Here is a 72,089-nt window from a genome sequence, read left to right as displayed (position 1 = left end):
ACCAAGAACTTCAACTGCCTCACCGCTGTTAGGAACGGACCCATGATGTCTAACCCTCATTGTGCAAACGGCCATGGGGCCGTCATAGGGGTAAGTTCTTCCGTTGGCTGCCTTATGAAATTGCCAAATCGTTGACACTTGTCGCAAGCTCTAACGTACGTGTGGGCATCCTTCTGCATTGTTGGCCAGTAGTATCCTACTCGGAGTAGCTTGTGCACTAAAGACCTTGATCCAGAATGGTTTCCACAAACTCCTTCATGGATCTCTCTCATTACATAGTCCGCTTCTTCGGGGCCGAGGCATCTTAGATATGGTCGGGAGAATCCTCTTTTGCATAGGACGTCTTTAATCAAAACGAACCGGGCAGTTTTAACCTTCAACTTCCATGCGTCCTCTTTATTTTCGGGTAGCTTGCTTTCCTTGAGATACACCACTATTGGATCCGTCCAACAATGCTCATTGCTTACCTCCTGCATGCTAATGTCATCTAATAATGATAAGAGTTGGACGAAGGACAATACCTGTTTAGGGATGATCATGGGTTCGGCCGAAGCTGTCTTTGCGAATCGGTCGACTTCTTGGTTCTCCTCCCTTGGGATTTGAATCATCTTGAATTGGAGGTTATTTGTTCGACCCTTCACTTCCTCAAGATACCTTTTCATCATTTCATTCTTGCAATCATAGCTCCCATTAATCTGACTGGCCACGATTTGAGAATCGGAGTAGACGACCGCACTCTTAGCTCCTGCCGCTATTGCAAGGTCCAATCCCGCTACCAAGGCCTCGTATTCTGCTTCGTTGTTAGTAGTAACGAAGTCCAGACGGATCATGCATTCGATCTTGTCTCCTTCCGGGGTGTGGAGTACAATTCCAACACCTCCAGTATGCTTATTGGAAGATCCGTCTGTATGAACTCTCCATATGGGCGTCTCTTCTACCCCTTGATCCTTTGCGGTAGTGAATTTAGCAACGAAGTCTGCCAATATCTGTCCTTTCACTGTTGCCCGTGGTTGATATCAGATATCGAACTCACTCAGCTCGATTGCCCATAGCGCCATCCGTCTAGCAGCTTCGGGACTACTCATTGCTCTTCGTAAGGGTTTATCTGTCAGGACATTTATGGTATGCGCTTGAAAGTATGGTTTGAGCTTCCGAGCCACAGTCACGAGAGCAAACACAAGTTTTTCCAACTGAGGGTACCTCTCTTCTGCTCCTCTCAATGCCCGGCTTATAAAGTACACGGGCTTTTGTACCTTTCCTTCTTCTCTAATGAGAGCTGCACTGCCGCGGCTGAGGAAACGGCAAGGTACAGGAACAATTCTTCCCCCGGCATAGATGGGCTGAGCAACGGTGGAGCGGAGAGATACATCTTTAACTCTTCAAATGCCTTTTGGCACTCGTCTGTCCATTCGAATGATCTCTTCAGTGTGCGGAAGAATGGGAGGCATTTGTCCGTCGCTCTTAATACGAACCTGTTCAAGGCTGCTATCTTCCCGGTTAGGCTTTGTACTTCCTTTACCGTCCTTGGAGGAGATAGTTCCATGATCGCCTTTACTTTCTCTGGGTTGACTTTAATGCCCCTCTAGGATACCATAAATCCCAAGAATTTTCCTACGGTTACTCCGAACGCGCATTTGTTCGGATTCAACTTCATTTTGTATGACCGAAGAGTATTGAAAGTCTCCTGGAGGTCCTTTAGGTGATCAGACACCCGCACGATTTTTACCAACATATCATTTACGTAAACCTGCATGTTTCTGCCAATTTGGTGCGCGAACATCTTGTTCATCAATTTCTGATATGTGGCTCCTGTGTTTTTAAGGCCGAAAGACATTACCTTGTAGCAAAAAAGCCCCTGACTCGTTACAAACGAGGTTTTCTCCTGATCAGCCTTATCCAATTTGATTTGGTTCTAGCCGGAGAAGGCATCCATGAAGCTCAAAAGTTCATGCCTTGCGGTGGAGTCTACCAGGGTGTCAATACGTGGGAGTAGGTAACTATCCTTAGGGCAGGCCCTATTCAGATCTGTGAAGTTAACACACATTCTCCACTTCCCGTTGGTCTTCTTGACCATTACTACATTTGCCAACCCATCAGGGTAGTATACCTCGTGTATGAAGTCTGCTTCTTGTAACTTCCGTACTTTTTCTGCTATGGCTCGATCTCGTTCGGGAGCGAGCACTTGTTTCTTTTGTCGGACAAGAGAGAAAGAGGGTGACATGTTCAACATGTGAACTATGACCGTCTATCCTCAGCATATCCTCGTGACTCCATGCAAAAACATCTTGGTTTTCTTTGAGGAATAATGCGAGCGCTTGTCGGACTATTTGGTTGGCCAAGGTGCCGATTCTCGTGGTTCGGCCGGGCCTAGAATCATCCAATTGTACTTCTTCTAACTCTTCCACCGGTTCTGCCACTGTCCTCTGTTCCTCGATGCTCATTGCTTGTAGGTGGTCATCCATTTCCATCATGGCGATGTAAAATTCCCGTGCAGCCACCTGATTTCCACGCAGCTCTCCAACTCCGTATTCGGTGGGGAATTTGACCATTAGATGGTAGGTAGAGGTAACAGCCTTCCATGCATTAAGAGCGGGCCGTCCGAGGATGGCATTATAAGCAGAAGAGCAGTCGACCACAAGAAAAGCTACATCCTTGGTTATTTACAGTGGGTAATCCCCGACTGTCACAGACAACATGACGACGCCCAAAGGGTAGACCCTTGTCCCTCCGAAGCCAACAAGGGGTGCATTTGTTGGGACCAGTCGTTCTCTACCAATCCCCATTTGCTGGAACGCGGGGTAGTAGAGGATATCCGCTGAGCTTCCGTTGTCCACCAAAACTCGATTCATGTTGTAGTCCCCTGCCCGTATGCTAACGACGAGCGCGTCGTCATGTGGGTGGTGAAGGCGTTGCGCATCTTCTTTTGAAAACCCGATGCTAGGGTTATCTCGTTGTGTCACTTTCAGTGAGGAACCTGTCGACTAGACGCTTTGAACCATCTGTAAATACGTCTTTCTAGCCTTTTTGGACGACCCTGCTGAAGTAGTGCCCCCTACAATCATCCGTATGTCTCCTACGGGCGGTCTGGGACGTTCGTTCTCTCGTCATTGATTTTGTTCCTGGAGTTGATCTGTTCTCTCCTTCCTCACAAATCTCTGCAACCTTCCTTGCCTAATGAGGGCTTCAATTTGCTGTTTTAAGTCATAACAGTCCGTCGTATCGTGGCCATAATTGCCGTGAAAACAGCAGTATCTGTCTTTTTGCCTTTTGTTCGGATCTCCCTTCAGCTTGCCAGGAAATGTCAGGGTTCCCTCATCTTTGATCTGCATTAACACTTGGTCGATTGGGGCTGTGAGAGGGGTGAAGTTCGCGAATCTTCCAGTGGGAGGTTTGGTTATTGATCTTCTCGTCGTTCTCCGATTCTAGCCATTTTTCGTCCCTTATCCAATCGTATATCTTCCTGCCTTTCCCTTTTTCTAGGTTTTTCCTCTCGAGCCAGCAAGGCATCCTCTGCGTTCATGTACTTCGTTGCCCTGTAAAACACTTCGGACATAGTCTTTGGGTCATTCTTGTACAGAGAAAACAGGAACTTACCCTTTTGCAGCCCGTTTGTGAATGCTGCTACAAGTATCTTGTCATTTGCCTCGTCTATCAAGAGGGCTTCCTTGTTAAAGCGGGCTATGTATGATCTTAAAGTCTCGTCTTCTCGTTGCCTAATGTTCATCAGACACGCAATAGACTTCTTATGCCGGTGACTCCCGATAAAGTGTGATACGAATTGTGCGCCTAATTCCTTAAAAGTGCCGATGGAATTAGGTGTCAGCCTACTATACCAGTCCCTTGCAGGCCCTTTTAACGTGGTGAGAAAAGCCCTACACATGATTTCATTCAGTACGCCCTGAAGATGCATTAGGGTCTTGAAAGATTCCAAGTGATATAATAGGTCCTTGGATCCGTCGTAATTCTCCACCTGAGGCATGCGAAACTTTGGAGGAAGGAGGCATGAACTCACAAGCGCTATGAAAGGCGAATCCGGTCTATGGACTAGGTTGTCCAGGTCGCTGGAGATTCGTCCTCTGAGGGCATTCATCATCACATCCATACGTTCCCTCATCTCCTACATCTCAGCTGCTATGTGAGTTGGTAAGGTGTCCGAGATGGATGGCCAGTTGGTCTCCTGCCGCTCTGGTCTAGTCGGAGCGTTGCTACCATAAGACCCTTCCGCGTTCCTCCCCTCCGCACTAGCACCTTCCTGGTCTTCCTCTGGTGCGCTTGGGTGTGCATTCCTTAGCCGCAGTTGCTCTTCTAAATCATGATTCTGCTTGGTTAGGCGCTCAACCACTGCCGCAAGCCTTTGGACTGGCCTCTCTAGAGCTGTGGCATGCGGTTTGTCGCCTTGATTGTTGGTTGTTTCCATCGATCGAGTGAACACCATGCAACTTTTTGTCTCAGGGATAGAGCAAAGGCTAAATAATTTTCCACAGATGGCGCCAACTGATGAAGCCGAAAAAATCACCAGTAAGCTGCAAGTACTCCCAAACCGAGACAACACCTGCAAAAAGAAAAGAGAAGACCTAACAGAGAGCACCGGTGTGGTGCCGGCCAAAAACACTCCGAAGGTCAAGTTAGAGTCTTTTCACAACCCTAGAGTACCAGAGTCGAGTTAATTATGCGTACCTTGATTTACGAGGGTTTGGGGTATTTATATTGGTGTAGGGTTATCATCCATGCCTTGGCCAGGAAACCCTTTCCTTTTAGGATAACACTTCTTTCGATTCTACATTCCTTATAGAGTTCTTTTCTATATAGGAGTCTTTTGATTATGGTCAAACGTGTAACGCAAGAACTCCATTTCTTCACGCTTGTGTGGAGATCAAGCAAAGCCATATCAAACTTATTGCGAGATGCAAGTTGATTCCGATTAGGAATCCCTGAAGCCTAATCAATACCGACGGAGACCAAATGTTACAACCGTCCACTACGTGTCCTTGTAGCATTGACCCGTCGACCCTCTTCATGTCAACACCGCTCCGTCGTGCCTTACGAAGAGAGATCCATCTCATACTTTATCCTCTTCACGTCCCAGAATCACAGATCATGTAGGCTTGTGATATGCACCAAAAGAAACTAATTTATGTGTCAATGTATAACCCTCATTAACTAGGTACAAAGCATAGTCAAATTGCACAATTACCAGTTTCATTTCAGTCCATATCCAAAACCATATTTCATGAACTTAGTTATTTAGACAAATATATTTTATTCAAATTCTAGGATGCCTTCACAAAATTGACACTTGCTTGATCCAATTTTGTAGGGAATAGAACTTTCTAAATAACCAATTGAATCAAATAATATTAAAAAAATTCAATGAGGGAGAAAATCTAGATCTTTCCTTTAAATCAATGTAGCTCAAACAATTAAATAAGATTTGTAAGGAAAGACCAAGGAAAATTTAATAGATAAAACATTTTACTTTAAGCAAAATATAACTAGGAAAGAAAATGTTACCTACCTCAAGAAGAGATTACAAAATTCACACTTCTCCCTAACCGTCCCATCTAAGATCCACAAATACCACCTAAAACAATGACTCAGCTACATCAGTCTGTATAGATAGTTTTATTTACTATCAATTGTTTGGTTAACTAAGATCTTGTGATATACGGCCATTACGAAAACTCTGTAACTATTTATATTCCAAGTTAAGGAATTTATATATAAATACCAATACCAAAAGGAAAAAAAGAATACACCTAAGATAGTACGCGCTGTGGTGGGTAGATTGGCGTCGCTGGGCTGTGGTGGGTAGATCGACGTCGGTTGGGTTCATTGGCGTCGGTGGGTTGTGGTGTGGTTGGCGCACTGTGGTGGGTCAGTGTGGTTCGTGAGTGGGTCGCTAGGTAGCTCGGGTGGATTCCGTGGTGGTGGGTGTGGGTGTGGGCTTGGTTGATTTTTTTTTTCTTTGTTGTGGTGGTGGTGGTGTGGCGGCGGCGGCGGCGGCTGTGGTTGTGTGTGTGGTTGTGATAGATGTTTATTGTAGAGGATATATTATTTTATTGTAGTTGATATATTATTTTATTGTGATGTTTATATTACTTTATTGTGTTGAAAGTTAAAATAGATCAACTGTTGCAACATGTTTTGTAAAGTGAGTAGGTATAATAGATAAAGTAACTTTTTGTGGGGTTAAAAAGCTAAATTTTTAGCTCCACTGCTGTGGATGCTCTTATAATCAAACTAGCCAACCCAAAAATCTCTTGACTATAGCCTACAAATTTATTTTATTTTTTGTCTTCTAATCAGATTTAATAAATTGGCGGTTGTCAATTTTCCCAAATATTTAATGTGAACATGAGTAACCATTAGGCAAAGTTTATTGGTCACATATATTGCCTACTCCACAGTAAAGTGGATTAGAGAGATGCAAGTCAAGGTCGTCTTAATGCTTGATATAAGAATACAAGCCATTGAGATACTACAAGAGCAGGTAAAGTCAACGTCGTCGAGTCATTGCAAAGCTTTACCGATTTCCACAACTTGATATAAGTATTCAAGCCATTGAGATACTACAAGAGCAGGTGAAGTCAAGGTTCCTTGACAAATTTCCACGAGGGACAGACAAAGGTTTCAATAAAAAAAATTTAAGATCCACGTGATCATAATTTGTCCCAAAAAGAGAGGGCCATATTTTTTATACAAGCATCAGATGTTATTTTTATCTTTATTTTTTTGTTTTGTGTTTTTTTTTTATGATAAATAAATTGTGTAATTGAAAAAAAAAAAAAGTGGAATTTGATATGATATACTTGTAAATGTATTTAATAAGTTTGAGGGTAATATAATAATAAATAAAATAATTATAAGGTTTTATATAAATAGGATCACGAAAGTAAATTCATTCAAATTAGAATTTTTATCTTCTCATTTATCTTCTCAATTTAACAAATTAGTTTTTTATTTCTTCACTTTTCATTCTCCCAACCTAACATGTTGAGGGAAAATTAAAATTTCTTCCATCCCCCAACCAAAAGAAGCCTAAAATGTAATTAAAAAGAAAGACAAAAATAAACTTAAGGGTTTCAAATCAATCCAACATCAAAAATAAAACACCCATGAATTCCTAAAAATCTCTAAGAATTTTTCTAGTGTTTGCCCACATTATTAGCAAAATAAAAATAGGCAACAAATCGTATCAAACTTCTTCTTAATTTTATTTTATTTATTTGAAAATACATAGGTCTCCAAAGTTTGCATATTAATTGCTTTTACTTTTTAAAGTTTTAAAAATGAGCATTATTGATCCTTTCATCTAATTCTGTTAATTTTCTTGTGTATATGGGAACAATGATGTGAGAGTAATATTTTATGGGAAATATTGACGAATGCTCTAAAGATATTTGTGGGGCATGAGAATTCCGAGTAAGGTGATCACACCACGTGTCACGCCTAGCCGAGAAGGACGGTTGCTGGGCCGAGAAGGCCACGTCCTTGGTTTATGATCACATCATCAATGCACTATCAAAAGATGCTCCACTTTGCAGAAAGGGTTTTGGGAAGGGAGATGGCAGTGACGGGATTGAAAAGCTAGACACTGCCACCACATTTAATGCATCCCACCAAACTTTTTGTCCGCATTTATGTGGAGAAGACCTTTGAACAGTGTTTTCTAGCCGCATTTATGTAGAGAAGACCTGTGAACATTGTTACCTTGGGCGCCGCATCTTTCAAGAACTTGAAGAAGATGCTAGATAAGATTGGAAGATGGGGGATGATCTGCGCAATGAACAGGTGGAAGGCCAGGATCATCTGAAAATATCTATATAAGATAAAAGATCCCCCATGGGAGGGGGATCAAGAAAAAAAAGGAGGAAGAAAAATACTGTAGACTCAAGAACAATATATGTAATTTGTCTTTAGAAGAGAGAAATATAAGAATCAATCTCCTTGGGTTGAGTCCGAGGACAAATATCAATACTTAAACTGTTCCATTTTCATCCCACTGTAATTTTAGCCCATTGTCATCATTAACTCAATTCATTAGAACCTAGATTTAGAGCTCACTCTCTACAAATTTATTGTTTTGGGCTCTTTGGGCCTTCACTTGTATACATTGAAAGTGATGCAGTTGATAGTATTGATAACAAAACTATCATATATCAATTTCAAAATATGAAAACTCGTAGAATAAAATTCTAAAGATTTATGTATTTGCACTTCTTTTGTGATATCGATAGATTCAAATTTTACTTTATTAAATTTTGTTTAATTTAAGTTTTTTAATAACCACCCAGAGAAAAATTTATGGAGCCACCACTGTGTAGCGGCAAATAAAATAGACATCGGGTGGCTCAATGATATTTCTTTTTCTAAGAGGTCAATAGTGTTGTAGCTAGTAATTTTGTTATTGGGGAATAAAATATAAAATGATTAATATTTTTTTGGTAGATACAACTTTCATATTATATACAATAATCTAAAATAGTATTCTACATACAATTTAGTATAAAATACAACTATTGTATAATAGTCTAAAAAAATTATTAATAGTTTAAAGACCGGTAAGACAACACCCATTAAATGGATAAATAAATATAATTAAATAACTAATTACACGTTTTTGTCAAATTAATAATAATTTATTATATTTATATGTAATATCAATTGAATAAAAATATATGATAAAGAAGAACATTATTGGGAGTAAATGTGAAACTAAGAAAAAAATAATAATTAATATAAGTTTTTGCTTTTGAAGCGTATGATTTTTTAACCATACAAGTGGTCATTCTTTCGGAATTGGAGCAAACACTAAAAGACTTCTTAAACTTGAAAATCTGTAGAACACTTATTAAACTGCTTCATTAGACAAAAAGATAACATAGAAGGGAGAAAGAGAGATAGAGAATGAGGAAAGAATCACAGATGTAGATATAGATTGGTTGGTTGTACATGTGGTGTAATGTTTTGCTTATTTTTTGGGTACTAAAAGTGGTGTAATTTTTTGCTAATGAAGAAGAAATTAAAGTGCAGAAAAAACAATTTCATTTTGCCGTAAATGACAAAGTAAGCCAAAGTCTAGAGGGGATGTTTATTTATTTATTTATTTTAACGAATGAGCAATATTAAGAGCAGTGCTACTGAAAAAAACACTTTTACAACAAAATTAAGCTGGCAAGTTGTTAAAGGTATGTAAAAAAAGTGATGTCAGTATAAGGTCTAGATAAAAGGTATCATTCTTTTTCTTATTTATTTTTTATTCCTAAACGGTTATATAAAAAAAATTTTCTTAATCAATAGTTTAATACATCTAAAATAAAATTCTCTTATGAGGAAAACGCTTTGCGCAGGATAAAAAAATTGTTGTTTTGGAGATTAAGGTTGTTTTTTTTAGAGAGAAAATTGTACTGCCGCATCCTGTATTTTTCCCCGAGAATTTTGAAATCCCTACAACTTTGTGAATGCAGGCAAATTGCCGAACCACGTAAATATTGTCTTGTGTGGTTGTTTCTTTGGGGCATATTTTTTTATCGATTTTTGCATCTCACAGATCTGGAAATTTCATATATATTCCCTTAAGTATATTTATGAGTAAAATAAATGCAATTTACATAAGATAAGACTTCAATAAGATTAGAAACTACAATTAAGTTTAAATGATAAAATTTACTTATAATTTGTAATGAATATAAAACATCAATTGTATTTGCTATGCATTCGAAAGACATCAAAACTACAAATTAAAAGGAATTCAAAAACTTGAAAATTTTTCTTTGGACTTGAAATGTTTCACATATTCAATCAACTTTTGTATTCTTAACAGTTTTTATATAACTATAGTCACGCTAAGTCTCAGTTACTAGGCCCAGAATCACAGATCATGTAGGCCTGTTATATGCACCAAAAGAAACTAATTTATGTGTCAATGTATAACCCTCATTAACTAGGTACAAAGCACAGTCAAATTGCACAATTACCAGTTTCATTTCAGTCCATATCCAAAATCATATTTCATGAACTTAGTTATTTAGACAAATATATTTCATTCAAATTCTAGGATGCCTTCACAAAATTGACACTTGCTTGATCCAATTTTGTAGGGAATAGAACTTTCTAAATAACCAATTGAATCAAATAATATTAAAAAAATTCAATGAGGGAGAAAATCTAGATCTTTCCTTTAAATCAATGTAGCTTAAACAATTAAATAAGATTTGTAAGGAAAGAGCAAGGAAAATTTAATAGATAAAACATTTTATTTTAAGCAAAATATAACTAGGAAAGAAAATGTTACCTACCTCAAGAAGAGATTACAAAATTCACACTTCTCCCTAACCGTCCCATCTAAGATCCACAAATACCACCTAAAACAATGACTCAGCTACATCAGTCTGTATAGATAGTTTTATTTACTATCAATTGTTTGGTTAACTAAGATCTTGTGATATACGGCCATTACGAAAACTCTGTAACTATTTATATTCCAAGTTAAGGAATTTATATATAAATACCAATACCAAAAGGAAAAAAAGAATACACCTAAGATAGAACGCGCTGTGGTGGGTAGATTGGCATCGCTGGGCTGTGGTGGGTAGATCGACGTCGGTTGGGTTCATTGGCGTCGGTGGGTTGTGGTGTGGTTGGCTCGCTGTGGTGGGTCAGTGTGGTTCGTGAGTGGGTCGCTAGGTAGCTCGGGTGGGTTCCGTGGTGGTGGGTGTGGGTGTGGGTGTGGGCTTGGTTGATTTTTTTTTTTCTTTGTTGTGGTGGTGGTGGTGTGGCGGCGGCGGCGGCTGTGGTTGTGTGTGTGGTTGTGATGGATGTTTATTGTAGAGGATATATTATTTTATTGTAGATGATATATTATTTTATTGTAGTTGATATATTATTTTATTGTGATGTTTATATTACTTTATTGTGTTGAAAGTTAAAATAAATCCACTGTTGTAACATGTTTTGTAAAGTGAGTAGGTATAATAGATAAAGTAACTTTTTGTGAGGTTAAAGATCTAAATTTTTAGCTCCACTGCTGTGAATGCTCTTATAATCAAACTAGCCAACCCAAAAATCTCTTGGGTATAGGCTACAAATTTATTTTATTTTTATTTTATTTTTTGCCTTCTAATCAGATTTAATAGATTGGCGGTTGTCAATTTTCCCAAATATTTAATGTGAACATGAGTAACCATTAGGCAAAGTTTATTGGTCACATATATTGCCTACTCCACACTAAAGTGGATTAGAGAGATGCAAGTCTAGGTCGTCTTAATGCTTGATATAAGAATACAAGCCATTGAGATACTACAAGAGCGGGTAAAGTCAACGTCGTCGAGTTATTGCAAAGCTTTACCGATTTCCACAACTTGATATAAGTATTCAAGCCATTGAGATACTACAAAGCAAGTAAAGTCATGGACGTCGAGTCATTTCAAAGCTTTACCGATTTCCACAACTTGATATAAGTATTCAAGCCATTGAGATACTACAAGAGCTGGTGAAGTCAAGGTTGCTTGACAAATTTCCACGAGGGACAGACAAAGGTTTCAATAAAAAAAATTTAAGATCCACGTGATCATAATTTGTCCTAATTTTGTCCTTTCTTATCTTTTTGAACAATAATAAATACAAAACTTTATAATTTTTTTCTTTTCTCTATTTTTTAAAGTGTGCGCTGGAAATAAATAAATAAATCCTCTGTCTCATAAAATGATAAAATTAAAAAAAGACAAAAATAACAAAACAGTGAGCCCGCCTGTCTCGGTGTCTCCACTAAACAGATAACATAGGGATGGGGTGCACATGTGCCCCCAAAAAGAGAGGGCCATATATTTTATACAAGCATCAGATGTTATTTTTATCTTTATTTTTTTGTTTTGTGTTTTTTTTTTTTTATGATAAATAAATTGTGTAATTGAAAAAAAAAAAAAGTGGAATTTGATATGATATACTTGTAAATGTATTTAATAAGTTTGAGGGTAATATAATAATAAATAAAATAATTATAAGGTTTTATATAAATAGGATCATGAAAGTAAATTCATTCAAATTAGAATTTTTATCTTCTCATTTATCTTCTCAATTTAACAAATTAGTTTTTTATTTCTTCACTTTTCATTCTCCCAACCAAACATGTTGAGGGAAAATTAAAATTTCTTCCATCCCCCAACCAAAAGAAGCCTAAAATGTAATTAAAAAGAAAGACAAAAATAAACTTAAGGGTTTCAAATCAATCCAACATCAAAAATAAAACACCCATGAATTCCTAAAAATCTCTAAGAATTTTTCTAGTGTTTTCCCACATTATTAGCAAAATAAAAATAGGCAACAAATCGTATCAAACTTCTTTTTAATTTTATTTTATTTATTTGAAAATACATAGGTCTCCAAAGTTTGCATATTAATTGCTTTTACTTTTTAAAGTTTTAAAAATGAGCATTATTGATCCTTTCATCTAATTCTGTTAATTTTCTTGTGTATATGGGAACAATGATGTGAGAGTAATATTTTATGGGAAATATTGACGAATGCTCTAAAGATATTTGTGGGGTTTGAGAATTCCGAGTAAGGTGATCACACCACGTGTCACGCCTAGCCGAGAAGGACGGTTGCTGGGCCGAGAAGGCCACGTCCTTGGTTTATGATCACATCATCAATGCGCTATCAAAAGATGCTCTACTTTGCAGAAAGGGTTTTGGGAAGGGAGATGGCAGTGACGGGATTGAAAAGCTAGATACTGCCACCACATTTAATGCATCCCACCAAACTTTTTGTCCGCATTTATGTGGAGAAGACCTTTGAACAGTGTTTTCTAGCCGCATTTATGTAGAGAAGACCTGTGAACATTGTTACCTTGGGCGCCGCATCTTTCAAGAACTTGAAGAAGATGCTAGATAAGATTGGAAGATGGGGGATGATCTGCGCAATGAACAGGTGGAAGGCCAGGATCATCTGAAAATATCTATATAAGATAAAAGATCCCCCATGGGAGGGGGATCAAGAAAAAAAAGGAGGAAGAAAAATACTATAGACTCAAGAACAATATATGTAATTTGTCTTTAGAAGAGAGAAATATAAGAATCAATCTCCTTGGCTTGAGTCCCAGGACAAATATCAATACTTAAACTGTTCCATTTTCATCCCACTGTAATTTTAGCCCATTGTCATCATTAACTCAATTCATTAGAACCTAGATTTAGAGCTCACTCTCTACAAATTTATTGTTTTGGGCTCTTTGGGCCTACACTTGTATACATTGAAAGTGATGCAGTTGATAGTATTGATAACAAAACTATCATATATCAATTTCAAAATTTGAAAACTCGTAGAATAAAATTCTAAAGATTTATGTATTTGCACTTCTTTTGTGATATCGATATATTCAAATTTTACTTTATTAAATTTTGTTTAATTTAAGTTTTTTAATAACCACCCTGAGAAAAATTTATGGAGCCACCACTGTGTAGCAGCAAATAAAATAGACATCGGGTGGCTCAATGATATTTCTTTTTCTAAGAGGTCAATAGTGTTGTAGCTAGTAATTTTGTTATTGGGGAATAAAATATAAAATGATTAATATTTTTTGGTAGATACAACTTTCATATTATATACAATAATCTAAAATAGTATTCTACATACAATTTAGTATAAAATACAACTATTGTATAATAGTCTAAAAAAATTATTAATAGTTTAAAGACCGGTAAGACAACACCCATTAAATGGATAAATAAATATAATTAAATAACTAATTACACGTTTTTGTCAAATTAATAATAATTTATTATATTTATATGTAATATCAATTGAATAAAAATATATGATAAAGAAGAACATTATTGGGAGTAAATGTGAAACTAAGAAAAAAATAATAATTAATATAAGTTTTTGCTTTTGAAGCGTATGATTTTTTAACCATACAAGTGGTCATTCTTTCGGAATTGGAGCAAACACTAAAAGACTTCTTAAACTTGAAAATCTGTAGAACACTTATTAAACTGCTTCATTAGACAAAAAGATAACATAGAAGGGAGAAAGAGAGATAGAGAATGAGGAAAGAATCACAGATGTAGATATAGATTGGTTGGTTGTACATGTGGTGTAATGTTTTGCTTATTTTTTGGGTACTAAAAGTGGTGTAATTTTTTGCTAATGAAGAAGAAATTAAAGTGCAGAAAAAACAATTTCATTTTGCCGTAAATGACAAAGTAAGCCAAAGTCTAGAGGGGATGTTTATTTATTTATTTATTTTAACGAATGAGCAATATTAAGAGCAGTGCTACTGAAAAAAACACTTTTACAACAAAATTAAGCTGGCAAGTTGTTAAAGGTATGTAAAAAAAGTGATGTCAGTATAAGGTCTAGATAAAAGGTATCATTCTTTTTCTTATTTATTTTTTATTCCTAAACGGTTATATAAAAAAAATTTTCTTAATCAATAGTTTAATACATCTAAAATAAAATTCTCTTATGAGGAAAACGCTTTGCGCAGGATAAAAAAATTGTTGTTTTGGAGATTAAGGTTGTTTTTTTTAGAGAGAAAATTGTACTGCCGCATCCTGTATTTTTCCCCGAGAATTTTGAAATCCCTACAACTTTGTGAATGCGAGGCAAATTGCCGAACCACGTAAATATTGTCTTGTGTGGTTGTTTCTTTGGGGCATATTTTTTTATCGATTTTTGCATCTCACAGATCTGGAAATTTCATATATATTCCCTTAAGTATATTTATGAGTAAAATAAATGCAATTTACATAAGATAAGACTTCAATAAGATTAGAAACTACAATTAAGTTTAAATGATAAAATTTACTTATAATTTGTAATGAATATAAAACATCAATTGTATTTGCTATGCATTCGAAAGACATCAAAACTACAAATTAAAAGGAATTCAAAAACTTGAAAATTTTTCTTTGGACTTGAAATGTTTCACATATTCAATCAACTTTTGTATTCTTAACAGTTTTTATATAACTATAGTCACGCTAAGTCTCAGTTACTAGGCCCAGAATCACAGATCATGTAGGCCTGTTATATGCACCAAAAGAAACTAATTTATGTGTCAATGTATAACCCTCATTAACTAGGTACAAAGCACAGTCAAATTGCACAATTACCAGTTTCATTTCAGTCCATATCCAAAATCATATTTCATGAACTTAGTTATTTAGACAAATATATTTCATTCAAATTCTAGGATGCCTTCACAAAATTGACACTTGCTTGATCCAATTTTGTAGGGAATAGAACTTTCTAAATAACCAATTGAATCAAATAATATTAAAAAAATTCAATGAGGGAGAAAATCTAGATCTTTCCTTTAAATCAATGTAGCTTAAACAATTAAATAAGATTTGTAAGGAAAGAGCAAGGAAAATTTAATAGATAAAACATTTTATTTTAAGCAAAATATAACTAGGAAAGAAAATGTTACCTACCTCAAGAAGAGATTACAAAATTCACACTTCTCCCTAACCGTCCCATCTAAGATCCACAAATACCACCTAAAACAATGACTCAGCTACATCAGTCTGTATAGATAGTTTTATTTACTATCAATTGTTTGGTTAACTAAGATCTTGTGATATACGGCCATTACGAAAACTCTGTAACTATTTATATTCCAAGTTAAGGAATTTATATATAAATACCAATACCAAAAGGAAAAAAAGAATACACCTAAGATAGAACGCGCTGTGGTGGGTAGATTGGCATCGCTGGGCTGTGGTGGGTAGATCGACGTCGGTTGGGTTCATTGGCGTCGGTGGGTTGTGGTGTGGTTGGCTCGCTGTGGTGGGTCAGTGTGGTTCGTGAGTGGGTCGCTAGGTAGCTCGGGTGGGTTCCGTGGTGGTGGGTGTGGGTGTGGGTGTGGGCTTGGTTGATTTTTTTTTTTCTTTGTTGTGGTGGTGGTGGTGTGGCGGCGGCGGCGGCTGTGGTTGTGTGTGTGGTTGTGATGGATGTTTATTGTAGAGGATATATTATTTTATTGTAGATGATATATTATTTTATTGTAGTTGATATATTATTTTATTGTGATGTTTATATTACTTTATTGTGTTGAAAGTTAAAATAAATCCACTGTTGTAACATGTTTTGTAAAGTGAGTAGGTATAATAGATAAAGTAACTTTTTGTGAGGTTAAAGATCTAAATTTTTAAATTTCCACCGTGAATGCTCTTATAATCAAACTAGCCAACCCAAAAATCTCTTGGGTATAGGCTACAAATTTATTTTATTTTTATTTTATTTTTTGCCTTCTAATCAGATTTAATAGATTGGCGGTTGTCAATTTTCCCAAATATTTAATGTGAACATGAGTAACCATTAGGCAAAGTTTATTGGTCACATATATTGCCTACTCCACACTAAAGTGGATTAGAGAGATGCAAGTCTAGGTCGTCTTAATGCTTGATATAAGAATACAAGCCATTGAGATACTACAAGAGCGGGTAAAGTCAACGTCGTCGAGTTATTGCAAAGCTTTACCGATTTCCACAACTTGATATAAGTATTCAAGCCATTGAGATACTACAAAGCAAGTAAAGTCATGGACGTCGAGTCATTTCAAAGCTTTACCGATTTCCACAACTTGATATAAGTATTCAAGCCATTGAGATACTACAAGAGCTGGTGAAGTCAAGGTTGCTTGACAAATTTCCACGAGGGACAGACAAAGGTTTCAATAAAAAAAATTTAAGATCCACGTGATCATAATTTGTCCTAATTTTGTCCTTTCTTATCTTTTTGAACAATAATAAATACAAAACTTTATAATTTTTTTCTTTTCTCTATTTTTTAAAGTGTGCGCTGGAAATAAATAAATAAATCCTCTGTCTCATAAAATGATAAAATTAAAAAAAGAAAAAAAAAAAAAAAAAAAAAAAAGTGAGCCCGCCTGTCTCGGTGTCTCCACTAAACAGATAACATAGGGATGGGGTGCACATGTGCCCCCAAAAAGAGAGGGCCATATATTTTATACAAGCATCAGATGTTATTTTTATCTTTATTTTTTTGTTTTGTGTTTTTTTTTTTTTATGATAAATAAATTGTGTAATTGAAAAAAAAAAAAAGTGGAATTTGATATGATATACTTGTAAATGTATTTAATAAGTTTGAGGGTAATATAATAATAAATAAAATAATTATAAGGTTTTATATAAATAGGATCATGAAAGTAAATTCATTCAAATTAGAATTTTTATCTTCTCATTTATCTTCTCAATTTAACAAATTAGTTTTTTATTTCTTCACTTTTCATTCTCCCAACCAAACATGTTGAGGGAAAATTAAAATTTCTTCCATCCCCCAACCAAAAGAAGCCTAAAATGTAATTAAAAAGAAAGACAAAAATAAACTTAAGGGTTTCAAATCAATCCAACATCAAAAATAAAACACCCATGAATTCCTAAAAATCTCTAAGAATTTTTCTAGTGTTTTCCCACATTATTAGCAAAATAAAAATAGGCAACAAATCGTATCAAACTTCTTTTTAATTTTATTTTATTTATTTGAAAATACATAGGTCTCCAAAGTTTGCATATTAATTGCTTTTACTTTTTAAAGTTTTAAAAATGAGCATTATTGATCCTTTCATCTAATTCTGTTAATTTTCTTGTGTATATGGGAACAATGATGTGAGAGTAATATTTTATGGGAAATATTGACGAATGCTCTAAAGATATTTGTGGGGTTTGAGAATTCCGAGTAAGGTGATCACACCACGTGTCACGCCTAGCCGAGAAGGACGGTTGCTGGGCCGAGAAGGCCACGTCCTTGGTTTATGATCACATCATCAATGCGCTATCAAAAGATGCTCTACTTTGCGAAAGGGTTTTGGGAAGGGAGATGGCAGTGACGGGATTGAAAAGCTAGATACTGCCACCACATTTAATGCATCCCACCAAACTTTTTGTCCGCATTTATGTGGAGAAGACCTTTGAACAGTGTTTTCTAGCCGCATTTATGTAGAGAAGACCTGTGAACATTGTTACCTTGGGCGCCGCATCTTTCAAGAACTTGAAGAAGATGCTAGATAAGATTGGAAGATGGGGGATGATCTGCGCAATGAACAGGTGGAAGGCCAGGATCATCTGAAAATATCTATATAAGATAAAAGATCCCCCATGGGAGGGGGATCAAGAAAAAAAAGGAGGAAGAAAAATACTATAGACTCAAGAACAATATATGTAATTTGTCTTTAGAAGAGAGAAATATAAGAATCAATCTCCTTGGCTTGAGTCCCAGGACAAATATCAATACTTAAACTGTTCCATTTTCATCCCACGGTAATTTTAGCCCATTGTCATCATTAACTCAATTCATTAGAACCTAGATTTAGAGCTCACTCTCTACAAATTTATTGTTTTGGGCTCTTTGGGCCTACACTTGTATACATTGAAAGTGATGCAGTTGATAGTATTGATAACAAAACTATCATATATCAATTTCAAAATTTGAAAACTCGTAGAATAAAATTCTAAAGATTTATGTATTTGCACTTCTTTTGTGATATCGATATATTCAAATTTTACTTTATTAAATTTTGTTTAATTTAAGTTTTTTAATAACCACCCTGAGAAAAATTTATGGAGCCACCACTGTGTAGCAGCAAATAAAATAGACATCGGGTGGCTCAATGATATTTCTTTTTCTAAGAGGTCAATAGTGTTGTAGCTAGTAATTTTGTTATTGGGGAATAAAATATAAAATGATTAATATTTTTTTGGTAGATACAACTTTCATATTATATACAATAATCTAAAATAGTATTCTACATACAATTTAGTATAAAATACAACTATTGTATAATAGTCTAAAAAAATTATTAATAGTTTAAAGACCGGTAAGACAACACCCATTAAATGGATAAATAAATATAATTAAATAACTAATTACACGTTTTTGTCAAATTAATAATAATTTATTATATTTATATGTAATATCAATTGAATAAAAATATATGATAAAGAAGAACATTATTGGGAGTAAATGTGAAACTAAGAAAAAAATAATAATTAATATAAGTTTTTGCTTTTGAAGCGTATGATTTTTTAACCATACAAGTGGTCATTCTTTCGGAATTGGAGCAAACACTAAAAGACTTCTTAAACTTGAAAATCTGTAGAACACTTATTAAACTGCTTCATTAGACAAAAAGATAACATAGAAGGGAGAAAGAGAGATAGAGAATGAGGAAAGAATCAAAGATGTAGATATAGATTGGTTGGTTGTACATGTGGTGTAATGTTTTGCTTATTTTTTTGGTACTAAAAGTGGTGTAATTTTTTGCTAATGAAGAAGAAATTAAAGTGCAGGAAAAAACAATTTCATTTTGCCGTAAATGACAAAGTAAGCCAAAGTCTAGAGGGGATGTTTATTTATTTATTTATTTTAACGAATGAGCAATATTAAGAGCAGTGCTACTGAAAAAACACTTTTACAGCAAAATTAAGCTGGCAAGTTGTTAAAGGTATGTAAAAAAAGTGATGTCTGTATAAGGTCTAGATAAAATTCAGTTACAACTTGCCCCTTAATCTTTATTGTAAAATTATTGTGAAAGTAGTACTAGGACAAGGGCGACTCTACATTGATCCAAGGGTGGTCATAGGACCACCCTGACCTAGGAAAAAATTAATTATTATATATAAATTCTAATCGTTTATGATTTTTTTATAGTTTAAAAAATTTGTGACCATCATAAATTTTTTTAGGTCCAACATAATTAAATTTTGGACAAAGTTTAGTAACAAACTTGGTTGTAAAGTAAGGCTACAACTATAGTTAATATTTTTTTTTTTTTGATAAATGTGAATTTTGGCAAATCCACTTTGGTTTCCAATTTCTTCTTATATCTTCCATGCTTGCAAAATATCAATAAATTCAAAGATTAATAGTTATGTCATAAATCAAATGTTTAAATTTTGTGTTTTTGTAGTATAAAATTTTACATAAAAATAATTTTATTGATCGAATATTAAATAACATCTGAATTTGACGTGTTTTAAAAACATAAAGAATATGCAATTAAATTGTTAGATTTTTAAAATATATAGTCATATTAATTTGTTTAGTAAGAGTTGTAACCAAACTTTATTCTTAAACTTAGGTCTCTTAACAAATATATTAGGCACTTACAAACAAAAATTATTGAACTAAAATTTTGAAAAAACAATGTTATTTGTAGTATTGATAACGAGACTATTGTGCAACAATTTTAAACTAAGAAAACTCGTAGAAGGAAATTGTATGATTTTATATATTTGCGTGTTTTTTTTTCCTTTGTTTTTTGTTTTTGTTTTTGTTTTTGTTGTCAATATATGTAATTTTCTTTTTGTTAGGTTATGTATAATTTAATTTCATAATTTTGTTGGATGATCATATTAAAGTTTAATTCAATTGGGTTTAAACAAAATTTAGGGTCATTAAAAATTTATTTGAGGGGTCAAAATAAAAAAAAAAATTAAAAACTTTTATACATAATTTTTTTAAACCAGGCTGTAGCACCGCCCCTGACAGGCCAGTCGGCCTTTCATTTGTCTTTATTTCTTTTGTTTTCCTGTTTCTTCAGCATCTAAATGGTTGGGTGTAGTCCTACTCTATGTAATAAAGTAATAATTTCCTAGAAATGAGAAGTCATTCTTTAGAGTATGTTTGGATAAAACTTATGGTTGAAAACTGAAAATACTGTAGTAAAATAATTTTTAAATATACCAAAAATTACTGTTCATACCAAAAATTACTGTTCATTAGCCTAAAATCACTGTTCTAGGCTAATGAACAGTGACAGAGGCGCGTGAAAAAAAAAAAAAACATAAACATGGACGCGCAATCCAAACGTCCTCTATAAAGGGCTACAGTTTTTTCATCTATACTACAAAGTGCATCACTTGTAAACTCCTCATACTAGTATGGCTTTACAACTATCATATCTTCTCTCCTTGTTGCTTCTTATTCTGTTGCTGCCATATTCCACCACTGCTCAAACTTCCAGCAACCAATCTCTGGGCTCATCCCTTACTGCACAGGAAAATGGCTCTTATTGGGCATCGCCTTCTGGTGACTTTGCTTTTGGTTTCCAACAAATTGGAACGGGAGGCTATCTGCTAGCCATCTGGTTCAACAAATTACCTAATAAAACTATTGTCTGGTCAGCCAATGGAGGTAATCTTGTTCCAGGAGGATCCAAAGTTGAGCTTACCAAAGATGGAAAATTTGTACTCAATGAGATATGGGAAGCTGACATAGCTGGTCCAGGAGTTGCCTATGCAGCCATGCTTGACACCGGAAACTTCGTGCTGGCAAGCCAGAATTCTAGCCTTTTGTGGCAGAGTTTTAATTATCCAACTGACACAATGTTACCTTCACAGACACTGAGTCTGGGCAGCAAGCTTGTTGCTCGTTACTCAGAAATGAATTACGCTGAAGGAAGGTTCCAGTTTCAACTAGAATCAACCGGAAGTCTTGTGCTACACTCTAGTGCTTACCGCGTGGATTCTAATACTGATTATTGGTCTGGGCCAGACAAACTTGTAGGCAGCGGCTTTCAGGTGGTCTTTAACGCGTCTGGCTCTATGACCGTTACAGCAAGAAATGGAAGCATTGTTACGAATATATTGCCAATTCCTGATTCTACGCAGGACTGCTATCAAAGAGCAATCATGGAATATGATGGTGTTTTAAGGCATTATGTCTACCCAAAAAGCAGCTTAAAGTCCGGGAATTGGTCTTCTTTGCCAACCTTCATACCTTCAAATATATGCATCGGGAATTTTAGTGGAGTTTGTGGAGATAACAGCTACTGCAAGCTCGATGAAAGTAAAAGACCAAAATGCCTATGCCCAGATGGATACGCGTACATTGATCCAAAAGATGTTACGAAAGGTTGCAAACAGAACTTTGTTTCACAAAGTTGTTATAAAGCCTTTCCAGAATCGGATAATTTTTATTTTAATAAAATGCCGGGTGCAGATTGGCCCTTCAGCTCTGATTATGGCACGTTGGATGACCAAAATGAGGATTTGTGCATGATAGCTTGCTTGAGTGATTGTCTCTGCGCTGTTGCCATTTACAGAGAACGGAAGTGTTGGATGAAGACAGCTCCTTTCTGGAATGGGAGGGTGGATGATGGCGATACCGGAATAGCTCTGATCAAAATAAGAAAGGACAATTCTACTTGGATGCTTCCAGGTGCAGATGTGAAGAAGAAAGATCAATCAACTGTGATACTCATTGTATCAGTGCTCCTTGGTAGTTCAGTGTTTCTGAACTTACTCTTCCTGTTGGCTGTCTTTCTGCTTGTTTTTTGTTTCAAATATTGGAAACCAAAAGCCCTTAAGCCATATGAAGTCCTGCCAGGTATGAATTTGCGAAGTTACACTTATGAGGAACTGACACAAGCCACAAATGGGTTCAAGGAACTGCTTGGGAGGGGTGGCTCTGCAAAAGTTTATAAAGGGTTTCTAGAATATGAGGGCAGAAAACCAGTTGCAGTTAAAAGGATAGATGATATGGGGAAAGAAGGGGATGATATGGTGGAAAAAGGTGATCTGGGGTTCAAAGCTGAAGTGAGTGCTATTGGCAGAACAAACCACAGAAATTTGGTCCAACTACTAGGATTTTGCAACGAGGGGCAGCACCGTCTTCTTGTATATGAATTCATGAGTAATGGTTCGCTGGCAAGCTTTCTATTTGGGGTTTCACGGCCAAATTGGGACCAGAGAATTGAAATTGCATTAGAAACTGCAAGAGGTCTCTTTTACTTGCATGAAGAATGCAGGACCCAGATCATACATTGTGATATCAAGCCAGAGAACATCCTCCTGGATGATTCTTACACAGCTAGAATTTCTGACTTTGGATTAGCTAAGCTTTTGAACTTGGGCCAGGATCTTACTACTACTTTACTCAAGGGAACTCCAGGGTATGTTGCACCCGAACGGATGAAGAACATGCCTTTTACAATCAAGGTTGATGTTTACAGCTTTGGCGTTTTGTTGCTACAGGTCATTTGCTGCAGAAGGAATTGTGAGATGAGTCAGATGACACTAGGTAACTGGGCTTATGATTGCTATAAAAAAAGGAAACTGGATTCGTTAGTGGAGAATGATGAGCAGGCAATACGTGACATGAAGAGTTTGGAGAACTATGTGTTGATTGCAATATGGTGCCTTCAGGAGGATCCATTGCTAAGACCAACAATGAAGAAAGTGGTACGGATGATGGAAGGAGATGTTGAAGTCTCATTTCCTCCAAGTCCATCCATCACTAAGACCAACAGTGAAGAGAGTGGTACAGATGATGGAAGGAGCTGTTGAAGTCTTTATGCATGTTTAATTGTCACTATTACAAGCTTGGCAAGTTGGTGCAGACACCACATGATAGCACATCTATGGAGATTATCTTTATCATTTATGTTATCTTTATTTGGGTTTATCTTTAGTATTGGATTAGTATTTGAGATTGTTTAGGATTTGTTTAGGAGAGTTTATCTTTATCATTGTGATTCCTGGAAGCTGTATATAAAGCTCCAGATGGTTCCTTTTGTATTTTATAGACTAATATTATTATTATTGAGATTATTGCAGAGATTGCGTAGTGTTTGTTTGGTGGTGATTCCAAACACCTTAGATGGGAAGCCTAAGGTTCTACGGTAGGGCTAATCTAGGGGGGAAGCCTAGGTTGTCCTACATCAACTTGGTATTAGAGCCTAACCCGATCACCCCTTTCAGCAACCCAAAATCACAACTGACAACCCACAGCCACACTCACCATCAGCAAACAACTTAACCGCCAGGCATGCCATTACTCAAATACTTACCCCACGAGATTTGCAAACCAACGCAACTCAATTTCTTACCTCACGAGATCTGCAAACCAGAGCCAGAACCAACCCGTACCATATACCCCTTTTGGCCACACGAATTCTTCATCCCAAAACCAACAAACACTACAACAAAAGTGGGCTATGGTAACAAAATCTAGTGAGGATAAACAATTTCGTCACCAAATGATAACATTTAGTGAGGAAAAGAAGAATTCGTTACCAAATATTATAAAAATAATAAAATTGGTGACGAAATCAATATTTCGTCACCAAAGATGTACAAATTGGAGACAAAATATTTATTTTGTCACTATAGGTCATGAAAAAAAGGCAAACCTAGGGTGACAAAATATTCGCATCACCAAAGACTTACCAGAGGTGACGAAATTTTAAATTCGTCACCCAATATTAGGATGTAGGTGTTTTTGGTGACGAAATAAATTTTTGTCACCTATTGTTTAACCAAAGACTAACCGGAGGTGATGAAAATCCAAATTCATCATCCAATATTAAGATGAAGGTGTTTTTGGTGACAATATAGGTGTTTGTCACCTATTGTTTACAAATAATTAAGGATTGCCATGGGCAAGGTATACCCATATATACCCAGTTTGTTTATCCATAGATATCCATACTCTACCCAAATCCAATTTTTATAAAATCAACAAATATGCTCAATAACCACTAAAATGACTAATATATCCTCAAAATCTCTAAAATAAGCAAAATACCCATGAAACTTTTAAAATGACCAAAATATTCCTACAATCTCTAAAATCACCAATTATGATAAAAACCCACTAAAATGACCAAAATATCTCAAAATCTCTAAAATGAGCAAAATACCCATAAAATAACCTCAAAAATTACCAAAATACCCCCAAAATCACCAAATATGCTCAAAAATCACTAAAAATTACCAAAATATCCCTTAAACCGAATAAATGACTGAATCCTCTAATCCTGAAAAATGACCAAAGTACACACAAAACCTAAAAAATTACCCATCGAAACCTAAAATTTGGCCAAAATACCCCCAAAACAAAAAATTACCAAAATAACCCCTAAACCCAAAAAATAACCGAAATAGCTCTGAAACCTAAAAATTGACCAAAATAGCATTAATGCTTGAAAATTACCAAAATACCCCTAATCCTAAAAAAAATGACCAAAATACCCCCCAAAAACTTAAAAAATGACCAAAATACCCTTGAAACCTATAAAATGACAAAAATGGCCCTAAAACCTATACAATGATAAAAATACATCCTAAACCTAAAAGATGATCGAAATGCCCTCAAACCTAAAAATGATCAAAATACCCCTAAATGACAAAAATACTCATTTTTATAATTTTTGGCTATTTTGGTCATTTTTTAGGTTTAGGGGATATTTTGGTCATTTTATTGGGTTTCGAGGGTATCCTCGATTATTTTTAGGTTTAGGGGGGGTATTTTGGTAATTTTCATATTTCAAGGGTATTTTGGCTATTTTTAGGTTTCATAGGTATTTTGGTAATGTTTAAGTTTTGGGGAGTATTTCGATCATTTCTTAGATTTAGGACGTATTTTTGTCATTTTTAAGTTTCGGGCGGTATTTTGGTCATTTTAAAGGTTCTAGGGGTATTTCGATTATTTCTTAGCTTTAGGGTGAATTTTGGTATTTTTTTTTTCGTTTCAGGGGATATTTTGGTAATGTTTTAAGTTTTAGGTGTATTTTGGTAATTTTATGATTTTAAAGGTATTTCGGTCATTTTTTAGGTTTAGGGTGCATTTTGGCAATTTTAGAGGATTTTAGGAGTACTTTGGTTATTTGCAAGTTTTAGAGGCAATTTGGTAATTTTGATAATTGGGTAATTGAGTGGGTTGGAGTTTACCTATAATAATTTGGTTGAGTTAGGTTTGGGTTAGATTTAATTAGTTAAATAGATAATAATGTGTAAATTACACCCGATTGGCAGGAAAATTGGCATGCATGTTAAGAACAAATAGAACATGTAATCCAACGGTTGGATTCTCAAAATATGAATTCAATAATAACTTATTGGGTGGTGTAACATTTTTTAGAATTACATCAGGTGTCACTTGAACCCAGACCTATATTTCTTAATTCAATGTGAATTTCGACAAATCTACCGTTAGATTACATTATCTTCATATGTTTTTTATGCTTACAAAATTTCAAGGTGATCAAATATTAATAGGCATGTCATCAATCAATTGTCTAAATTCAAGTTTTTGTAGTTTAAAATAACGCAAAAAAGATAAGTTTAAAGATCAAATGACAAATTACACCCGATTGGCATGAAAATTGGCATGCATGTTAAGAACATATAGAACATGTAATCCAACAGTTGGATTTTTAAAATATTAATTCAATAATAAGTTATTGCTTGGTGTAACATTTTTTAGAGTTACATCAAATGTAACTTGAGTCCAGTCCTATATTTCTTAATTCGATGTGAAATTTGAAAAATTTTCCGTTAGATTACATTATCTTCATATGTTTTTCATGCTTACAAATTTTAAAGGTGATCAAAGATTAATAGGCATGTCATCAACCAATTGTTTAAATTCAAGTTTTTGTCGTTTAAAATAACACATAATAGATGAGTTTAAAGTCAAATGGCAAATTACACCCGATTGGTATGAAAATTGGTATGCATGTTAAGAGCATATAGAACATGTAATCCAACGGTTGAATTTGCAAAATATGAATTCAATAATAAGTTATTGGGTGGTGTAACACTTTTTAGAGTTACACCAAGTGTAATCTGAACCCAGACCTATATTTCTTAATTCAATGTGAATTTTGACAAATCTATCGTTAGATTACATTATCTTTATATGTTTCTCATGCTTACAAAATTTCAAGGTGATCAAAGATTAATAGGCATGTCATCGATCAATTGTCTAAATTTAAGTTTTTGTAGTTTAAAATAACGCTTAATAGATGAGTTTAAAGATTAAATGACAAATTACACTTGATTGCCATGAAAATTGGCATGCATGTTAAGAACATATAGAAAATGTAATCCAACGGTTGGATTTTCAAAATATAAATTCAATAATAACTTATTGGGTGGTGTAATATTTTTTAGAGTTACATCAGGTGTAACTTAAACCCAGACCTATATTTCTTAATTCAATGTGAATTTCGACAAATCTACCGTTAGATTACATTATCTTTATATATTTTCATGCTTACAAATTTTCAAGGTGATCAAAGATTAATAGGCATGTCATCGATCGATTGTCTAAATTCAAATTTTTGTAGTTTAAAATAATGTTTAAAAGATGAGTTTAAAGATCAAATAGCAAATTACACCCGATTGGCATGAAAATTCGCGTACATGTTCAGAGCATATAGAACATGTAATCTAACGGTTGGAGTTTCAAAATATGAATTCAATAATAAGTTATTGGGTGGTGTAACTCTTTTTAGAGTTACATCAGGTGTAATCTGAACCCAGACCTATATTTCTTAATTTAATGTGAATTTTGACAAATCTACCGTTATATTACATTATCTTCATATGTTTTTCATGATCATAAATTTTAAAGGTAATCAAAGATTAATAGGCATGTCATCAATCAATTGTCTAAATTCAAATTTTTGTAGTTTAAAATAACGCATAATAGATGAGTTTAAAGGCAAATGGCAAATTACACCCGATTGACATGAAAATTGGCATGCATGTTAAGAACATATAGAACATGTAATCCAACGGTTGGATTTTTAAAATATGAATTCAATAATAACTTATTGGGTGATGTAACATTTTTTAGAGTTGCATCAGGTGTAACCTAAACCCAGACCTATATTTCTTAATTCATTGTGAATTTCGACAAATCTACCGTTAGATTACATTATATATATAAATTTTTCATGCTTACAAAATTTCAAGGTGATCAAAAATTAATAGGTATGTCATCAATCAATTGTCTAAATTCAAATTTTTATAGTTTAAAATAACGCTTAAAAGATGAGTTTAAAGATCAAATAGCAAATTACACCCGATTGGCATGAAAATTGGCATCATGTTCAGAGCATATAGAACATGTAATCCAATGGTTAGATTTTCAAAATATGAATTCAATAATAAGTTATTGGGTGGTGTAACACTTTTTAGAGTCACATCAGGTGTAATCTGAACCCAGACCTATATTTCTTAATTCAATATGAATTTAGACAAATCTACCGTTATATTACATTATATTTATAAATTTTTCATGTTTACAAAATTTCAAGGTGATCAAAGATTAATAGGCATGTTATCAATCAATTGTCTAAATTCAAATTTTTGTTGTTTAAAATAACGCTTAAAAGATTAGTTTAAAGATCAAATAGCAAATTACACCCGATTGGCATGAAAATTGGCATCATGTTCAAAGCATATAGAACATGTAATCCAACGGTTGGAGTTTCAAAATATAAATTCAATAATAAGTTATTGGGTGGTGTAACTCTTTTTAGAGTTACATCAGGTGTAATCTGAACTCAGACCTATATTTCTTAATCTAATGTGAATTTTGACAAATCTACCGTTATATTACATTATATTCATATGTTTTTCATGATCATAAATTTTAAAGGTAATCAAAGATTAATAGGCATGTCATCAATTAATTGTCTAAATTCAAATTTTTGTAGTTTAAAATAACGCTTAAAATGTGAGTTTAAAGATCAAATGGTTACACCCGATTGGCATGAAAATTGGCATGCATGTTCAGAGCATATAGAACATGTAATCCAACGGTTGGATTTTCAAAATATGAATTCAATAATAAGTTATTGGGTGGTGTAACACTTTTTAGAATTACATCAGGATTAATCTGAACCCAGACCTATATTGCTTAATTCAATGTGAATTTTGACAAATCTACCGTTAGATTACATTATCTTCATATGTTTTTCATGCTCACAAATTTTAAAGGTGATCAAAGATTAATAGGCATGTCATCAATCAATTGTCTAAATTTAAGTTTTTGTAGTTTAAAATAACGCATAATAGATGAGTTTAAAGGCAAATGGCAAATTACACCCGATTGACATGAAAATTGGCATGTATGTTAAGAACATATAGAACATGTAATCCAACGGTTGGATTTTCAAAATATGAATTCAATAATAACTTATTGGGTGGTGTAATATTTTTTAGAGTTACATCAGGTGTAACCTAAACCCAGACCTATATTTCTTAATTCAATGTAAATTTCGACAAATCTACCGTTAGATTACATTATATTTATAAATTTTTCATGCTTACAAAATTTCAAGGTGATCAAAAATTAATAGGCATGCCATCAATTAATTGTCTAAATTCAAATTTTTGTAGTTTAAAATAACGCTTAAAAGATGAGTTTAAAGATCAAATAGCAAATTACACCCGATTTGCATGAAAATTGGCATCATGTTCAGAGCATATAGAACATGTAATCCAACGGTTGAATTTTCAAAATATGAATTCAATAATAAGTTATTGGGTGGTGTAACACTTTTTAGAGTCACATCAGGTGTAATTTGAACCCAGACCTATATTTCTTAATTCAATGTGAATTTAGACAAATCTACCGTTATATTACATTATTTTCGTATGTTTTTCATGCTCACAAATTTTAAAGGTGATCAAAATTTAAATGGCATGTCATCAATCAATTGTCTAAATTTAAGTTTTTGTAGTTTAAAATAACGCATAAAAGATGAATTTAAAGATCAAATGACAAATTACACCCGATTGGCATGAAAATTGGCATGCATGTTAAGAACATATAGAACATGTAATCCAACAGTTGGATTTTCAAAATATTAATTCAATAATAAGTTATTGCTTGGTGTAACATTTTTTAGAGTTACATCAAATGTAACTTGAGTCCAGTCCTATATTTCTTAATTCGATGTGAAATTTGAAAAATTTTCCGTTAGATTACATTATCTTCATATGTTTTTCATGTTCACAAATTTTAAAGGTGATCAAAGATTAATAGGGTAAGGACACAATTCAAATTCCCAACCCACGACTGGGAGGAAAATGGGCTTGAAAGACCTTTCTTCACAATGAATTTGTAGAGGATGGGTTTGTAATTTAGATTTCAAGGATGGCTTAGACAATCACAAAAAGAACGGGCTTTGGGCCCAATGGAACAAAACAAAGAATCGTTTGCAAAAAGTAAGATTGAGAATTCCTCCTCGGACTGTTTCCGAGGATAGTTTCTAATAGTATTTCTTAAGTTTGGATACAAATATTGATTATCATACACTTTTTCTTCCTCAAAAAGCCTCTCTCTTCTTCGTATGCCTTCCCTCCTATTTATACTCCTCCTCTTCTCTTCATCATCTTCCACTTTATGGCTGCAACCCTGATTTTTGGATACTTGTCCCATCCATTCTTCCCTAAAGCCCGCTGGGATTTGGGACCAAGTTCCAAGCTCTATGCTCAGGTCCCATCCTTCCATCTATACTGTCAGCGTATCAATTACAGAGTCTTTAATATATGGGCGGTGGTAGCAGCTTTACTTTAGACATTCCACCGCTCTTTCTACTGTCCTCCACGTATACTGTGTATCCTCGGCTTAACATTCCGAGGACAAATCTACTCCTCGGACGGTATGGGATACTTAAATACTCCACGATCATTTTGATGTTTTCGGATTTGGGTTTCTAGCCCAAAAGACCTTGTTTGGCCGTCCATTATAAATTACTGGGCCCAATACCCCTACAGGCATGTCATCAATCAATTGTCTAAATTCAAGTTTTTGTAGTTTATAATAACGCATAAAAAATGTGTTTAAATTTATAAACTTAATTAATTAAAACTACTATTGTTTTTTCTAATAATAATTATCATAAGAAGAATAAAAAAACTAAATTCTGTGAATATCAATGCTAAATCATAATTATCAAGTAGTAGTGGTAATATATATATATATATATATATATATATATATATATATATATATATATATATATAAAATGTACAGTGTTGGAAGTAAAACAAAATCTAAAGGCTTAAAAGAATATCAGACTGGTGTGGCTCCTATTCATTCAATATTAAAAACTAAAAAACAAAGGTGTGGCTCTCATTGACTATTTGTGTATACAAATATCACTGCTGCACTGGCAGACTAGCAAAGCACTGAAGTGCATAGTTTGTAATCTAAAGGTAGAGGTTCAGTAACTTCAGTTTGTAAACAGTGCGTAGTGAATTTTTTTGATTTCCTTTTTGCGCCGTGCCCAAATTTGAGGCGGGTTCTAAATTTTTTGGATTTCTTTTTTTTTTTTCATTATTTTTTATTGAATAAAATTTATGTATAGTATTTTGGATTTTTTCATGTGACTACATAACTTTAAAAATACACTTTCTTCCATTAGAAAAAAATTACGTGGCAAAATCTTAGAGGAAGAGCCTAAGAAACCTAAATGCTGTACCACTCTTGCTCATTTTTATATGGGTAAACAAAATACCGTTACTCTTTCTCCTCTCATTGACATACCCACGCCTCTCAGCCTCTCAAAAAGACTGGTAAGCTCTCTCTCTCATCGATCCTGTCTCTCTCATTGATTTTGGGATTAGAGAGGGTAATGATTTTAGGACATAGATTTTGGGATTGAAGAAGGTAATAGAGTCTTTCCCTATTGATTATATGGAAATTTTAAAGTCATTGTTTTTAAAAATTTTATGGTAAGAGTATTTCAGTTTTGTTTAGGGTTCTAACAAATAAGCTAAATCTGTGCACTATTTTTTTGGCAGTCTGCTAGTGTTAAGGGAAATTCAAGTTTGCATATCAAAAATTAAAATAAAATAATGGAAATTCATGTTAGTTTCCTTAGATGTCTACCGGTCTGCATTGCCCCAGAGTTTTGTGCTCCTGTTGGTGAACATGCAGGGAAGTTTGCTAGCCAAATTGGTGTACAAGTGCATACGAACTTGTCCACTATGAATGTTTATAGTTGGAAGAATGTTGATAGCAGTAAAAAAGAGGCGATCATTCAAAATGTGGCGGTATTTTTTATGCTTATAGTTGTCCATGAGCTTGATTTTGTTGTTTTAATTACATTGCTTTATACTTTATGTTGTATTTTATAGTGTATTGTTGATGCTGTTACTAAGCATATTGAATTCAAGGAATGATATTTTCTTTATACATACCTCACTTTGCAGGATCAATTTGATATACAAGGAGAATCTGTACTTGTGAACAAATCTCTAAATATAAAGTGTGGTAGACTATTGAGCAGCCACTACAACAAGTTGTTTGCAAAATATAAAAAACTTGTGAAGGATGAAGGAAGCACATATGCAAGAAACCACCCACCAAATAATGTCACGCGAGAAAAATGGATTGAACTAATTGATGGAAAGTGGAGTGATAAAGATTGGCTGGTAATTAATACTTTGAAAATTTTAATTACAAGTGAAGTATGTTCTCACCTTTCACCTAGATAATCCCTACCTATATATGCATTGGATTAATGTTTTATGTAGATCTTATTATGGTGTCATGTCTACTAGATTATTCATTCTATCAAATTTGTTTGATTAATATTTATTTGGAAGGTGGAGTAGATTTATATTGTAATATATATATATATATATATATATATATATATATATATATATATATATATATAAATTAAGTCAAAACTCTAATATTTTCTTGGTTTTTATTCTTTATAGAAAGTCTCAGCAAGAAATGCTAAAAACAGAAATAAAGAGGGAACGATTGACAAGCATATTCATAGATGTGGAAACAAGTCGCTTGCAGTTAGGGTGGATGAGGCAGTGTGTTATTTCAATTTTTCAAAAGCTTAGTATATTACTTGTTGTAATTAATCAACTTGTCTTCTAACATTTAAAAGCATATAATTAGAGACGGAAAAATGGAGGTCATATTCCTAAGCTAGCACAAGTCTACTATGATACCCATTTCAATTCAAAGACAACACAGTGGGTACACCCTGATTGCGAACATACATATGTATGTATATCAGTACATGCCTTGAGTTTGCAAAACTAGAATATATGTATTTTTATTCTATATATGTTTGCAAAACTAGAACATATATAATTCTGATGGTTTCTATTATTTGAAATGACAGCAAGAGATGTTAAGAGTGCAAGATGAGCATTGTACCACTTCTGAAGCACAGCCTTTGACCGAAGAGGAGATATCTATGATGGTTCTTAAGCCGAGATGTGGCTATGTAAAGGGACTTGGCATGAGGCCTTCCTCATCTCTTAGGACTCCTGCCTTATCTTCCTCAACTCAATATACTCAACAACTTGAGGGTCGAGTAGAAGAGCTCTAGGATGCAAACTTCAGGTTGGAGGAGAAGATGGATTGCATCATACAATATTTGAGGAGCAAGGGTGACAATGACATTTGTGGCAGTGGGGGGAGCTCATCTACCAATTAGAACACATCTTGGTTAGTGTTTTATTTGCCTACCTAAGAGCATTAGTATTGGGGCTTGTATATGGTATATGTTGTTATATTTTAGCATAGAAACACAAAAACAAGTATTACCCGGTCTGTGTGCTATAGTAACCTCTTATATGTATGAGGGTATCGTAGCACAATTGTACTATAATTGTGTTTTTTGTTTAATGATGGTGGTGGGTTTTTTGTTTGTGGTGGTAGTTGGATTTTTTTGTTTAATGGTGGTGGTGGGTTTTGTATTAATGATGGTGGCTGGATTTTTTGTTTATTGTGTGGTTGGGTTTTTGTGTTTATGGTAGTGGTTGAGTTTTTTGTTTAATGTTGGTGGTGGGTTATTTGTTTATTGTGATGGCTGAGTTTTTTTTGTTTATGGTAGTAACTATGATTTTGTGTTAATGGTGGTGACTATGTTTTTTGTTTAATGGTGGTGGTGAGTTTTTTGTTTATGGTGGTGGCTGAGTTTTTTGTTTAATGTTGGTAATGAGTTTTTTGTTTATTGTGATAGTTGGGTTTTTTGTTTATAGCAGTAGTTGAGTTTTTGTGTTAATGGTAGTGACTATGTTTTTTGTTTAATGGTGGTGGTGGGTTTTTTTTTTTTTTTAAATTTTTTTTTATGGTAGTGGCCGGGTTTTTGTGTTAATGGTGGTGACTGTGCTTTTTGTTTAATGGTGGTGGTTGGGTTTTTTGTTTATAGTAGTAGCTGAGTTTTTGTGTTAATGGTGGTGGCTGTGTTTTTTGTTTAATAGTGGTGATGGGTTTTTTGTTTGTGGTGGTGGCTGAGTTTTTTGTTTATTGTGATGACTGAGTTTTTTGTTTATGATAATGGCTGGGTTTTTATGTTAATGGTGGTGGCTGTGTTTTTTGTTTAATAGTGGTGGTGGGTTTTTTGCTTATGGTGGTGGCTGAGTTTTTTGTTTAATGTTGGTGATGAGTTTTTTTATTTATTGTGATGGTTGGGTTTTTTGTTTATAGCAGTAGCTAAGTTTTTGTGTTAATGGTAGTGACTGTGTTTTTTGTTTAATGGTGGTGGTGGATTTTTTGTTTATGATAGTGGTTGGGTTTTTGTGTTAATGGCGGTGACTGTGCTTTTTGTTTAATGGTGTTGGTTGAGTTTTTTGTTATGGTAGTAGCTGAGTTTTTTTGTTAATGGTGGTGGCTTTGTTTTTTGTTTAATAGTGTTGATGGGTTTTTTGTTTATTGTGATGGCTGAGTTTTTTGTTTATGATAGTGGCTGGGTTTTTGTGTTAATGGTGGTGGCTGTGTTTTTTATTTAATGGTAGTGGTGGGTTTTTTGTTTATGGTGGTGGCTGTGGTTTTTGTTTGATGGTGGTAGCTAGTTTTTTTTTTTTTTTTAATAGTGTTAGCTAGATTTTTTATTCATTGTGGTGGGTGGGTTTGTGTTTATGATGGTGGCTGAGTTGTTGTTTTGGATTTCACTTTATTTTTTTTGTTTTAAATTGGGATTTTTCTGCATTCTTTATGATTTTTCCGTAGTTTGTAATGTAGGTTTGGTTTTTATTTGATGAGAATGTTGTGGGTCTTCTTTCTTTGATAGTTTGGCTTCATATGATGTTGCATTATGATTATTTTGTCTAGTTTGTTATTGGGTATTCTGTGGACAATTTTTGCATTGTCTTACTAATAATAATCTTTTTTTGTTATTGTAGTACATCTTATTAGAGATATAGGTTTGCAGTCTTGTTTGTTATTAATGTATTTTTCTTTATATTTGTGCAGATATGGGATTGGTGGCAAAAAGATAGCTTTTGTGGGACTACTTGAACTCAAATAATTTTTAGCAAAGTTTGGAAGCTAAGACATTATTTGTATGTAAATGGTTGTAATTACTTTGTGAACATCTTTATTGCATTTTTAGATTGTATGGATTTTATTTATGGATTTGGTTAGAAATGAATGAATGTTTTTTTTTTTTTTTAAATTTTATTTTATTTTATGGATTTGGTTAAAAATGAACAGGTTAATGTAATGGCAAGTAAATGTAAAGAATATTAATAAAAAAATAAAGTTGGTGACGATAATTTTCGTTGTCATATTTGACTATAAGCAAAAATTGGTGATGAAATAATTTTTCACCTGATCTATTGAAATTAAAAAAAAAAAAACAATCGGTGACGCAAAACTTTGTCACCTAATCTATTGAAATTGGAAAATAAAATGCATTTGGTGACGAAATATTCCGTCACTGGAAATAAGGTTTAGTGACGAAAATATTAGGTGACGAAGAGAGTTGAAAGCCAACACCAAGCCGCCGATCCCACCAATGGAATGACACCATCGCACCACTTACCGCCGAAATCATCACCAACAACTGCCACAGACACGCTGTCACCATCGCTCCCACCATGCTGCTTCACGAGTTCCATCGTTGTGCTCTGACTTGCGAGCTTCGATCTCCACCATCGAGCACTGCCAACAGTGAACGCTGATAAACCATGCCGCCTCTTCGCCGTAGACTCCAACGATGTTTCGTGCTTGCTCCGCTGCTTCTTCTTTTTAGTTTTCCTCTTTTTTAGTTTCTCTAATTTCGGTGTTTACTGTTTGAACTTGGCTGAATTCTAGTTTAAATAGTCGTTCTTTCTTTATTGTATTTCACATTAAAAAAAAAAAAAAAACTCAAGTCAGGTCAAGCAGAAGACTCAAGAAGGTTCTAGTGCCACTACACGTGAGGAACCATAAGCCCAACTTCCCATTGTTAGTAGCGTGACCCACTGTCTAGTGAGGCCCAAGTTGTTAAGTCAGCCCAACCAAGGTGTGGACTTTCCTATCTTGATGAATTGAAATGCACTTTCAAATTTAATATCAATATGTCTAATATGTGCCTCAACTTTACCTTCAGTAACATGCTACTGCCTTTATCCTTTGTCCTGCTTACACTTTCACATGACTTTGTTATTTTAGCTGCTGGTTTATTTTCTTTCAGCCTTTTATTTTAGCCACAAAAAAAGAAAATATAAAACACAAAAAAAAAATCCTTTAAAATAGTTAATTCTCAATATTAATAGTTGAACTAGCCTAATCACATTGTAACAATTAGGTCCTTTAAATTTAATTCTTGTTGAAGCTAGTACTACTTGAATGCAACAACCTGTGGAATTCATTACTTCTCTTCACATATAATTTAACTTGAGTATTATCCTTACTATTCACTTGCTAGAATTAGTTTGTTGATCTCTTTGCATGCATTTGCGTAGTAGTCGTCTAGTAACTAGTTTTGAAGAATAGTCTAATTCCAACTCAGAGTCTAGTTCTGAATCTCACTCTAGTCCCCAATCTTGCCTGAACATAGATCCTCCTCCCCAGATGAATTAAGACAAGCAATTGCAGAGCTTACTACCTGTCTAGGCCACTTAGGGGATAGGTATGACGAGGATAATGCACATAATGGAATAAATAATAATAGACATGGCCCTCATCCTAGGCAAGACCATAGAGACAATGAAGAAAACTCAGCAAAGCATATCAAAGTAGAGGCCCCTACCTTTGATGGTGTTAGGAACCCTCAGGTCTACAATGATTGGGTGCGAGAGATGGAGCATTTTTTTGAGTGGCATGAACTGTCTGAGGATAGAAAAGTTAGATTTGCCAAAATGAAACTTGTGAGAAGAGCAAAACTCCATTGGGATAGTGTTGTCAACCACCTCCATAAGACCCACCAACCACCCATAACTCTTTGGGAAGAAATGAAGGCAAAGCTCAATGAAAAGTACTTCCCAATATCTCATAAAGGCAACTTGTTGGATCAATGGCATGATTTGAGACAAGACAATAGGTCTGCTATTGAGTACGTAGAGCCGTTTGAGGAATATAAGATACGTAGCAATGCGACCGAAGATGAGCCAATTACCTTGAGTAGATTTAGGAAAGGTCTCTGTGGGGGTAAAATGGTCAAAACATGTATTTGGGCTTTGGGCCTGATATTGGTGATGTGGGTTAGTCCAGGCAAAGCCTTTAAGGCCCACAGGTCAGCTCTTGCTGAAAGGGTTGATGACGTAGTTCGAGGAGAGGCATCTCCTCGGTTGAGCCTAGTAAAGATGGTATGACACATCATGATGTTGGGAAGAGAATTTTGGAAGGCCTGGTGGATAAAGATGTGTTCCATATGGTTGTCAAGAGGAAGAGCGCATGAGAAATATCAAGGAAAAAAGCTGCTACCACTGCATTAAAGACCTTGCACCTACCTCTCTGGCCGCATTAATGGAGAAATGATCTCTGAACAATAATGTTCAGCTTTCCAGCTACTGTTTGAAGACTTCCAGTGGGTGGTGGATGGGATAAGTATCTAAATTGGAGATTTGTGCTACACGTGGAAGATGAAGGGAAGGAGAAGAAGGATATAAAATAAGGAGAAAGGCATTAAAAAAAGGGGGAGAGCTTTTTCAATTGTAATCTATCTTTAAAAGAAAGAAAGGCAATACCAATTATCCTCGGCTTGTGTCCGAGGAGAATTTCTGTTATTCTTTAGCCATTGATTGTGTGATTGTGGCAATCTAACCCGCTTATTTTGTTGTCCAATATCCATAAAACCTAGGTTTCAAGCCCACGCTCTACAAATTTCATAGTATAAGGCCTTTTGGGCCTGAGCCCATCACGTAGTTGGGTCCGAGTACAAATTGTGCACTTACAATTGGCGCTGTCTGTGGGAATCTTGTATTGAAGGAATTGGAACACTATGGCAGGTTTAGATCCACATCAGGCAGAGTCTCAGGGGTCCCAACGTGAGGATCATTTTCAACGTCTTGAGCTTGAAACGGATCGAGAGGGCAGTGTGCACACGGTGCACCCCGGTGGGAGTCGTTCGTGGGGTGGAAGCAGAATCCCCCATGAGGACGACGCAAAGGCCATGCAAAGGGAGATTGATCACCTTAAGAAGAGGTTGCAACGTGCTAGACGGAGACGAACTCGATCTCTTTCTAATCCTTCCTCTGAGGGCTCCCAAAGCAGCAGTTACAAGCCAAGGTCCCGGACTCCTCCTAGCGAAACTTTCTTATATGAGAAAGATGATCTTCTTGGTGGTAGGGATAAGAAGTCTTCCTCTAGGGGCTTAGGAAGCGATGCTATGAGCAGGGCATTGCACCAGATCTCTAAGTCACCTTTCTCATGCAGGATTGAGAAGGGAAAGCTTCCACAAAGATTCACTCAGCCTACGTTCACCATTTATAATGGAAGAACAGACCCAGTGGAACATGTGAGTCATTTCAATCAAAGGATGGCGGTACACTCTAAGAATGAAACCTTAATGTGCAAAGTCTTCCCCTCTAGCTTGGGACTTGTTGCTATGAGATGGTTTAATGGTTTGAAGGCAGGTTCTATTGACTCTTTCATGGAACTTACTAGGGCGTTTGCGTCTCGATTCATTGCATGCAGTAGAGTTCCTTGGCCTTTGGACTCATTGTTGTCCATGGCCATGAGGGAGGGAGAGACCTTGAAAACTTATTTGGATAGATACTGGGAGATGTTTAATGAAATCGACGACGATTTTGATGAAGTGGCAATTAATACTTTTAAAGTGGGACTTCCAATTGATCACGACATAAGGAAATCCCTAACCAAAAAGCCTGTGCAGAGTGTACGTCGGCTCATGGATCGTATTGACGAGTACAAATGGGTCGAGGAAGATCAATAGCAAGGCAAAGGGAAGGTGAAGGTTATCCTTCAAGAGAGGAGGGATTTCAGGTCGGATAGATATAATAACAACAGGTTCAGGAGAGATTTCTCTGGGCATTCTGGTTCGGCCACTCCACAAGTAGTTAACACTGTATTCCGAGAAAAGGTACACCGGTTGCTGGAGAGCATCCGCAAGGAACCCCACTTCAAGTGGCCTAGTAAGATGGTTGGGGATCCTATGAAGCGGAACCAGAACCTTATTTGCCAATATCATCAGGATGTAGGTCATACTACCGAGAACTGCCGGACACTTTGGAACCATTTAGAGCAGCTGGTTAGTGAAGGAAAATTGAAGCTACATTTGTATCAGCCCAATGGGCAAGAAAACCATACAGGTTCGAATAACAAAAGGAATAATTCATCTCGGCCTCCCTTGAGAACGATTAATGTCATCCTCGCTGCTCCAGGCAGGACCGGTTCGTGTCCTACTAGGGTGATGTCCGTATCACATGTTCTCGCTGAGGAGTCTAGCTCTAGGCTGAAAAGAATTAAAGGGGTTGCTCCACCTGTTTTGGGCTTTTCAGAAGAGGATAAGGTTGGAACCATTCAGCCGCATGACGATGCCCTGGTGGTTACTCTGAGGATAGGGAACTACGATGTGAAGAGGGTGATGGTTGATTAGGGTAGTAGTGCGGATATTATGTACCCTGATTTGTTTAAGGGGCTTAATTTGAAGCTCAAAGATCTTACGGCTTATGATTCACCACTCATATGTTTTGAAGGGAAGGCCGTCATACCAAAGGGACAAATTCGCCTGCCTGTGCAGTCAGGTCTGAAAACAGTTAATGTGGATTTTATTGTGGTTGACGCTTATTCCCCTTATACGACCATCGTCACAAGGCCTTGGCTGCATACTCTGGATGCCGTTTCCTTAACTCTACATGTCAAAGTGAAGTTCCTGTCGGGACGACGAATCGAAGAAATTCTCGGGAGCCAATCAGTAGCAAGACAATGCATATCGGCTGCAATACTGCATCAGGCCGAGCCAGAGTCCTCAGTCTCGGCTACGCAGGACTTATAGCAATTAACATCTCTAGATGCGCCCAGCGTGGTGACAGCAAAAGAAGCCACATGCGAAGATTTAGAAAAAGTTCTTATAGGTGACGATCCTGAAAAATTCTTTCAGGTCGCTGTTCAGCTGCCCCTTCAGGAGAAGATGGAGTTGGTTGTGTTTTTGAAAAATAATATTGATGTATTTGCCTGGGATCCTTATGAAGCCCTTGGGGTTGACCCAGACTTCATTTGCCATCATTTGAACGTCAATCCTACCGTTGTCCCAAGAAGGCATCCACCTCGGCGTTCTTCTAAAGAACATGCCGAGACTGTCAAGGAAGAAGTGCTCAAGCTTAAAAGGGTTGGGGCTATTAAAGAAGTTTTTTTTATCCGGAATGGTTAACGCACACAGTAGTGGTGAAGAAGAAGAACGGGAAATGGAGAGTGTGTGTGGATTTCACTGACTTAAGCAAGGCCTGTCCTAAGGATTCGTTTCCAATGCCTTGCATAGATCAGTTGGTGGATGCTACAGTCAGACACCCTTGGATGAGTTTCCTTGATGCATTCCAAGGCTATCACCAAATACCTTCGGCACTAGATGATCAGGAGAAAACAGCCTTCATTACTCCTACGAGGAATTATCATTACAAGATAATGCCATTTGGCTTGAAAAACGCAGGGGCTACCTATCAATGGATGATGACCAAGATGTTCGAGTTACAGCTAGGAAAGACTATTGAAGTGTATGTGGATGACATGGTGGTGAAAAGCAAGGCCGTGCCCATGCACATAGAAGATTTGAATGACATTTTTCAGACTTTGAGGAAGTACAAGTTGCGCCTCAACGCCTCTAAATGCTCTTTTAGCGTAGGCTCTGGTAAATTTCTAGGCTACATGATGACTCACAGAGGAATAGAAGTAAATCCTGCACAAGTCAGAGCAATTCACAGCTTGCAACCTCCTCGGAATCCAAAGGAAGTTCAAAAGCTAACCGGGATGACTACTGCTCTCAACAGGTTTATCTCTCGGTCCGCTGATAGGTGTAGACCTTTCTTCTAGTTGCTGAATAAGTGGAAGAGATTTGAGTGGACCGAGGAGTGCGCTGTAGCTTCTCAACAACTTAAAAAATACCTTTCTCGACCACCCATCATGTCTCGGCCGGAGATGGATGAGATTCTATTTGCCTATATAGCGATGGCCATTCATGCTGTCAGTTTGGTTCTAATACGCGACGATGGCGGTGTGCAAAGACCAGTTTATTATGTGAGCAGATCTTTGAATGAAGCTGAAGTGCGTTATTTTCCATTGGAGAAAGCGATCCTGGCCGTAGTGCATGCTACGCGTAAGCTTCCTCACTACTTTCAGTTTCATACAGTTGTTGTTTTGACCCAGCTTCCTCTTAAGTCGGTATTACAAAGTGCTGATTACTTTGGGAGGGTAGCAACATGGGGAACTATCTTGGGGGCTTTTGACATTAAGTATATACCTTGCACCTCTGTTAAGGGCCAGATCCTTGCTGATTTGGTGGCAGAATTCACTGAACCTTCATTAAAGGAAAGTGCAAAGGGGTTGCACATGGATGGGAAATTAGTTGGTGTAATTTCGTGCGGGGAACTTCTGAGTTGGAAAGTATACGTCGATGGTGTTGCGAACCAAAGAGAATCAGGTGTGGGGCTAGTTTTGGTGTCACCTGAAGGAATTACTTTTGAGAAATCATTGAGATTGGAGTTCTCAGCCACTAATAATGAGGTAGAGTACGAAGCTGTATTGATTGGGATGGATATGGTTCAGAAAATGGGGGGAAAGTCAGTCCAGATGTTCTCAGATTCTCAGTTAGTCGTAGGCCAGGTGATGGGGACATTAGAGGCTAGGGATCCGAGAATGCAAGAATATTTGGCTTAGGTCAGGTGTTTACAATCCAAACTTAGCTCTTTTACCTTGATGCACATATCTAAGAGTGGGAACACCCATGTTGATTCGTTGGCCACACTTGCAACCTCTTCGGCTCAAGGTTTGCCCCGAGTCATTCTCGTTGAAGATTTGTTGAAACCTGCTCGGACAGCTGTCGGTGCTGTCCATATTCATCAAGTTAGGTTCGGACCTAGTTGGATGGACCCTGTAATTTCCTTTCTTAAGAGTGATGTCTTGCCCGAGGAGAAATCTGAGGCAAATAAAGTTCGTAGAAAGGCGCCCCGATTCTGGTTGTCCAAGGATTAGAAGCTGTATAAACACTCCTTTTCTAGGCCATACTTACTGTGTATACATCCTGAAGCAATGGAGTCATTGTTGGAGGAATTGCATGAAGGAATTTGTGGTAGTCACACAACAGGGAGGTCTTTGGCACGTAGAGCTCTAACCCAGGGGTATTGGTGGCCTAACATGCAGAGAGAGGCCCACGATTATGCGAAAAAATGTGACTAGTGCTAGAGATTCGCTCCCAACATCCATCAACCCGGTGGTGTACTTAATCCTTTGTCTAGTCCCTGGCCGTTCGCTCAATGGGGATTGGATATAGTAGGTCCTTTCCCAAAGGCTGTGGGAAATAAAAGGTGGTTGCTCGTAGGAACTGATTACTTTACCAAGTGGATTGAAGCTGAGCCTTTGTCGAACATTAGGGACGTAGACGCGAAGAAGTTCGTTTGGAAGAACATTGTCACTGGATTTGGGATACCTCACACTCTTATTTCAGATAATGGCTTGCAGTTCGATAGTAAAGCTTTTAGAAAGTACTGTGGTGACTTAGGTATCACAAATAGATATTCCACTCCAACTTATCCTTAGGGAAATGGGCAGGCCGAGGCTATTAATAAAGTTATAGTAAGTGGACTCAAGAAAAGGCTAGATGATGCGAAGGGAAGATGGGTGGAAGAATTACCACATGTCCTATGGAGGTGTATATGAATTCATGAGCAATGGTTCTCTAGCAAGCTTTCTATTTGGGCTTTCGCAGCCATATTGGCACCAAAGAATTCAAATTGAATTAGAAACTGCAAGAGGTCTCTTTTACTTGCATGAAGAATGCAGCACCCAGATCATACATCATGATGTTAAGCCACAGAACAACCTTTTGGACGACTCTTTTACAGCTAGAATTTCGGACTTTGGATTAACCAAGATTTTGAAATTGGACCAGACTCGAACTACTACAGGTATTAGGGGAACTAAAGGGTATGTTGCCCTAGGATGGTTCAGATACATGCCTGTTATAGCTAAGGTGGATGTTTATAGCTTTGGCATTTTGTTGCTAGAGCTCATTTGCTGCACAAAAAGTTTTGAGGCAGAGGCACAGGATGAGGATCGAATGATATTAGCTAACTGGGCTTATGATTGCTATAAAGAAAGGAAACTGGATCTGTTAGTGGAGAATGATGAGGAGGCAATAGATGATGTGAAGAGAGTGGAGAACTATGTGATGATTGCAATATGGTGCATTTAGGAGGATCCATCACAAAGACCAACAATGAAGAAAGTGGTACAGATGATGGAAGGAGCTGTTGAAGTCTCATTTCCTCCAGGTCCATCCTTAATTAGCAGTTCACTCTAAATCCTCTAATAGAAATTACTTCACTAGTTGTTTAAAGTCTTTATGCATGCATAATTGTCAACATAATTAGCTTGGTAAGTCAAGTAACATCCAGGAATTTTGTACTTGAATGAATAATAATTTTATGTACCTCCCAAGTAATTCTTTATTTAAAAATTTGTATCAAACAAAAAATAAAGGGGGGGGGGGGGGGAGCTAGATAAAGTTTTCCTTTAATACTGCAAAAATTTATCTTTTCTATTGAGTATTGAACCATGATAAACTAATACAAAACCCAAAACTTAATGCCATCATTCAAATGGGTTAGAAAATTGAGTAGGATGCCATGGGCAAAAAATTGCCTCGCATGCAGAATCCCTCTATCAATTTTAAAAAACTCTGATGGACAAGGCCAGGGCAATGAATAGTGGCTAAACTTAGCAAGATCAAAAACTACTGTCTTACACCTTTGTAAAACTTCCTTATGACGTAATGTCATATAGAGATTATATGAACATTTAGGAATATTCATCAATGCCATGTAAGGATCCGTAGATGGGGTATAGAAGGATTAAAGGTACAAAAATTGAAAAAGAAAAATAAAGAACGAAATGGTAGAGAGAGAAGGAATCATGATCAAACAGTCTTTGTTCTTAGTCATCCTTTATATTAGTAAAATGATCTTTTGTTTTGTTTTATGATATGATGAAGAGTAATACTTGCTGTCCTTGTGTCTTTGCCTCTCTTTTATGGAAAAAAAGGTGCAACCCCGAGACGTGGCACAATCTGCAAGAGATTAAGCCTTATAAAATTCGGATGACTAGTTTCAATCTTCCCCTGCCTTTCTCTTGAGGCTAAACTCATTGACTCCGAAAGTGAAATTTTTTACGCATGTGTATCAGTAGAAGTTATCAATTGATATCTTTTTTTTTTTTCTTTGAGGGACATTTTTTGTCTATTCTATACATAATATTCAAAAATGAAATTAGAAAAGAATTGGGAATGGAAAATGCTGATTTGAACCATAAGTGGGGCTAAAATTTTCATGCAGCTGCATTAAGAAATTACTGAATTGACATGAGATTACATATCTCTACATTGAAACAAACAAGCTAGTATCTAAAACAGTACACCTAAGTATGCTTCAAGTGCTAGACTAAAATAGTACAACCAAACATGGTTCAGTACTAGTGAGGAACATGCATCGATGCATACCCATTGGTAATTGATTATACTGTAGTTTTTTTTTATAAGCTGACTATAATGAAGTAGTTGGAAAAGGACATGTGGGCACTAAAACTTCAGTGGCATCTTCCAACATTTGCAAAACATTCTTCATGGAAGGTCTCAGCAATGGACCCTCCTGAATACGCCAGATAGAAGTTGTCACAAACTTCTCCACCCTTTTCATGTCATTCATTGCCTCCTCATCATTTTCTACTAGCAGATCCATTTTCCCTTCTTTGTTCTTATCATATGCCCAATCAACCAGTATTATTTGATTTTTATCCTCAACACTTGGTTTGACATTCTTTCTACAACAGGTGATCTCGAGCAATAAAACACCAAAACTGTAAATGTCCACCTTTGGTGTGATAGGTCTATTCCTGAACGACTCAGGGGCAACGTAACCTTTGGTCCTTCTTATCATTGCTGTGGTTCGAGACTGGTACATCTTCAAAACCTTAGCTAATCCAAAGTCAGAAATCCTTTCTGTATAAGAGCCACCCAAAAGTATATTTTCAGGCTTGATGTCACAATGTATAATCTGAGTCACTGAGTGTTGCACTCTTCATGCAATTAATGGAGTCCCTTTGAAATTCCCATTGTAATTTGCACTCTTTGGTACCAGCTCGGTCTTGAAGATCCAAAGAGGAAGCTTGATAGGGAGCCGTTGCTCATGAAATCATAAACTAGAAGTTGATGTTGGCCCTCATTACAAAATCCTAGCAAATTAACTAGATGTTTATGATTTGTGTGGCCAATTGCATTCACTTCTGTCTTGAACTCTTGCTCACCTTCTCTCACAATCTTGTCTAAGCGCTTGACCGCAATGAAATTTTCATCATCTACTGTTAGGACACATTTGTACACTGTTGCAGAAGCACCACCACCCAATATTCCTTGAACCCATATGTTGCTTCTTCTAGCTACTTGTAAGTGAAATTCCGTAGGTTCATCCCAGGCGTTGATGGGCAGGTTTGTGGCATGACTGAGCCTGTTTGAAGCATTTTTACTTTTTTTGCATCAACCGTGAAATGACCATAACAATTGCTAGCAGTAGCATGAAGTTCATTAATACTGAACTTCCAAACAGTAGTGCTCCATTACAGCACATTATTGAGTGACAGTTGTATTGTTCCTCAATTTGATAAGACCTTTCCCTCCGATGCTGGGGTTGACAAAGCCATTTGAGAGAGGTTGTTTTTTCTTCCAGCATTTCCCATCTCTGAACACGGCAAGGGCACAAAAACAATCACTTAAGAAAGAAAGAATTTCTGCATGCATCCTCACTGACTATTTGATGATCATAGTCATTGGGTGGACAATCCATGTTAATCAACTCTATGACTATGATATAGAAATGTTGATCTGACTGCTCCAATCCTTCATCACAAGTTTGCAGAGCAAAGTTCTGCTTGCATCCTTTTACCTTATTATCTGAATCCAGATAAGCATAACCTGGTAGACAGTTGCAGATTGGTTCCTGATGATCACCTAGTGTTCAATAGCTATTGAATCCACAAGGTGCTGCGCCACCATATAGTGAGAAGGCCTGGCATATATCTGAAGGAATGTTAGTTGTAATTGACCACACCAGAAGCCACCCTCCAGCACTTGTGCCATTGGCCTTGGGGTAAATGTATTGCCTGAAAACTCCATCATAATCTAAAGTTCCTCTCTGAAAGAAATCTGTCGTTGAAACTGGGTTCTTTGATATAAGGTCCAGTAGAGTTCCATTTCTTGCCATAATGTAGATGTTGCCAGATTGGTTGAAAAGAAACTGAAAGCCAGTACCCATTGTATTGCTTTCCCAATACTTCTCACAAAATTAAGTGTGACATCAAAAAGGGACAGTACAACTACAAGACCTCCATTGGATTGTAGAAGAAATTGGAAGTTTCCAATTGATTAATTTGTTTCTGATATACGAGAAACAAGTATGCTGTCTTAATTTAGTACCTGAGTTGGCAATATGGTGTCAGTTGAAGAGTTAAAGCTTTCTCATAAGTTGACATAATCTTGTCTTGCAAGCACAAAGTTCCCAGTGTTGAGCATGGATACATAGTTAACTCCACTAGCAGCAACATCAGCAGCCCAAACCTGCTGCATATTTGTGTTGGAGAGAACTAGCTGGCCACCTGTTGTAAGCTCAACTTTGGATCCTCTTTGGACTAGACTATTTCCATTGGCTGACCAAATTATGGTTTTTTCTGGGATTTTGTCAAACCATATAGAAAGTAAGAAGTTTATAGCAAAAATTGGTCGGAATCCAAAAGCAAACTCACCAGATGGCGAATTCCAGGAAGAGTTATCATCAAGAGCAGTGAGATAAGATCCCAAGCTATTGTTTGCATTAGTTTGAGCCAAAGTGGAAGGGGCAAGCAGCCAAAGAAGGAGCAAGTAATAGATATAGTGTGACAGAGCAAAAGCCATGGTTAGAAGTCGGAGTTTGTTATGCTACAGCAAAGATGGTAGTATAGAGAAAACCTCAAATCTTATTATTTTTGGACATCAAACTGAACTGAAAGCTTAAGACGCAATACTCCCCAAAATCCAAAGGATAGCAAGAGAGTTTTCTGGAGCAAAGATACTATAAATCTTTCCTGAAACGAGCAAATATGTTAGTGAATTATCACATGAGATCTTTAGTTATATTTTTATTGATGCTACATGTCCTATATAGTGAAGCACCATATCAGAGTAGGTTAGACTCTACAAAATGACACACTATTTTTTTTAGTCATGATTGATACAATTACAAATGTTTCAAATAAAGTCATAGTTCTGATAATATATATAAAGTAGCATTAGAATCCACTGCAATTTGATATAAGATATTATATTTGGTCCAAGGTCACCATTTTCTCGCTAAGCCTAAATTCTGCAAAGAAATAAAAAAATTACTTAACATTTGTCAGACACTTCTACTCATATCTCCCCAACCCATTTGAGACCTTCACCAGTTGTAGTCGTTGATTTATCTGCATTTCAAGAAGATCTCATTTGAATGACCTGATTAAATTTCCAAGATAATCACTTTAAATAGCATTTGCAATGAACATTGACATTACATTTTAAGTCTTCCTTTTAATAGTCTCATAAGCAATGAAATAATTTATTTTGAACCAAAAAAAGAAGAAGCAAAGCCTTTCATCAACTTGAGGTCCTGAAGCATTGACCTCAACTTGAGCAAAAGGCTAATTTTCCACTTTCATTGCATATGTTGAACAATCATTGCTCGAGCTTAGATTGACTTCTTCAACATATTAAGTTGTAGTAGAGCCCTGTAGAATCAACACAAGGCTGCCGTGGATCACACTCTTAGGACTAGACATTGGTCCTATACTTGAAACAAAGACAACATAGCAACAAATGAACAAATATATGCAAAGTGAAGAAATTCAACTATAACTTGCAAGTATATGTACCATATGAGTTTCTTTGATAACCCATTATGATAGAAACCATTACGCAGCTCTTCCATAGGTACTGCTTTCTTCCCTAGCTAAGACTGTTTGTCTCCCGAGATTTTCCCCGTTTCCTACGCCTCATCTCTGTAGAAAGTAAATTCCTTGCAACTTAACATAAGATATTGTTCATGGTCTAAGGTCACCATTTTCTCACTAAACCCTGAGCTCTCCAGAGATATAAAGGGTGTTGCATATTGAATTTTTCAGATTCAAGACCTTCACCAGTTGTAGCCATTATTTCATCTCTGCATTGCAAGAGAAAATTCCAGTTGCATTGCATGACCTGATCAAATTTCCAAGGTAATCACTTTAAATAGCATTGAACCAAAATCAAAATTACATTGGCACTCTTCCTCTTTATAATCTCGTAAGCAACGTAATAATTTATTCTGAACCATAAAAAAAGAAAAAGAAAAAGAACCAAAGCCTTACATCAACCTAAGGTCTGGAAGCATTGACGGTGACTTGAACAGCTTATTTGGAATTGTATTGCATATGTTAAACAATCATTGCTTGAGCTTAGATTGAAATCTTTAACATGGTAAGTTTCAATACAGCCCTATAGAACTAAGCTACTGTGGATCACACTCTTAGGACTAGACATTGTTCCAGGACTTGAAATAAAGAAACACGCATCAACAAATGAACAAACATGCAAAGTGAAGAAATTAAATGACAAACTGATAAGTATATGTACTAATGCATAAAACAGTGTTATCTTTTTAATGACAATTAAATTTAATATAGTTATGCTTTTGCATTTAATTGAAAAACCTAATTTACTATAGGTAAGGAACAAGAATTGTACCTAAGTTTTACCAAATAAATAAAACCCATTGTGCAGCTTTTCTAAAGGCCAAAAGATTTCTGCTTCAATTGCTTCCCCCAACTCCAATTGGAGCAATTCTTGCACTCAAATATTAAAAAATTTATATACCTACTGTTCGGTCCAGTCCAGTCCAGTCTAGTCTATTTTGGGACCGGGATTGAAACCCACAATTTTTAAAATTTAGAATTTTTTTTCCATTTAACTTTAATTTTCTAAGAATATAGTTAGTTGTCCTGTTGCAAAACAAAGTAGGAAACTGACATCTCGAGTTTCAAAAACTCGATATTAATGGTAGAACTTGAGTTTTTAAAACTCGAGACCTAAGCGGTGGAAGCTGACATGAAAAAAATTCCACGTGGAACTCGAGTTTTAGAAACTCAAGTTCCACCATTTTTCCCTTTCAAATCATCCTTCGTCTTCCTCGCGTTCTTCTGAGTCAGACCCATCGTTCTTCTTTGTGCAAATCGTCCAATCGGAGCTCCAGCGTTCTGGATTCTTCCTCTGTTCTTCCCTCTGTTCTTCATCTTCAGATCGTTCTGGGTTTCTTCATCTTCTGGGGTTTCTTCATCATCTTTGTTCTGTTCTTCTTCTACTGGGTTCATCTTCGTTCTGTTCTTGTTGTTTAATTTTCGATCGGTTCGGGTTTCATCTTCTTCGTTCTAGGTTTTTCTTCACCTTCGTTTTGGGTTTCTCTCTTCTTCATCGTTCTGGGTGTTGGGTTTCTCTCTTCTTCTCTTCTTCATCGTTCTGGGTACTGGGTTTCTCTCTTCTTCTCTTCTTCATCGTTCTGGGTACTGGGTTTCTCTCTTCTTCAAAGTTCTGCTGGGTTTGCAGTGTGTGTCTTTGGTAAAACTCGAGTCTAAGAAACTCGAGATCTATGTGGCATTTCTTCACATTTCTGTCCAAGTCATCAGTACAAAGCGAGTCTTCGAGACTCGAGTTTTAAAATTGAACTCGAGTTTAAGAAACTCGAGACGTTAGTTTGTTAATTTGTTTCAAACGTGTGTTAACTTACTATATAGCCCTCTCTCACTATGCTAGTTTGAAAATTCTCTCTAAAATTTATTGGATCCATTGATGATTAGTGGTCCAGCATGTGAGTCTTTTTTACAGTCCTAAAATAAAGGAATTGTAAGCAATTTCTCAGTAGCAGTATAAAGGAAGGCAATTTATTTTTGGCCAAATATTCAATTTTTAAGAAAAAAATTATTGAAGAGCTTCTACACGAAGTTATTTAGGTATGTAGCCCATTTTCAAACTTGAGTCTGAGCAACAAACTCGAGTTCCAAAAGGGCTACATACCAAAATAACTTAGAACTCAACTTGCTAAACTTGATTTTCATTTGGAGCTCAAGTTTCAAAAAGGACTACATACCTAATAACTTAGAATTCAGTTGGCTAAACTCGATTTTTATTTACAACTTTACTTTAGCAATAGGGGCTACATACCTTTTAAAAAATCTACAAGTAGGAACTTAAAAGATATATCAACAGTTTCCTGCTCTCCTCTCCTGCACCGTTTAACTCACATAGTTTGATATCATAATTCATACACCCTGCCCTTGATGTCACTCACTCCCTGGTCTTGTTGTTTAGTCCTTGATTCAGTCTCATGTCAATCACAAGCTTCATATACAAAAGAGGATTATGACACATTCATGGGTTTGGATTATCTATATGCGTTCATAGGGCACTTCATCAAATAATGAAAAAACTGCTTCTGAAGTCATTCAATATGTTCCCAAATTGGTTCGCTACGTGTTTGCATAAATGCCTGAAAGAGAAGGCTTTGCGACCCGGCAAGCAAGTTCATGCAACGTTGTTGACTAGTGGGATGGACATGAAGGTGTTGTCTATGAACTCAAAGTTTGTTGGGATGTATGCAAGTTGTGGTGATGTGAGGTCTGCGAGGATGGTGTTTGATAACATTCAGAACCCCAATGTTTTCGCGTTGAATTGGATGGTATTGGCTTGTGCGTTTAATGGGTATTATGAATAGGCAATTGGGTATTTTTGTTTGATGCAAGAACTGGGAAATGTTGGTAATAAGTTCACTTTTTCGATTCTGTTGAAAGCGTGTGTTGGCTTAATGGATGTAAAGAAGTTCATGCTGTGGGGAGAAGATGGGTTTTGTAGATGATGTGTCAGTGGCAAATGCTTTGATTGATATGTATTGTAAATGTGGAAGAGTTTGTTATGCTCAGAGGGTGTTTGATAGGATGGTTAAGAGAGATGTTGCTACTTGGACTTCTTTGATTTGTGGGTATTGTAATATAGGAAAGACTGGAAAAGCTCTTGATTTGTTTCAGAGGATGAAGTTAGAAGAATTAGAACCAAATGATTTCACGTGGAATGCGATGATAGCTGGTTATGCTTGGGGTGGAAATATTAAAGGAACATTTGCGCTCTTCTCTAGAATGACTAGAGAAAGGTTGGTTCCTGATTTGGTCACTTGGAATGCAATGATTTCTGGTCTAGTGCAAAGCCAGCAAGCTGGCGAAGCATTCAAGTTGTTTCGGGATATGTTGGTTTCAGGGATTAAACCCAATCTTGTGACCGTGACAGGATTGCTCCCTGCATGTGGATTGACAGGTTCAATGCAAAGAGGAAGAGAAATTCATGGATTAATATACAGGATGGGGCTTGATATTAATATCTTTGTTGCTAGTGCACTTATTGACATGTACTCAAAATGCGGCAGTGTGAAGAATGCTCAAAATGTCTTTGACAGGATTCCTGTCAAGAATATTGCATCTTGGAATGCCATGATTGGTTGCTATGGGAAGCACGGAATGGTTGAATCGTCAATACAGTTGTTTGACAGGATGCAAGAAGAAGGAATGCAGGCAAATGAAGTGACTTTTATTTGCATTCTTTCTGCATGCAGCCATAATGGTTTAGTAGAAGAAGGTTTGAAGATTTTTAGGTCCACGAAAGAGAGTTATGGGATTGAGGTGGGATAGAGCATTATGCTTGCGTTGTTGATCTTTTGTGTTGGTCAGGGAGGATGGTAGAAGCTTATGAGTTGGTGAAGGAGATGCCAATGGAAGTGCCAGAGTCAATTGTTGGAGCTTTCTTCAATGGTTGTAAAATCCATGGAAGAAAAGATCTGGCTAAAATGATGGCTCAGGATATTCTGAAGATGGAGTTGAAGAAACCTGGAGGTTCTGTGACACTTTCAAATATTTATGCTGCTGATGGTGATTGGGAAGAAGCCTGGTTTTTTAGTTGGGTAGAGAAAATAAATGAGTTTGTTGGAGAGGATAAAGAATGTGATGAGGTTGAAATGGGAGCAGGTATGTGCTCTACCTTACAAATTATGAATGAGATTATAAACTTCCAATGAAACTATATATTTGTATATGACGTAGGTCAGAGTTATATGACTTATGAAAGTATATGAACATTGGAAAAGCTAAGGTGAAGCAAAAAAAAGGTTAGAAATCTAGGTAATAAATTTGAAATATTGACCACCGAGAGCTACTTTCACATTAACCTTTTCTGTGCAGCAAGTAGAAGAATTAACAATAGACAATGGGTTCCCTCAATTTCCCCCCCAAATGAAATTGTAGGAAGAATCAATAATCTCTGACAAAGAAGGAAATGTGTATCAATTAATTTACTGACGTTCCCTTTCATGGCTTGGGCATTCCTAATCTTATAATTTTTCTCTTATGTGCAGACAGGATCAAAAAGGACAAAAACGATGGAGAGCCCAAAGATTTAGATTCTACAGGACTTGGTTAAACAAGTAGAGTTAGTGGGGCCGCCATTTGAGGACCAAATTCTTTTTTTTTCTTTTACTTTTCTTCTTCCTTCTAAGAAAATTATTTCAACAAGTGTAGACTTCAAATATAAATTTTTTCAGGGACATAAACGTAAAAAAAAGGAATTGAGACAAAAATAATCTACTAGGGATCTCAGCATACCTGTTTTCGAAATCAGAAGACTTTTTGACAATTGTACACTTTAGTTTTAAACTTATAAGAGTATTACTGTTTCTTTGGAGTCTGGACGAATGGAGATAAGAAGTTGTGCCATTACATGAGTGTCATTTTTTCTTTCACACCATTTATGGATACAAACTCATTATTCATCATAGTGTAGAAGGAAACTAGATTCCCTGATGTTCATATCTGTGACGCAACTACTTCTTGGTAGGATTTATGTCATGATGTAATTATAAATATTCACACCATTTTGTGCCTGTCATCTATATGATATTTCAACCCAAAATATGCATAGTTTCTTTCTTTCTATAAGTATTGATGCTCTCTGCGCTCCACCCCCCCACCCCCAAAGTTTGCTTGGCACGGGTTTGAAATCAGTTCCTTCTGCGTTGTGTTCTGTTGAAAACACCACATTTCTTGACAGTGGCATGAAATTGAAAATTTTGCATTATGCTTGGATGGAAGGAAATGGAGGGAGAAGACAGGAGCTAAGAAGGGAAGGTGACCAGAACTAAACCCATCTCCCTCTGTTCTGAAGGGCATGCCCTTGGGGACAGATTTTTTTAATAAACTTAGGGACACAGATTTAGTGCCTTGTTTTCTCCATGACTAAGTTTTGATTCATACCTTGAGTTGTCATATGTTGTCTCCTAATTATATGGAAATTGGCATATGGTGCTTGTACTAGAGCATACTAGTGATACCTTGTCTTTGCCTAGATGCTATTAGATTGAATATGAGTGTTGAGTTGTGTGGGCATTTACTAGGTTGAATTTGACTATATAAGTGATTATAAAGATTCTAGTCTGTATAGTGCATATGCGGCTAGCATCAAACTACTTCATTAGACAAAAAGAAAACATGGAAGGGAGAAAGAGAGATAGAGAATGAGGAAAGAACCACAGATGTAGATATAGATCGGTTGGTTGTACATGTGGTGTAATTTTTTGCTTATTTTTTGGGTACTAAAAGTGGTGTAATTTTTTGTTGATGAAGAAGAAATTAAAGTGCAGGAAAAAACAATTTCATTTTGCTGTAAATGACAAAGTAAGCCAAAGTCCGGAGGGAATGTTTATTTATTTATTTTAATGAATGAGCAATATTAAGAACAGTGCTACTGACAAAACACTTTTACAACCAAATTTAGGTGGCAAGTTATTAAAGGTATGTAAAATATTAGTATAAGGTCTAGATAAAAACCAGTTACAACTTGCCACTTAATCTTTATTGTAAAATTATTTTGAAAATATTGTGAAAGTAGCACTAGGACAGGGGCGGCTCTACATTGATGCCAGGGTGGTCACAAGACCACCCTGACCTGGGAAAAAAAATAATTATCATATATAAATTCTAACAATTTTATGATTTTTCTACATTTAAAAAAATTTGTGACCACCATAAATTTTTTTAGGCCCAAGATAATTAAATTTTGGACAAAGTTTGGTAACAAACTTAGTTGTAAAGTACGGTTACAACTGTAAACTAAGGCTACAACTGTACTTAATATTTTTTTTTTTGATAAATGTGAATTTTGGTAAATCCACCATTAGTTTTCAATTTCTTCTTATATCCTCCATGCTTGCAAAATATGAATAAAATTAAAGATTAATATTTATGTCATTAATCAAATGTTTAAGTTTTGAGTTTTTGTAGTATAAAATTTTACATAAAAATAATTTTATAGATTGAATATTAAATAACATCTGAATTTGATATATGTTTTAAAAGCATAAAGAATATGCAATTCAATTGTTAGATTTTTAAAATATATAGTCATGTGAATTTGTTTAGTAAGAGTTGTAACCAAACTTTATCCTCAAACTTAGGTCTCTTAAAAATATATTAGGCACTTGCAAACAAAAAGTATAATCCCAGGAAAAAATTATTGAACTAAAATTTTGAAAGCAATGTAATTTGTAGTATTGATAATAAGACTATTATGCAACAATTTCAAACTAAGAAAACTTGTAGAAGGAAATTGTAAGATTTTATATATTTGTGTTTTTTTTTTCTTTCGTTTTTTGTTGTCAATATATGTAATTTTCTTTTTGTTAGATTATATATAATTTAATTTTATAATTTTGTTGGATGATCATATTAAAGTTTAGTTTAATTGGGTTTAAACAAAATTTAGGGTCATTCAAAATTTATTTGAGGGGTCAAAATAAAAAAATTTTAAAAACTTTTATACATAATTTTTTTAAACCAGGCTATAGCACCCCCCCTGACAGTCCAGTCAGCCTTTCATTTGTCTTTATATCTTTTGTTTTCCTTTTTCTTCAGCATCTAAATGGTTGGGTGTAGTCCCATAATAATTTCCCAGAAATGAGAAGTCATTTTTAGATTATAAAGGGCTCAAGTTCATCTTTACTTTGACAAAATGTTTTACATGCAGAGCTTCCTCTACCAGTATATTTGTCATGATACAGTTTTTTCATGTATACAAAGTGTATCACTTATAAACTCCTCATACTAGTATGGCTTTACAACTATCATATCTTCTCTCCTTGTTGCTTTTTATTCTGTTGCTGCCATATTCCACCACTGCTCAAACTTCCAGCAACCAATCTCTGGGCTCATCCCTTACTGCACAAGAAAAAGACTCTTATTAGGCATCGCCTTCTGGTGACTTTGCTTTTGGTTTCCAACAAATTGGAAAGGCAGGATATCTACTAGCCATCTGGTTCAACAAATTACCTGAAAAAACCATTGTCTGGTCAGCCAATGGAGATAATCTTGTGCCAGGAGGATCAAAAGTAGAGCTTACCAATGCCAAATTAGTACTCAATGACCCAACAGGCCTAGAGATATGGAAAGTTGACTTAGTTGGTTCAAGAGTTGCCTATGCAACTGTGCTTGACACCGGAAACTTCGTGCTAGCAAGCCAGAATTCTAGCCTTTTGTGGCAGAGTTTTGATCATCCAATTGACACAATGTTACCTTCACAGACAATGAGTCTGGGCAGCAAGCTTGTTGCTCGTTTATCATAAATGAATTACTCTAGAGCTTACCCCATGGATTATTCTTATGCTGATTATTGGCCAGAAGAACCTATAGGCAGCGGCTTTAAGGTAGTCTTCAACCAGTCTGGCTATATAACCTTTACAGCAATGAATGGAAGCATAGTTAAGAATATATCATCAATTCTTGGTTCTACGCAGGGCTTCTATCAAAGAGCACTCATGGAATATGATGGTGTTTTACGGCATTATGTCTACCCAAAAAGCAGCTTAATGTCCGGGAGTTGGCCTATTGATAGGCCAAAAATGTATTGACTCCTTGTGATGGATTAATTAATTAATTAACCAAGTTCAATTAATTAACCAATTTAACATGCAAAACGCGTGGTAGCACAAACAAATCACCAATTAAACTAAGTATGCAGCGAAAATTAAATGACACGGTGATTTGTTAACGAATGGGGAAAACTTTCACGGCAAAAATCCCACCAGGTGATTTTAAGGTCACCACTCCCGAAATTCCACTATTATCACAACAAGCAGTTACAAGTAAAGGAATCCCAAGTATCTTACCAACCTATAGTTGAACCCTTACCCCAATACCCAATTGGGCTTGTTCTGTAATGATAATTTCTCCTTTAAATGCACAGCTCCCAAGTACGTGACTAATTAATTGCGCGGATCCCAGTACGCGACTTCAATCACCAACTAGAGAAGATTGTTGGTTGCAAAGTTCTTCAATTCATCCACACGATGAAGATCAAGAAGATGCTTGGTTACAAAACCCTATGGTGCAAAGACACAACAACTTCTTCACAAGAGAGATGAACTAGGGCAAGAACTTTGTTTCAAGTCACAATTTGCATGAACAAGGATTTCTCAATGCTTGTGCAACTTGCGAACCTGTTTGACAGCCCTTAGAATAATCCTTTTATATGTCTAGGGTTAGGAGAAAAGAAGGCCCAAAGACACATCCACAGATTGGAATCAAAACAGAACTTAGAATCTGTTTTTCTTAAACCTCGACAGATGGAGGCATTGAGATGATGTCGAGCAATGGGACTGGAACAGCTCTTTAAACCTCGACACATGCTAGCAGTCGAGTTTTAATGAATGTGCACTTTTCAGCTTGTTTCTTGGACAGACTTTATGACTTCAACACTTAATCTTGAAATACAGTTTCTTGAAGTATAAAAGTCATCCTAAATCTATCCAATTACAAGTAAAGTGCATTTTGTCAAAGGATTAGCCAATTACATAAATGAATGACATATGTTCTAAACAAGTGAAACACATATGTCCTTACACCTATGATCTGGTCTTCTTTGTCAACCTTCGTACCTTCAAATATATGCAATTTTGTGGCAACACTGGAGTATGGTAGTGGAGCTTGTGGGTATAACAGCTACTGCGTGCCCGGTGACCACAATCAAAGACCAGAATGCCTATGCCCAGAAGGATACACCTACATTGATCCAGAAGATGTTATGAAAGGTTGCAGACGGAACTTTCTTTCACAAAGTTGTGATGAAGCCTTGCCGGAATCAGATCTTTTTTTTATTTTAAATCAATGCCAAATGCAGATTGGCCCGGCAGGTCTGATAATGAAAGATTGATAGGCCAAAATGAGGATTCATGCAGGGCAGCTTGCTTGAGTGATTGTTCTGTGCTGTTGCCATTTACAGAAATGGTGATTGTTGGAAGAACAGAGCTCCTTTCTCCAATGGGAGGATGGATTATAGTTATGACGTAAATGCCCTAATCAAAATAAGAAAGGACAATTCTACTTTTAAGCCTTCAGGTGCAGATTTGAAGAAGAAAGATCAATCGACTGTGATACTCATTGTGTCAGTGCTCCTTAGTAGCTCAGTGTCTCTGAACTTACTCTTTGTGTTGGCTATCTTTCTGCTTGTTTTTCGTTTCAAATATTGGAAATCAAAGGCCATTAAGCAATACCAAGTCATGCCAGGCATGAATTTGCGAAGTTACACTTATGAGGAACTAACAGAAGCCACAAATGGGTTTAAGGAAGAGCTTGGGAGGGGTGCTTTTGCAAAAGTTTATAAAGGGGTTCTAGAATATGAGGACTGAAAACTAGTTGCAGTTAAAAGGATGAATGATATGGTGAAAGAAGGCGATCTGGAGTTCAAAGCTGAAGTGAGTGCTATTGGCAGAACAAACCACAAAAATTTGGTCCAACTGCAAGGATTCTGCAACGAGGGGTAGCACCGTCTTCTTGTATATGAATTCATGAGCAATCGTTCACTGCAATCTTTCTATTTGGGGTTTCACAGCCATATTGGTACCAAAGAATCCAAATTGCATTAGAAATTGCAAGAGGGCTCTTTTACTTGCATGAAGAATGCAGCAACTAGATCATACATTGTGATATCAAGCCACAAAACATCCTCCTGGATAATTCTTTCACAGCTAGAATTTCTGACTTTGGATTAGCTAAGCTTTTGAAAATGGACCAGACTCGTACTAATACTGGAATCAGGGGAACTAAAGGCTATGTTGCACCCGAATGGTTCAAAAACATGCCTGTTACAATCAAGGTTGATGTTTAAAGCTTTGGCATTTTGTTGCTAGAGCTCATTTGCTACAGGAAGAGTTTTGGAGCAGAGGCAAAGGATGAGGATCGGATGATTCTAGTTGACTGGGCATATGATTGCTATAAAGATGGGAAACTGGAACTGTTAGTGGAGAATGATGAGGAGGCAAAAAATGACATGAAGAGAGTGAAGAAATATGTGATGATTGCAACATGGTGCATTCAGGAGGATCCATCACTAAGGCCAACAATGAAGAAAGTGGTACAAATGATGGAAGGAGCTGTTGAAGTCTCAGTTCCTCCAGGTCCATCCTTATTTATGAGTTCAATGTAAATCCTTTAATATACTGTACCTTCTGGTTGTTTAAGACTATGCCTCCCTTTACCAATATTAGGAAACTTCATCAGGACAATGAATAGTGGCTACCAAGATCTAGAACTAATTGGAGCCACAATCTTCAACATATTTTGCTGTGCAGTCTAAACTATTGTCCTACACCTCTGTCAAATTGCATTATGACTAAATGTTGTGCAGAGATGATATGGACATTTAGGAGAATTCATCACTGCATTGTAAGGATCCTTAGATGGGGTATAGGAATCTCGATCTGAGTCTTTTTTTCAATTCATCCTTTATATTAGTAAATAGTATTTTTTTGTTTTTGTTTTAAAATATGAAGAGTAATACTAGCTGTGATAGCATCTTTCTTTCTCTTTATGGACCAAAAAAGAAAAAAAAGGTGCAACACTGAGGCATAGTGCAATCTGCAGAGATTACGCCTTATAAAATGGAGATCACTAGTTTGAATCTTCCCCTCCTAATTCTTGAGGCTAAACTCATTGGCCACCAAAGTGACATCTTTTTTGCATATGTATAAGTAGAAGCTATCAATTGATATATATTTTTCTTTGAGGGACATTTTTTTCTTATGTTCTATAAATGTTATTCCAAATGAAATTAAAACAGAATTGAGAATGGAAACGCTGATTTGAACCATAATTTGGACTCAAATTTTCATGCAACTGTATTATGAAAATACTGAATTGAGAAGAGATTTCATGTCAACATACTCTCTACATTGAAACAAACAACCTGGTATGTAAAACAGTACAACCAAGCATGCTTCAAGTACTAGACTAAAATTGTACAACCAAACACGGTTCAAGTACTAAGGAGGAACATACATACCTTTTGGTAATTGATTATACTGAAGTAGTTGGAAAAGTATATGGGGGCACTGAAACTTCTATGGCACCTTCTAACACTTGCAGAACGTTCTTCATGGAAGGTCTTAGCAATGGATCATCCTGAATACACCAGCTAGCAGTCATCACAAACTTCTCCACCCTTTTCATGTCAGTGATTGCCTCCTCATCATTTTTACTAGCAGATCCAATCTTCCTTCTTTGTACTTATCATATGCCCAATCAACCAGTCTTATTTGATTCTCATCCTCTACAGCCAGTTTAACATTCTTCTTGCAACATAAAATCTCAACCAATTAGACACCAAAACTGTAAATGTCCACCTTTGGTGTGATAGGTCTGTTCCTGAATCATTCAGGGGCCACATAACATTTGGTTCCCCTTATCAAAGTTGTAGTTCAAGACTGGTATATCTTCCAAAGCTTAGCTAATCCAAAATCATAAATCCTTGTTGTATATGAGCCATCCAAAAGTATATTTTCAGGCTTGATGTCGCAATGTACAATCTAAGTGCTGCACTCTTCATGCAAGTAATAAGCCTCTTTGTAATTCCCATTGCAATTTACACTCTTTGGGACCAGCTTGGTCTTGAAGATCTAAAGAGGAAGCTTGATAGGGAGCAGTTACTCATGAACTCATAAACTAGAAGTCAATGTTAGCCCTCATTGCAAAATCCCAGCAACTTGACTAGATTCTCATTATTTGTGCAGCCAATTGCACTCACATCTGTCTTGAACTCTTGCTCACTTTCCCTCACAATCTTGTCTAAGTAATTGACTGCAATGAAATTTTCATCATCTACTACTAGGACACCTTTGTACACTATTGCAGAAGCTTCCATGACTGAGCCTGTTTGAAGATTTTGCAACTTTTTTTGCATCAAATAGTGGAATGGCCATAATAATTGCTAGCGGTAGCCTGAAATTCATCAACACTGACCTTCCAAATAGCATTGCTCCATTACAGGACATTATTGAGTGATCTTTTTTGCAAAATTTGTATGTGACGGCTACACAGTTGTATTCCTCAATTTGAGTAGACCTTTTCATCCCGTGCTGAGTTGACAAAACCATTTGGGAGAAGTTGTTTTTTACTTCCAGCATTGCCCATCTCTGAACACATTAAGGGCTAAAAAAAAAATCACTTAATCAAGAATTTCTGCATGCATACTCAGCAACTATCTGATAATCATAGTCATTGGATGGACAATCCATGTTATTATGTTAAGCACCTCCAAACCTTAATCACAAGCTTGTGGAGCAAAGTTCTGCCTGCATCCTTTTACCTTGTTATCTTAATCCAGATAAGCATAACTTGGTATACAGTTTGCAGATTGGTCCCTGGTCATCACCAAGTGTGCAATAGCTATTGAGTCCACAAGGTTCTACACCATAGTATTGCTGAAAGCCCTGGCATAAATCTAAATAAATGTTAAATATAATTGACCACACCAGACTCCACCCTCTAGCACTTGTGCCATTGACCTTGGGGTAAATGTGTTGCCTGAAAACTTCATCATAATCTAAAGTTCCTCTCTGCTAGATATCTGTTGTTCAAAATTTCAAATCGGGTTTATTGATATGAGGTCCAGTACAGTCCCATTTCTTTCTAATAGGCCAAAAACGTATTGACCCCTTGTGATGGATTAATTAATTACTTAGCCAAGTTTTATTAATTAACCAATTAACATGCAAACGCGTGGTAGCACAAAAAAATCACCAATAAACTTAAGTGCAGCGGAAAATAAATTTGACATAGTGATTTGTTTACGAATGGGGAAAACCTCCAAGGCAAAAACCCCATCGGGTGATTTTAAGGTCACCACTCCCGAGAATCCACTATTATCACAACAAGCGATTACAAGTAAAGGAATCCCAGTATCTCTCACTAACTTACAGTTGAACCCTTATCCCAATACCCAATTGGACTTGTTCTGTAGTGACAATCTCTCCTTTTTAATGCACGGCTCCCAGTACGTGACTAACCAATTGCGCGGATCTCAGTACGCGACTTCAATCACTAACTTGAGAAAGATGTTGGCTGCAAAGTTTTTCAGTTCATCCTCACAATGAAGAACGAGAAGATACTTGGTTACAAAACCCTATGGTGCAAAGTCACAACAGCTTCTTCACAAAGAGATGAACTAAGGCAAACTTTGTCTCCGGTCACAAATTGATTGAACAGACTTTGCTCAATACTTGTGCAAATTGTGCTTACTTTGACGGCTCTTAAAATAATCCTTTTATATGTCTAGGGTTATAAGAAGAGAAGGCCCAAAGACATGTCCACGGATTAGAATCAAAACAGTATTGAAAAACTGTTTTCCTTAAATCTCGACAGCTAGAGGTGTCGAGGTGCTGTCAAGCAGCTGTTGAGCCACGGGGCTGAAACAGCTTCTTAAAGCTTGATAGATTCAGCTGTCGATGTTTAATGAAGTGCACTTCTCAACTTGTTTCTTGGACAGTCTTGCATGGCTTTAACACTTGATCTTGAAACAAGATTTCTTGAAGCATTAAACTCATCCTAGATCTACCCAAATATAAGTAAAGTGCGTTTTGTCAAAGGATTAGCCAATTACATAAAAAAATGACATATGTTCTTATCAAGTGAACCACATATGTCCTAACACTTTCCATAGAGGTAGATGAGCAATTGGTTGAAAAGAAACTGAAAGCCAGTACCTATTGTATTGCTTTCCCAATACTTATATCTCACAAAATTATGTGACATCAACAAGGGACAGATGTAACATTGTTTGTCACTAACTTACTAGACTCCAAACCCAATTCAAACCACAATCTTCAACATACTTTTTTTGTTCAAGTTATTTTAAGCAGTCCTAAGTTTAAATCTAAAAAGATTTAGCAAGATTAGAATTATAGTTTCATATAGAGATAATGGACCCTAACCCAAAGGAAAAATTATGGAATGGGTAAGGATTTTTACCCTCGTAAAAAATGGGTCAACTTGTACATAACCAGTTGTTGTATTGAGTCAACCCTTTTTTCAAAGGGAAATTCCCACCTCCCTCTTTTTTGTTTTTTCTTTTGTGTGTTTTTTTTGATTGTGTAAATTTTTTCAAATTCACTTCTTACTCTTTTCTTCACAAGACTTGAAGGTTTCAATTTAGTGAACCTTGAATTGTGCAAACATAAAAAATTTACGGATTTTTTTTTTTTGGCCAATTGTTATGTTTTTGAAAAAAAAATTTACTAAAAAAATTCCACCCAAACTTATTTAGTTATGTAGCAAATTTTTAGAACTCAACTTTACCAAACTCGAGTTCCAAGTCAAGCTCGAGTTTACCGAATTCAAGTTTGACTTATCTTGGAACTATTTTAGTTATATTGCACTTTTTTTTTTGCCATAATACTTGAAAATCGAGTTTGGTAAATATCTAAGGGATTTGTTAACAAGCATTGGTTCAGTGCTTGTTAAGGTGAAAAAGGACAAAACAAAATGTCAGAAAAAAGGCAAAAGGAACACTATATAGTACTTAAAAACTTGAAAATTTGACATAAAAGTGAATAATGACAAAAACTTTTGTCAGCAAAAATATAAAAATATAGTTGTTAATGGGCAGCGCAAGGTGCACATTAACACAACCCAATAACTAAATATGTTTGGGCTGAAAAAAAAATATATATATATTGCAAAATCATAATATTTGGCCAAAAAAAAAATCCCAAATTTATGTGTTACTTAACATTTTATTTTTGACTATTCTTTCTTTATTTGTTCTCTTGTTTGTACTGCAAGGAAGATAAAGACTGAATTGACTTGACCATCAAAAAATTGGGTAAGGATTATAGGTTTTACAACCCATTGACTTGTCTCTAACTCGAACCTAAAAAAATTGAACTTAGATCCAATAAACCAGATCAGTTTATCAAGTCTACCAACGAGCAATCTGCTACAGTGCTACTCATCGCAGGGACAGAATAATCATCTATCTATCTATATACTACTAAAAGCTAAAACGTAGTATTTATTGTTACTACGCTCCTGTTGAGTCACATTAGCAGCCATGTTATTAATTTATTTTTTATATTTTCTTTTCTCTATTTAAACTTTTCTTCCCCCTATTTTCAAAAAAAAAAAAAAAAACTCTTCTTCTCCTTATACTTCCTTCCTCTTTTTTATATTTTGACTCTTCTTCTACCCATTTTATTTTGTATCAATTTGATATCGTTTTCCCATTCAATCCATATTTTTCCCACAAAAAACTGTGAGTACTCTCTCTCTCTCTCTCTCTCTCTCTCGGTGAATTTTTGTTCTTTCTTATAACTCTAATTAAGGTTGATGGTTTTAAAAAAAAAAAAAAAAGAAAAGTGTTTTGGTATTGTGTTTTTATTTTTTAATTTTTTTAATATCCCATTAGAAAGTCTTCTCTTTCCCTTTTATAGCTTTGGTTGAATTTTAGTTTGGATTAATACTTAGTTTTTTTGGAAACAAGAATTTCAATATGTCTACCAATAGTTTAAGTAATATATTATTAAAAAGCCTATTAGTTATTCCTTTAGTTTCATTTTCATTTTGGTTAAGATAACATTGTAATTTTGTAATGAGTTTTGATTATTATGATAATTTTCTTATTCTTTTTTTATTTTGAGAGAGAGAGTTTCAACTCATAGCGTCTGCTCTCGATGATAGCTCTTTATCATCAGACCAAGACACCAATCAGTTTTTGGTGTAGGCGGGGATTGAACCCCAAATCTCTTATTCAACCATCAGAGACTTTACCAGTTGAACTAGCTGGAACCCACAATTTTCTTATTCCTTAAGAGATATGAAATTTGAATAATAAATTTGAAACTTATAAAGTTTAGTTGTATATTAAGCAAATATAATACACTACAATAGAAGTTAGAAGAATATGGTTCGCCTTAAAAAAAATATTAATCAAACATAAAAAAATATATATTTGTAGAGATAAAAAGATTAAAAAAAAAAAACTTGCAGAAATCTTTTAATTTTTTTTTAAAAATAGACAATACTTGAAGAAAAGGTTACATTTTATGTAGGCGAAAATACCATTTTCGTCCCTATATTTTCAACCCATTTCCACTCTAGTCCCCACTTTTTAATTTTACCACTTTTAGTCCCTATTCTGAAAAACACATTTCGTTGTGGTCCCTATTGTCATCTTTGGGACGGAATTTTCCTACGTGGCAAATGGCGAAATAAAATATTAATTTACCATTGCAAATGTGTTAGCCCAAGCTCGCCACCTCAACTTCCCGCCGTTAAGAGACCCACGCAAGCCTCATGTGACCAACTCCCTAACAAACCCATTTGTGTAGAGCTCATCTACCACATAAAATCCTCCAAATCAGTTGAAATCCCGAACCCCTAAATTCATGACCCCAAATCAGTTGAAATCCCTAACCCCTAAATTCATGAATTCAACTCCTCTCCCACAGCATTACCCAAACAAACATCATCCTCACAATTTGAGCTCATGGAATCAAGCTTTGTCTCAACTGGTGGAAGCTTGAAGAAGAAAGGCCCAACCACGTGCTTCTGCAATGAAAAATTGTGCTGGTGGTATCGTGGACACATGAGAACCCTGGCAGAAGGTTCTACAGGTGTCCAAAATTTTGGGTAAGCATGTGTATTTAATTTCTGAAGATGCAATGGGTTGAAGATGTAATGGGTTGAACTGATTTGGAAAATTTCAATGTAATTTCTGACTTTCAATGTAATGGGCTCAATGTTTTTGCTACGTATGATATTTTGGTACTTGACCTTCCAACATAGCAGTTGATCCTATAGTGACTATATTCTGCCTTTGGATGTCAGGTTGGATGCAAGTGCAACTTTTTCTAGTGGCACGACGATGAAATCTATGATTGTGGCAAGGTGTTAAATCCAACGCAGAGGCAACAAGTATTAACACTTGAAGCTGAGGTTGTAGGCTACAAGAAGAGAGAGAAGAGGTTGCTACTCTGTTTAGGGATGTCTCTGGTGATATGTGGGATGCTGCTCTATGTGGTCCTATCTGTGGTTGGTTAGATAAGTTGGGTGAACATGGTTAGATAGGTGGGTAGGAATTAGTGTTTGGATTTAGTGGAAAGGTCAAACATTTTGTGTAGGATTGTTTGTAAGTTTTGGTAGTTTGGTAGGAGGTTTTATGTGTTGCTCTGTGTTGGGAAGTGGTGGTATGTTTTGGTCAAGCTAAAGGCATAAAGTTGTATGTTTTGGCAGTGTGTTTCCAATTAGAATTGGAAACACCTAATTGAACCTATAAGTTGAACTACTCATTAATATTTATGGTAGTGTGTCCAATTTTTGTTGGTAATTGATGTGTTGTTAGGCTTATATTTATGAATATTGTATTGTGATGTTTATGTCTGGTGCATTTTTGACATGTAATGGTTGAAATTTTGGACCTTGCATTACCAACACCACTTGCAAGTTTGTTGGACCAACATCACTATCAACATCAATTTGAACATCACTTTCAACTTGAATTCCCCACTTTAAGGGTTGCTGCACCTGTTATCTATGAATCATTGACATGTTATGGTTGAAAATGTAAAGCTAACATCATGAATGCATCAATTTTTACCGGTTGTTGTACCTGCCATGTATGCATTTATGACCTGTTATGGTTGAATGGGATAACACTTTTCATTGTCCTGGAATCACTGTCAAAACAACTATAAAGAGACAGAGAATAGGATAGCACTTTTCATCATTTTTCAAAACAACTTTATGTGCTTAACATCACCTTTCATTTATCAATATGTCAGCTTTTGGTGCACCACATCAAAACAATACACAATGCACCAAAACAGCCAAATAGTTAATGCTTTACAACTAATTTGTTTAGGCTTCACACCAAAATAGCCAAATAGTTCAGCTTTACAGCCAATTAGTTTAGGCTTTACACATATGTACCAAAAAGCCATATTTCAGGCAGTAACATTAAAAAAAAAGGGTACTAAATACACGGCACATCATCTCCTAGGACCATGGCCAGAGGATTGGCTCGTAGCAAACCTTATTGCCTCCATATATCTTGCTGCATTCCTAGTTGCATTGTGGGTCTTAGAGGTGACTGCCCTCCTCTTTTTTTGCCTGTTCTACCTTGGATTGGGTTGGGTATCAGTTGAGGGTAGAGGTGCACTTGTGAACACATATTAGGTGGGATAGTTGGTGGCGCACTTTGTATAGATGGATCAGCATTGGAAGTTGGTGTTCCAGCAGCTGGTGTGCTTGCATTGCCATCCTTGGTAGCCTACAATTAGCAAACATTAAGTAATCAATCATTGAGCAAGGCACATTAAGTAAGTAATCAATAATTGTGAGGGGCATAGTAAATTTACCCTCCTAGTGGTCCTTCTGGCTCAGTTTGCACTCCTAGGTAGGGAGGAGTTCCCTCATACTTCTCCCTTACAACTTCTCCTATTGTGCCCTAACTTCCCACAAGACTTGCATTGCTTGGAAATGCCTATTCCCCCCCCCCCCCTTTTTTGTGACTTCTAGGTTCATCAGGTTCTTGAGCCCTCTTCTTCTTAGGCGTGCCAGGAGGTCTTCTTTTGATAAGAGGCTGCACAGGTGGCAGCCCTGAGAGTCTCCACATGTTTTGGCCATTGATTGGATCTATGAGGGGCTCATAGCATGCAATGTATGTGGACTTTTTATAGTAGTCATTAACATATTTTTCAGCATCTTCCTTGTTGAAAAAGATGCAGGAAATGGCATGGGCACAAGGTATGCTAGTGATATCCCACTTCCTGTAGGTGCACTTGTATTCAGCTAAGTCCACAGTGAAACTCTCCAAGCCATTTTTCACTTCAAACTTAGTATGCCTAGTCCAACATGCTAGCCACCTGTTGCAAGCCATCTTCTTCTTGTACAACCTCTTCTTTATCTTAGGACGCAACTCTGATTCTACCTTCAAAATCATTTCCTTGTTTCCTTGAAATCTGGTCATTAGATATAACCTAATGCACTCAAGCTGCAAGCACATATACAAAAATGGGGAAAATATCAATTATATATCATAGACATTCATGCAACAATGATAAAGCACAAATATTAGTAAGTTTGTATAGGTGGCATACCATTGTGATTAAAGGTTTGCTCCTCAATTTAAGTATCCTATTGTTGAAGCTTTCACACATGTTTTTCAAGACTGTGTCACTCTGACCATCACCACTGAACATATGCCTAGCCCATACAGTGGTTGAGTGAGACTACAACCACTTTTATGCATCTTAATCAACCTCCTTCATTTCATTCATTGCCCTTTCATGTTCCTGTTGATAAATGGCTTTAGCAGCTTTCCAAAATAGGTCCCTGATAAGCAAACTAGGGTGGTTCTTCCTGAGGTTATTGTATAGGTGCCTGCAACAGATTTTGTGCTCGTATTGCGGCCAGTTGTCAACAAAGGTCTGCACCAATCCCTGCCAAAAACAAACAGTAATTACATGTTAAAAGCTAACACTTCTACCATTAACAATTAGGAAGTGCATGGAAAAGGGAAGTACACACCTTCTTTTGATCAAATATGAACACCCATCTCTTGCCATCACCTATGTCAGCCAGCAATAAATTCAGAAACCAAGTCCATGCGTTCTTGGTTTTAGCCTCAACAACAACATATGCAAATGGAAAGTACTCCTCATTTGGATCTTTGCCAATAGCTAGGGCTGTCCACGGGTTGGGCTGGGTCGGGTTTGTGCCTAACTTGGACTCGACCCAAATGAGGTGGGTGGATGAAAATTTGACCCAAAATCAACCTGGAGATTTAGTTGGATTTTTTGGTTCAGGTCTCTTCAGTTTTAAGTTAATTAGGGTCGTTCTCGGGTTTTATCATCGAGGTCAAAATCTGGTCGGATTCGTCGAGATCGGACAAAAATCTGGTCGGATCCGTTGAGATCTGGCCTAGATTTCATCGGATAACGGCGAGATCTCATAGGAACTGGACCAGATCTCGAGGATCTCAACGAGATCTCGCCGAATTTGGTTCGAAATTTATAATAATTCGCCGGAAAGGATAAACGTTTTGGTTCGGGTTAGGTCTCATGGGTTTTGAAATGAAAAACCAATAATCGACCCACGTGGGGTCGGGTTAGTGAGTTTAGAACCTATGTCCGACCGTCGGAGTCGTCGGATCAGGTGGCAGACAGTCTTGGCAACAACACACATCAGTTGCCCACTTGTCTTGGTCTTCAAGTGGCAGGCATCCAGTCTAATGATCATCCTGCATCCAGTCAAGAAGCCCTTCTTGCAACCTTCCAAACAGATGTACAACCTTTCAAAATATGGTACCCCAACTGCCAAGCCCAACTGCTTAGCTACCAAGTCACCATCATTGAAGGTATTCACCTTCATCAATACTGTGCTTCTTGGACTGCACCTTTTCAACTCCTCACAATACTCCCAAAGTTGGTTGAATTGTGCTGTGTGAGCACCACAAACTTCTCATGCACAGCATCCTGAATATCTTTCAGCTTCATGTCTAATTATGTCCTAACTCTCTTTATTAACTTCCTCCCAATGTACGATGCTGTGCATCTTGGATTTTTATAACTCCTGGTGCATGTGTGGTCCATGTTCAAAGTTTTTAACCTGTAGCTCTTGTCCCTTGGTACCTTTGCAAGGTAGGTTACAAACTTGCACCCTGGCTGGCAACGAGCCCTCACCCTAAGCAAATCATTTTTAACAAACCTAATACCCTAACCTCCATGGATTGCATAGTTAGTTATTGCCTCCTCAAATTGCTTGGGTGAGATAAACATCATATCCTTTTGAAACTGAAGATGCTCAGCCTTGGCCACTGGCATAAATATTGGAAACCTACTCCTCCTAGTGGAGGTGTCTACTTCAGCAGATGGATTGTCATCATCACTTGAAGCATTTGCATGAGCATTGTCAGATGAAGATTCATCAAGGCTAAGTAGCTCCTTACTCTCATAGTTAGAATTCATTACACCAGCACCTATTGAGGGTTCAACCTCAACTTCATCACTTTGTTGGTCCCAATTGTCATCATTGTCTTCACCTATATTCAATGGTGGCAGTTCTGCCTCATCCTCTATGTCACTGCCCTCAGTATCACTATTATCCTCTATTTGACCATCAACTGGTTCCTGTTGTTGGTCCTTAGCCGAAAATTCTTTGCTAGCCCTCCTAGCAAAAGCTTGTTCAGCATCTACCTCCAATGGTTCATCCTGGTCAGCATTATCAAACTTAACATCATCATGGCCTCCAAACTATGAAAAATTAGGTCTGTACTCATCCTGGTCATCATCAACTTCTCCACCAAAGTTTGTGAAATCATATTTGTAGTCATCATAAGCTGTATGGCCATTATCATCTCTATGTTCAAAATCATCTCTATACACTGCATGCTCATGATAATGATCACTCTTACTATCAGTATCAATGTCACTATCACTGTCACTACTTACACAATACACCACAAATTCATCATCAACTGCATTCTCTATAGCCTCTAAGGCTTGAGCATCTGCAGGGTCTACTTCACCAGGTTCTCTAACCTCCAAGGGCTCAACATCCTCCACTTCCATCTTAATAGGCTCATCCACTGGATGTTCCACAAAAATGTAAATCTCTCCATAACCTTCACCAGGTCTATCATGAACACATCAGAATCATCATCTACAACCTAGTGGAAATTTGCATGCTTTGGGTTCACACCAGGCATCTGAAACCAAAGCCTATCAACTTCTCTGTACCCAAACTCCCTACATAGAGCCTCAATCTCCACTTTTGACCATCTATTTGGGTCATAATTCTCTACCAGGTTTACTGTCTCTCCCACATACACCTGAGGGTCCCATGTCAAATGCCCACTATGGTGAACATGCAGAGTAAAATAGTCATCCATCCTGCATGCATGCAATTTACTTTTGAAAATAAAAATACAATTTTAAGCTAATGCACTAAGAAAAAAAATGAAAACCAACCACATAAACAACATTAGAGGGAACACATGGACCTAAACATTTCTTAAAAAGGAACACTCAATACAGCCAAACACTATAATACAAATACCGACAAAATCATTTTTAAAGCTAATGAGCTAATAAACAAATGAAAACCAACCACATAAAGAACATCAGAGGGAACACATGGACCCAAACATTTTTTCAAAAAGGAAGACAAAATACAGCAAAACAATATGGCAATATAATACAAAACCTAACAAAAAGATACCCTTTTTTTTTTTTATCACAGTTAACATTGTGGTCCTTGATAAAAGTGTTCACTGCATAAAGCTATAAGAAGAGAGACAGAAAGAGAACGAAATAGTGAGAGAGAAAGAGAACATACCAAAAACAGCCAAACTAGATTCATAATCACAACTTCGATTTGGTGTGAGAGCGCTCAAAATTTCAGATGACAACTTTCTTCAGGGTTAGGATTTGAGTATGGTGTGAGAGTGAAAAGGAATTTTCTGAAATTAGGGATTTGGGTGTGGCTGATTTGTGTTAGAGAGGATCACACGAGTGGGTTTGTTAGGGAGTTGGTCACGTGAGGCTCGCGTGGGTCTCTTAATGTCAGGAAGCTAAGGTGGCGAGCTTGGGCTGACATGTTTGCAATGGTAAATTAATATTTTATTTCACCGTTTGCCACGTAGGAAAATTTCGTTCTAGAGATGACGGTAGGGACCACAATGAAATGCGTTTTCCAGAATAGCGACTAAAGGTGGTAAAATTAAAAAGTAGGGATTGGAGTGGAAATGGGCTGAAAATATAGGGACAAAAATGGTATTTTCGTCTTTTATATATTACACATCATTACATAATATTTATATTCCCACGTATCGCGTGGGTCTGTGGCTAGTATATCTAAAAATTGAAGCGTAGCAATTATTGTTGCTACACTAAATGCTAATAAATGCTATGCTCCTATTGAGTCATATCAATGACCACATCATCCATCCATTTTCAACACTCTCTCTCTTATTTTTAATTCTTTTTTTATTTATTAATTTCTCAACTTATTGTTATATTATCTTTAACTTTTCCCATCTTTTTTAACTTTTCATCTCCCACTATTATCTACCTTAATATCACTTTTCTTCCTTCCCTTTATCTTCCTTTATTTTTTGCCTTTTCTATTCTCCTCTTCTTACTATAAATTTACAATTTTCATTTCTATTCTATTCATAGTTTTTCCACACACAAAAGGTTATTTCTCTCTCTCTTTCTCTCTCTCATTTTTGGTGGATTTTTTTATTTATATATTTATTGCATCTCTACTTTAGGTTGGTGAATTTTTGAGTTTTGTGTTTTTAAGTTGCTATCTTTTTATTCTCTATGATTTCATAGATGTTATCATATTGCAAGAATATAAGAATATAGTGTTTTTTTATTACATAACATGACATGGATAATTTAGTTTATTACTATATTTTTTTTATTTTTACTTTTTTCTTCTCATATTATTTTCTATAA

At 36.2% G+C, this 72,089-nt stretch overlaps 2 protein-coding genes and 3 pseudogenes across 2 annotated transcripts in view; 3 read left to right on the top strand and 2 right to left on the bottom strand.

Annotated features, from left to right (window-relative positions):
- LOC142606457 (uncharacterized) overlaps positions 1-1,369 on the bottom strand; it is a 2,047-nt gene extending 678 nt beyond the window's left edge. Inside the window, exon 1 of the mRNA XM_075777805.1 lies at positions 1,254-1,369. Within this exon, the coding sequence (XP_075633920.1) occupies positions 1,254-1,369 (116 nt within the window). The remainder of the gene's footprint in view (positions 1-1,253) is intronic.
- Positions 1,370-20,903: 19,534 nt separating this feature from the next.
- LOC142606678 (G-type lectin S-receptor-like serine/threonine-protein kinase LECRK3) lies at positions 20,904-43,451 on the top strand. Its single transcript, XM_075778016.1, has 2 exons — positions 20,904-22,743; positions 42,933-43,451. Exons 1-2 carry the CDS (start codon positions 20,904-20,906, stop codon positions 43,370-43,372), a joined length of 2,280 nt encoding a protein of 759 aa, XP_075634131.1. The 3' UTR covers positions 43,373-43,451.
- A 1,266-nt stretch (positions 43,452-44,717) lies between these two features.
- Positions 44,718-47,116, bottom strand: LOC142606456 (G-type lectin S-receptor-like serine/threonine-protein kinase LECRK2; annotated as a pseudogene).
- A 3,441-nt stretch (positions 47,117-50,557) lies between these two features.
- LOC142608314 (pentatricopeptide repeat-containing protein At5g59600-like) lies at positions 50,558-53,218 on the top strand (annotated as a pseudogene).
- A 2,191-nt stretch (positions 53,219-55,409) lies between these two features.
- On the top strand, positions 55,410-58,780 carry LOC142606870 (G-type lectin S-receptor-like serine/threonine-protein kinase LECRK3; annotated as a pseudogene).
- The last annotated feature ends 13,309 nt before the right edge of the window (positions 58,781-72,089 follow it).

Source organism: Castanea sativa, chromosome 8 (genome assembly GCF_040712315.1).
Source record: "Castanea sativa cultivar Marrone di Chiusa Pesio chromosome 8, ASM4071231v1".
In the NCBI taxonomy this organism is placed as follows: Eukaryota; Viridiplantae; Streptophyta; class Magnoliopsida; order Fagales; family Fagaceae; genus Castanea; species Castanea sativa.
Note: the sequence above shows the minus strand (reverse complement) of the source record. Positions and strands in the feature narration are given on the sequence as shown.

Coding starts and splice junctions, on each gene's coding strand:
- LOC142606678 (XM_075778016.1), top strand. CDS start 20,904: ATGGCTTTACAACTATCATATCTTCTCTCCTTGTTGCTTCTTATTCTG. Junction 22,744..42,932: donor TGCATTAGAAACTGCAAGAG/GTCTCTTTTACT, acceptor AAACTGCAAGAG/GTCTCTTTTACTTGCATGAA.